The sequence below is a fragment of the Humulus lupulus genome, chromosome 3 (genome assembly GCF_963169125.1).
Source record: "Humulus lupulus chromosome 3, drHumLupu1.1, whole genome shotgun sequence".
NCBI classification, from domain to species: Eukaryota; Viridiplantae; Streptophyta; class Magnoliopsida; order Rosales; family Cannabaceae; genus Humulus; species Humulus lupulus.
In genome coordinates, this window is record NC_084795.1 from 3,870,863 (window position 1) to 3,942,951 (window position 72,089).

The 72,089-nt window shown below is 31.9% G+C and overlaps 6 protein-coding genes across 10 annotated transcripts; 3 read left to right on the plus strand and 3 right to left on the minus strand.

The window, feature by feature from the left end:
• Positions 1 to 1,093: 1,093 nt before the first annotated feature.
• Positions 1,094 to 1,951, minus strand: LOC133821726 (metalloendoproteinase 1-like). The gene has a single exon (XM_062253874.1). It carries the CDS (start codon positions 1,949 to 1,951, stop codon positions 1,094 to 1,096), a length of 858 nt encoding a protein of 285 aa, XP_062109858.1.
• A 2,420-nt stretch (positions 1,952 to 4,371) lies between these two features.
• LOC133821727 (putative F-box protein At1g47730) lies at positions 4,372 to 5,520 on the minus strand. The gene has a single exon (XM_062253875.1). It carries the CDS (start codon positions 5,518 to 5,520, stop codon positions 4,372 to 4,374), a length of 1,149 nt encoding a protein of 382 aa, XP_062109859.1.
• A 3,757-nt stretch (positions 5,521 to 9,277) lies between these two features.
• On the plus strand, positions 9,278 to 14,258 carry LOC133821811 (KH domain-containing protein HEN4). Its single transcript, XM_062253957.1, has 9 exons — positions 9,278 to 9,944; positions 10,221 to 10,350; positions 10,442 to 10,650; positions 11,471 to 11,722; positions 12,106 to 12,495; positions 12,597 to 12,670; positions 12,808 to 12,870; positions 13,008 to 13,119; positions 13,232 to 14,258. Exons 1-9 carry the CDS (start codon positions 9,378 to 9,380, stop codon positions 13,373 to 13,375), a joined length of 1,941 nt encoding a protein of 646 aa, XP_062109941.1. The 5' UTR covers positions 9,278 to 9,377; the 3' UTR covers positions 13,376 to 14,258.
• A 1,501-nt stretch (positions 14,259 to 15,759) lies between these two features.
• Positions 15,760 to 18,166, minus strand: LOC133821812 (uncharacterized). 3 transcript variants are annotated; one of them, XM_062253959.1, is made up of 3 exons: positions 18,003 to 18,166; positions 17,088 to 17,405; positions 15,760 to 16,058 (listed from the first exon to the last, which is right to left on the minus strand). In XM_062253959.1, exons 2-3 carry the CDS (start codon positions 17,237 to 17,239, stop codon positions 16,007 to 16,009), a joined length of 204 nt encoding a protein of 67 aa, XP_062109943.1. In that variant the 5' UTR covers positions 17,240 to 17,405; positions 18,003 to 18,166; the 3' UTR covers positions 15,760 to 16,006. The 3 variants fall into 3 exon arrangements, with proteins under 3 accessions (XP_062109943.1, XP_062109942.1, XP_062109944.1); XM_062253958.1 differs by having other exon boundaries at positions 17,088 to 17,257; positions 18,003 to 18,160; XM_062253960.1 differs by having other exon boundaries at positions 17,088 to 17,285; positions 18,003 to 18,151.
• A 9,490-nt stretch (positions 18,167 to 27,656) lies between these two features.
• LOC133821813 (mannosyl-oligosaccharide 1,2-alpha-mannosidase MNS1-like) lies at positions 27,657 to 36,512 on the plus strand. The gene is made up of 14 exons (XM_062253962.1): positions 27,657 to 27,965; positions 28,557 to 28,604; positions 29,518 to 29,676; positions 30,800 to 30,912; positions 31,475 to 31,540; positions 31,715 to 31,886; positions 32,346 to 32,435; positions 33,003 to 33,127; positions 33,258 to 33,323; positions 33,872 to 33,980; positions 34,066 to 34,164; positions 35,239 to 35,319; positions 35,436 to 35,606; positions 35,837 to 36,512. Exons 1-14 carry the CDS (start codon positions 27,813 to 27,815, stop codon positions 36,065 to 36,067), a joined length of 1,683 nt encoding a protein of 560 aa, XP_062109946.1. The 5' UTR covers positions 27,657 to 27,812; the 3' UTR covers positions 36,068 to 36,512.
• Positions 36,513 to 39,197: 2,685 nt separating this feature from the next.
• LOC133821814 (metal tolerance protein C4-like) lies at positions 39,198 to 47,983 on the plus strand. Of its 3 annotated transcripts, XM_062253964.1 has the most exons (14): positions 39,200 to 39,726; positions 39,810 to 39,864; positions 40,152 to 40,284; positions 40,411 to 40,466; positions 41,066 to 41,180; positions 41,315 to 41,372; positions 41,456 to 41,574; positions 43,223 to 43,342; positions 44,151 to 44,252; positions 44,338 to 44,410; positions 44,701 to 44,768; positions 45,866 to 45,926; positions 46,039 to 46,179; positions 46,790 to 47,983. In XM_062253964.1, exons 1-13 carry the CDS (start codon positions 39,372 to 39,374, stop codon positions 46,161 to 46,163), a joined length of 1,440 nt encoding a protein of 479 aa, XP_062109948.1. In that variant the 5' UTR covers positions 39,200 to 39,371; the 3' UTR covers positions 46,164 to 46,179; positions 46,790 to 47,983. The 3 variants fall into 3 exon arrangements, 2 of the variants coding, with proteins under 2 accessions (XP_062109948.1, XP_062109947.1); XR_009887759.1 differs by lacking the exon at positions 46,790 to 47,983 and having other exon boundaries at positions 39,198 to 39,726; positions 44,670 to 44,768; positions 46,039 to 46,204; XM_062253963.1 differs by lacking the exon at positions 46,790 to 47,983 and having other exon boundaries at positions 46,039 to 46,653.
• Positions 47,984 to 72,089: the final 24,106 nt, after the last annotated feature.

Below are 72,089 nucleotides of genomic sequence, written 5' to 3' on the forward strand. Positions count from 1 at the left end.
ATTTACGATTAGTATATTTTTATAAACTTCCCATTAATTTTAAAAGAGAAATTATAGTAAATGATCTAAAAAAATAGTATGAAGAAGTTAATGCCTTCATTTTTAAAATTGTAGAGAAATGATAATTTTATATTGTTCATTACTTAAGTTATTATTTTGCACCAAACCCCAAGTGAATATTAGGGTTTACCTAATGTTAAAGAAGATAAGGGTAAATGTTGAATTTCACTATTCTAATTTGTTGTATTGGTGTGTTTGTTGATTTTTTTTTTTAAATTAGTACATTTATCTAAATAATGGTTGTTTTGGGGGCTATTTTGCTTGTTGCTCCATTTTAAAATCCATATTTTCTCAAACCCAAGTACAACTTAATCTTAAAGACCCATATCAATTCACAAATATCTCAAACCCAAATCATTTTAATGTTTGAATGAATAGAAACAAAGGGAAGATGTTCACTTATCATCGCTTTGACTTTAAACTGCCACTAACTCGAGAAACGATTAGCCAACAGCATTGCCACCGGCCTCAACAATGGCAGCACTAACACAAATTTGATTTTAACTAAAAAAAAGTTTGATCTAAAAGCTTAATTGTCTTTTAACTTTTGAAAGCATTTTTATTTTATAAATGAGCAGTGGTATTCATCTTCCTTTGATTTATTTATTTTGTGAATTGATGAAATAGTTCCTGAATTATGTTTTTAAGTAATTAGATTCTTGAGTTTAAATCTAATTATTAATTATGACTTTATAAATTCATGATAAATATAAATAATAAAATTCTAAAATATAATGATAAATTGCAATTTTTTTTACTTTTAAGAAATTGATTATTTAAAAAATAATTTTGCTAATTTCGATCAACTGAAAAAAAAAAAAAAAAAAAAGTACTGAAAATTCCTAATAAAAACACAACAAATCAAAACTTGTCAAGTAAGATAATAGATTCTAATAACATATTTAATTGATGAAAAATAATCTTTGACCCTAATAAAAAAAAAGCAAATTTTTACTAGATAATTTGGAGTGAAACCAATTGAACGAAATAAAAAAACAAACAAACAAAGAGGCAGTATATCACAACTGAAACATCAAAGAATATCGTTGTATAAAACACGAATGCCTTGAACATCATTCCAATTCAGACCTTTGGTTTCTCCCATGGGCAAAATGGGGTACATGATAGCATCAGTATCCGAGCTATGCATGAGCCCAAGAGTGTGACCGATTTCGTGCAAAGCAGACGAGACCAGGTCAAAAGAATAAGGAGCCTCCCCCACCACCCAATTCTCATCCGCATCCAAATGCAAAACCCCCGTCGTCGGTTGAAAACTGTGGCCTAGGGTTCCGCCAGGCCCATCAAAGGGAACCCCGTCTCCGTGGTCTCCACTATGGAAGCTCACTTTAATATCAGCCACTTCGAATGGGGCTTGAATGAACCTGAAGTGAGTGTTGTAGCTCCAAATAGAGAAGGCCCGCCGAATTGCATTCTGCGCCAACGACGTTGTACCGTCAGGGAACCCGAATGACAGAGTGAATTTGGACGGCGGCCACCTCGGAGCTCCTGGGAAGAAAGTGTAAAGCGGGTCATACCCGTGGGCCTGGGCCCATTTCATGCCTGCAAGCATTCGCGTTTTGTTGTTACTACTTGTGATATCTGGCATAGCGCAACGGGGTTGCATCATCTTAAATATCGTTTTTTGGTCTAGAATCCCTGTGGGTTCGAGTTTGTAATTTATCTGGTATGTTCTGATGGCCGATTCCAGAGTATCATCAAAATGATTATTGTGATGATGATCGTGATCTTGGTGACTGTGAATATGATCACGATGACGATGACGATGGTGATTGTGATTGTGATTTTGTTCGTGCTGATGATGTTCTAAGTAGCCAAAGCGCTGTAGATAATGCTTGACATCGCCAATGCCATGAACCTTGTCGCCTTTCATAGCTCCTTCCACGTCTTTTAGGAAGGAAAAAGGAGAAGCCGCGGGAGGTATTGAAGAAGAAGTAATCAAAATTAACATGAAAATTAATGAGAAAAGAAGAAATAACTTGATGAAAGACATAATTTTTATGAAGAAAGAAGGGATTATTGGGCAGATAAATTAATGAGAACGGTATATATTGTTATGATATTTTCTTCTCTTCTATATACTTGGAAGGAAAGTACGTAATCTAATAATTATATTTAAATCATTGAATTATTTTTGAAATAGTTAGTTATATATTAAAAAAAATCTGTATTTTCTCATATTTTTTCGCATTTCTTTAATTTTCATTTAAAAATTTATGACAAAAAATAAAAAATGTTTAAATTTGAATTCTAATTTGATTAGATATTTAATTATGATGAATATTTAATTAAATTATAAAAATTTGATTGGATTACATTTACAATTTGATTTGATTATAGAAAATAGTGCACGTAAAGAAAATAGTGCAGAGGGGTTAGAGCTTTCTTATATGATTCTCATAAAGTTTCAATTTTGCTAGGGATTAGTGGTTTTTTTTTTTAATAAGGATATCGGAATATAAAAATATTATTTATATATTTTAATAAATAATATTAAAAAACCCTTATGTATCTCAATTGAGGTTTCAAATTTTGGTTTCGGTACTTTATATTATATAATTTATAGGCGCTTAGATTAATGATAATTAGGAATTCAAGTTATACATAATATAAAAATATTATTTATATAGAAGATATTTTTGTATAAAATATTTTAATAAATAAATAAGACTAATAATTGAATATCAAGATCTATTAATCTACACACTTACTAACGTGTAGCGCGGTTATTTATCTTCAAGGAGTTGTTAGGTGTTTGATATATGGTGTGCTAATTTTCTAATAATTATAATAAAAATTCATCTTATATAAATTGATATTTAATTAATTTATATTGATTTGAATTTAAATAAGATATTTATTGATAACTAATTTTTTAATAATAGTATTATTTTTTTGTTTTGATATTTCTATTTCTTTCTTTCTTTGAAATTTAAATCAAATTGCCATTGCTTTCATACATATTTTATATATAACCCAAAAAATATTTAATAAACAAAATAAATATATATAAATATCATTAATCGACCATAGCCATATTTTATATCAAACATTATATATATGTATATATATACGAGCAACGTGTAGTATGCACATTTGCTTAGTTTTATTTATTAAATTTATTAATTATTTTTATTAAATTTATATTAATGTCATATAAATTTGAAATAAATATCATATTTTAATTAAATAATTTATTTATTTTTGTTTAAGTTTAAGTTTATGTTTGTTTTAATTTTTTAATTTTAGAGTGATAACAATAAATTATATATTATATGTTTAATATAATTTTAAATATTATATGTTGATTTTAAATTTAAGTTTCTTGCTAGTTTTTTTTTTAAAATTTGTTGTTAATTGACAGTAGATTATATTATATTTTTAATATGATATTATTCTAATAAGTGAGTTTAAGTTTAAATAAGATTAATTTAAGTTATAAAATGTATGATTTTATTATTTTTAAATAATTATCATTGTAAAATATCTTTAAAATATTTTATTTTAATTCTTTTAATTATTTATTATTTTAAAATAATTATCATTGTAAAATATCTTAGAAATATCATATTTTAATTTGTTTAATTATTTACTATTTTTAAATAATTATCATTGTAAAATATCTAAAAAATATCCTATTTTAATTTTTTAAATTATTTATTTTATTTTATTTAAGTTTAAGTGTTTACAAACTACCGTTAAATATAAGAACATTCTGTTAAATATAAGAATATTCTGTTAAAACTAACATTAAAAAAATAAAAAACACTTAAAACAAAAAAATTTCGTTATCTACACACTTATTATATGGAAGAGATATATATATATATCATTATCATATAACAAATATAGTAAGTGATTTTCACAAAATAATACCAAAAAATCACATCTACTATTCTCAACAAAACGACATGCTCATGTTTTATTACTATTATTTATTTGTTTGTTTTTGTTGGCTTGGAAAGAAAAACGACAACTTAATAAAAAGTAGTCTTTGACCTTTTTTTTTTTTTGAGAAGAAATCTTTGACTCTTTTGGACCATTAAAAGCCATCTTGACAAATTGTCTAAACAATGACATCAAGTAATAGATGATGCATTAGAACTACTGCTCAGATTGCTAAAGCCAACCCCAAAAAAAAATGCACTAGTTGAGATCAATTTCTACAATGCAACCAAAATGATCTAAAGCACCAACTAATCAACCCTCAAAATGTATGGTGTTAGTTAATTCCTATATGCTGTTCAGATTTCTAACATGGATGCCAAAAAAAAAGGGTTGAATGGGAGAAAGTCACTTACTTAGTTGAACCAAGCTCATGGAATAAGGAAGCACTGTAGGATAAAAGATGGCACTCAAACCCAACTTAGCAGCATCACAAACCTCTTCCATTTTACCACTCTCAAAGCGATACAAGTAGATCTTGTTAGAAACTCTCATCAGTAGAAGCCCTTCAATGAAGGCCAAAGGATTCATCCATGGACTGTCATAATCTCTCACATCTTGCATCACTCTCTCATGTAAGTTGCAAAAGAAGTTTGGATACTCTTTTTCCATCATGTCCAGCGATTTCCAATGCTTAAGCGTCCATTCAGACTCGAAATAGTCCTCGAGACACCACAGATGAAGCCCTTCTTCAGAGATCATAACATAGTTAAGTTGACCTCCACATTCACCAATACAAGCCTGAGGAAGGCTCTTGAACTCAGAAGCAGGAACGGGTACAGAAATCAACCAAGATAGCTCTTTATCTAAATCAAATGTGAGAATTTTGTCACCATCTGTCAGCCAGTGTGATATCCCTTTGATATAAATACTCTTGCTGTTTAATATGTTGTCATTGCATTGACAAATCTCACTTGATTTCCACCATTCTCCTGTTCTTGAGGAGTATATTTCGAATGTATAGTACATTTCATCCTCTGCAATCTCAAATGGCTCAACTGTCACCAGCTTGAATTTTGTAGAAATGTCTATAGAATCCTGAGATGGATCAAATGCCAAAGATATGTTGCTGTCTTTTCCAAGTGCAGCCCATCTCACCTTGGTCATTTCCTTGTTCAATGGATTGCAAATGTAGATGGCTGGGTCTTGAGTAGGGAAACAACTCCTGCAACAGACGAGACCTTCGCTTGATGCCAACGCTACAACATCCTCAGGAAGAAAATCAAAGATATTCTGTTTCAATTGAAAGTCTTCTTTGTCAACAGGGATGTAGCTGACATTTTTGATATCTTCATTGTACCATTGGAACTTCTCTTGGAAGATGAAACCTGAGATAGAGAGTTTTGTCCTTTGTAACTGAGAGTGGATAAAACACCGATCAGATATTAAGTTGTGCCAACCTTTGGAAACACATTTCAATTGAAACAAAGTCTTTGCAGGCAATAGGGATAGCACGTCGAAGAAAACATCATTATTCAAACATCTAATCTTTCTCATTTCCTGAAACACAACCAGAATTCAGCATTAGTTTTACTAGCTTGAAACGATTTATCACAATAATGTAGCCTCTAAGATAGAGGTGGTATAGGAATAGCATGCATTAATATGAATCATTAGACTAAACAAGTGAAGAAAACTGTTATGCAATTTCCATGAGCCACTACTGCTCTCCCTCACCATATAATCAATTGCTAACTATAACAGTTTATAATCAATAAAAATAAGAAACAAATAAGAAAGATACCCTTTAAAATTTAATTTGGAAATCTACTTCAGAAGTAAAAGGGAATGAAATACAAAATAGCACTGTTAGAAAAGTACATTTTATAGAGAATGCCATGAGATGAGCTCATTTATGAACAGTAGATGAATCACTATATTCCTATTATGACAAGAAGATGGTAAAAAAAACAACAACATGATGTTAGGGCAAGATCATATGGGTATTTCTTACAAATGGACTCTGTTTTATGGCTTAAAAGTATTTTGTATTTTGATTATACAGAATAAGCTTTCCTTTCTTTATCAACTACGAAAGCACAAAGGTTTGATTTGTTTTCATTACAATACTCACTGATAATGTACCTCCAAAAATAGCAGATCACTCGATCATGAACACATCTACTTCATTTCTTCACTTGCAAGCACCTGCATTAGCTAGATTTTATTGAGGAAAAAATAAGCAAAAATGCACATTCAAAAGCAATCATTACATTTACATTTATGTATTAAAAAATGTAGAGCTAAAAAGAAAATGGTTACTTAGATTACAAGCAAGAAAGGAATAATATTGAAAAAGTTTTTTTTTCCTTTTAATTAAACTTTCATGCCTTCAAAACTCTGAAATACAAAACATTCACAACAACAGTACAAAACATTAAAATCGTTTACCCAAAACAAAATTTTCTTTCTGTTACTATTTCTAGCCAACCAAACAAAAAGTTGGAATACTAAACATCTGAAGATTGCTCGACGAAGCTCAAACATGAGAATCTCTGTTATTTTTCCTCAACAAAATCATCAATGTGGTTAGATATGATCTTTTCAGCAGCAGCAAACTAAAAATCCAGTTGCCAAAGAAACACAAAAACAGTATTAAGATCTTTGCATAAATTACTTTCCGAGAAAGCAAGAGAAAAGTATAATAACTTCATAATTTTCTTGAGAAACAAACAACGCAAAGACTAAACCAAATGATCACTTTTAAGAAGAAAAAAAACACGAACCGTATAATGAAGTTATTCGTTATGGTTGGCGTGTTAAGCTTTTCTTACCAGAACCATGAAAATGGCAGAGAGAGAAATGGGTTTTGGCTACAGTAACAGTGAGGACTACTACTACTACTTCTACTACCATGGAGACTATGAGAGAGAAAGAGAGCTGAAAGGTCCTTTGATCAATAATCATTATGGCCTCGAGAGAAGTGACACGTGGCACACAACCATTTCAAATTAAATTATATTTGATTATTACTTTTTTTTTTATATGAGAATGATATTTACACCCAAAATTTAATTATTACAACTCATTTTATTAAAAATTAATATATATATTATATATATTTTTTTTAAGTTGTGCTTTTATTTTTCATATTCTAAAAATTACATATAAATAATAGGAAATTTCAACGGTAAATATAAATAGGTGTTTTTTTATATTCTTAACTCGTGAATAATTTTTGGTGATATTTTTTTTTATGAACGTATATATTATAGTTATTTAGAGCCTCCTGTAAATTTTTAGAAAATTTTAAATAATTTACAGTGCCAAAAACTAGTTTAAAAACAAATTGTTGCATGTATGATTAATTTTTTTATATGTGTAGAAAACATGTTTGAACCTAATTTTCAGCACCGTAAATATTGATATACCGGTAGATCTCTTTTTGAAGCCCCTACATTATACACAAGTGGGGCTAATATATATTTTAATAAAAAAATTATATAAAATTTTGTTAAAATAAGAGTTTTTTTCTACTAAATTATATATTATTTTTTTTTAAATTATGAAAATAATAAAAAATAAAATTATTGAGATTAATAAAAAATAAATTAATTAAAAAATGTCAAAAAAAAATATATTGAGAAAGTGTTAGAAATGATTTAAATATTATTTGTTTAAATGGGTTGTCTATATAATTTTTGGTGTAAATATAATGCATTTTATATATATATATATATATTTATATAATTTCTTAAAATTACCGAATTAGCCAACCAGACTGAGGCGAAACCTTTCCACTTCCCACGACCACGTCCTCTGATGGCTCCAAATATTGTTGGGCCGGAGCTGAGCTGTACGGACCACCTCTAGGACACCCACTTCATTACTTTCTTTTTATACAATTATCTTTAACTATCTTATATCTATTTTTTTAAGAAATAAACAATCTTATTATATTTCAACTATTATATCATCAATATTGAAGGATTTACTAAGACTATTTGAGATTTTTGCTACTCAAATTATCACATACACATTATCGTGCTCGTAAATTTTTTGGTATGTTAAAAATTCTTCTTAATTATTCACATTGTTGATATATTTAACGTAATTTTTATAATTTTGCTTCAATACACAATTATAAAAGTTGATACAAATATGAATATTTTTATTAATGCTGGTTTAATATTTATTGAAAATATAAAAAAAAATATTTTTAATTTTATTATTATCTAAAATCTAATTATATGAAAATTCCTCATTTACATTTAATGTTATACTAAAAGTAATAATAAAATATTAAAAATAACATAATATTAATTAATTAATGTTGCTCCAAGTATACATCATAATATATTATGTGTCAAATTTGTCACAATTTTTAGCATGTGTCAAATTTGGCACAATTTTTGGCACACCATTAAAGAGGGTTATGCATAAAAAATTACAACTCGAATAACCTGCCAAAACTAACCCAAAAAACTAACAAAAAATGTAACTTGAAAAACCCAACCTTCATTTCAAAATGTCAAATTATTATATTGGGCGGATTGAAATTTTGGGCGATCCGCCCAATGTAACCCGACTCACCCAATTAAGTATTTGTCTACTTTTTTAATTTTAAATTTATTTAAGTATTAATTATACACATATAAAACTAAATTCAAATTAATTTTTTTTATAAAAAATCTCTATATTTTAAATTAACAATTATTTTAGTAACAAATAAAAAAAAATAGAGAAAATAATATAAAAAATTAGTGAAAAAATAAATTTTTTTAAAAAAATTAAAAAACAAAAAGTTTCGGCGGTTGGGCAATCGGGTTGAACATCAATTTTCTTTTAATTGGGTGGGTTATGGATTGAAAAGTACCAACTCGATTATAAATTTGAATTTGTCAAAAATCCATCAAACCCGCCCAAACCGACCAAAAAACACCCCTAATATTAGAGCAATTTTTTGTAGGGTAAAATATATTTCGGTACTACATTACCAATTTGACACCGAAATAATTTTATTGCCACTTGTGGCTAGCTTAGATGGTTGGATACGTGAGCGTGGGAGGAGGGAGTAGGAGTTCAATAGAATTGATATAGGAGTTTAGCATCGGATCTTAACTATTTAAATTTTAATTTAATTGAAATATATGTAAACTAATTAGGTGTACCAATAGGAGTTTGACAACATTTTTTTTGTTATTTATTTATTTATTATGTAAAAAAAATCAATTAATTGAGTAAAGAAATGCATTAGTGGATATACATTAATAATAAAATAAAAATAGAAGTCAATCCACTGAAATCAATCTTTGACTCTTTTCGGTGTTTGTTAAAGCCGATTGTATTGGATATACTCATAGTCCACCACCACTTCCTCAGCGCCGCCTCTCATCCTCGTTCTCACTCTTCCAATGGAGCCCCCATTCAAGTCCCCAGCGCCGGAGACCCTTTTCCGCCTTCTCTGTCCGGCATCCAAGACCGGCGTTCTCATCGGCAAGGGCGGCTCCTTCATCCGCCACATCCGCGACCTCACCGGCGCTAGAATTCGTGTCGATGACTCCCATACCTCCTCCGACGAGCGAGTTATCATTATCACCGCCGACTCCACTCCGCCCCGCCCGAAATTCGATTACCCGGACAGCAAGCGGAGCAACAGTTCTAGCCCTAGCGTTGGCTCCGATGGAGACAGCTCGCCGGCTCAGCTGGCGCTCATCAAGGTCCTCGAGAAGATGGTCATGCCCGAAGACGAGAGATGGGAGGAGAGCGAGAAGGAGAGAGGGGGCAACGAAGCTGGCGATGGGAGCGGTTCTGGGTACGTGGCGTGTAGGTTGTTGGCGGCTAGTAGTCAGGTTGGGTGTGTGCTTGGGCGAGGCGGAAAGATTGTGGAGAAGATAAGGCAGGAGAGTGGGGCTCAGGTTAGAGTTTTACCCAAAGATCAGATTCCGGCTTGCGCTGCACCCGGCGATGAATTAATTCAAGTAAATTTTCTCAATTTATGCATTACAAGAGTGATTTTTCATGTTATGAATCATGGGTCAATTATAAATTTTTCATTTAGAGCTAATGTGGTATTGTTTCATGCTATTCTTTACTTTTCACTGCATGTAATGGTGTAATACATTGATTTGGATTGAAATTGAGAGTACGGAATGGTTTGAGATGGAAAGATTGATTGGATTCCTCAAGTTTAACTTGTTCTTTAATGGGATATATATTATATATTTTAAAGCTACTTGGGTGCATTGAATATGCAGATAACAGGGAACATTTCTGCTGTAAAGAAAGCACTTCTATCTGTTTCAGGTTGCCTTCAGGATAAGCCTAGGGTGGATGCAACCAACTATGGTGGCGCCAAAATTTCAGGGAGAATGCATCATGGAAATGGTATGACAGCTCATTGATGATGGTATTTAACATACTTTTGCATCTCGCTTTCAGGATTTTGCTTAGAATCGGAGTTATTGTTCTGTTTCAGGGCCTGAAAATATGGGGTCTGGTCACAGAATGGTTATAGAAGAGGAGTTGGTGTTTAAGTTGTTATGCCAAGTTGATAAGGTTGGTAGTTTGATAGGGAAAGGTGGTTCTGTAATTCGACATTTGCAAAATGAAACTGGTGCATACATCAAGATAGCTGATGCTCCACCTGATTCAGATGAGCGGGTTGTTATGATATCTGCACGGGAGGTATGAGATATTAACTATTTTTTTTTTATTAGGGGGGTCTCATATTCTGGTTACTTTCTGGATGATATGATATCTTTTGACATGTCTCTGCAATACTTTATGCTTTGATATTATGCAAAAAAATTGACCAGGGAAGTTTTAATTTCAGTATTTGGAATGTGACATATAGGTTGCATGAGCATAATAAACCTTTTCTAGAGCACCTTTACCTTTGGTTAACAAGTAACCATGGGGTTTTTGTTTATATTGAAGACATATTTCTCAGTTTCACATAACCTCTGACATAACTTTAAGAGAGAATTTAGACAAAGTTATTCTGATCGTTTTTGGTACCACAAAAATCTTACTGAGTGGATTTCTTGTTCTACCGCTATTTATTAGTTTGAAGCTGTCCATAGGTAGTCTTATGGACATGAGGCGTTCTTCCAATTGTTATCATTTGGTGACTTGTGAATCCTGTGCAGAGGATGAGGACTGGGGATCCATTATTCAATTTTGGTTCTTCTAAGGTCTCCCATGTAAAAGGCTCATACAGTGGTAATAATTGACTATTTGAGCTGTTATCCTAGAATATAGACCATCTTTATTTAATTTAAGTGGAAAAGTAAGTTATGCCATGCTAGACCACCGTGCCATCATGAACAGAAACAGTGATCATAACTTACCCATTAATGCTCTGGAACTTATTATTTCAGTACTAAATCAGTCATTACTAACTCATTAATGTTTTTGATATTCTCTTCTTGTATCAACTGAAATTCATTATCATTGTTTCTTATCATAAATTTTTTATTTTGCTGTATAATTCTCTCTGTTACAGAATTCAGAGCAAAAACATTCCCCTGCACAGGAAGCTGTTATACGTGTGCATTCTCGAATTGCAGAAATTGGATTTGAACCTGGTGCTGCAGTAGTTGCTAGGCTTCTTGTGCATTCGCAACAGATAGGTTGTTTATTGGGTAAAGGAGGTTTCATCATTTCTGAAATGAGAAGAGCTACTGGTGCTAGTATTCGCATATTTACAAAGGACCAAGTCCCAAAATGTGCCTCACAGAATGATGAAGTTGTGCAGGTAATTATGATTGCAGCTTTTTGTTGCAATGCCCTAAGCAACCTTTTGCTTAGGTTACTTGGTTCATTTTATATTGCCTTCTTATGTACTCGATTTCCAGCTATACCCACTGTCTGTTTACGATGTATTGTTGGTCTTTTTTATGCATAAAAAATTACTACTTGCTTCTTCCACTCTGAGAGCCAGAAGACCACTGGAACAGAACATTGCTGTGTGAACTTTGTCTAGACTATTTGTATTGTATTGTTTGTACTGACTTGAATCCATTGACCTAATATTATAGCATGTTTGCTTATCATCCTTTATTTTCTACATTGGGTTTTGTGTCCAGTTTTGAGATGGGCACAAATATTGAAAGTTCGTTGCATTTTGTTCTTTGGCAGGTTATTGGAAGCTTTCAGTGTGTACAGGATGCCTTATTTCACATTACAAGTAGACTTCGGGAAACGATTATTCCATTGAAGCCACCCCATCCAAATTTTGATGCCCCACCGTACTTGTCTCCGTACTCTGAAATGCCACCTCCCATGTTCAGGCCTAGACACAACCCAGCCTCACCAGGTCCATGTCCTTCTCCTGTTGGGCCTCCTCATGGAATTGATCGATCTTCTGTTCCATCTCAACCACTTGATCACCAGCATGCATTTTTACATGGCATGGATCACAATGTTCCTTCTCCAATGGACCGAGTTCCCTATCAATATGGAAATGAACGCCATGGACAGGGCCGAGCATTTGATAGACCATCTTCTCCAAGAATGTGGAATTCTCAGGTGGGTGTCTTGCACATTCAAGTGCGTCTATCAATATGAAAATAATTTTCTAACCAATTTTTTTATATTAATTCTTCGTTTCTTTGGTGGGATTCTTGCAGGGTGTTAACAGTGGAAATCCTAGGGGAATTGATAATAATCCAAACTTCCATGCAAGAAATGGGTCCTTTGGAAGGTGACTATTTCTCCTTTTGACTTTTAATTACAATTTATGATCGTTTATCTTTGAATTTACTCTGGATAATTGTTATCTCACGTGCCTTCTTCAAAAATTAAGCCAACAAACTTACATTGATCCTTTTTCTTTAACAGTGAAAATCCTAGGGGAATTGATAATAATGCAAACTTCCATGCAAGAAATGGGCCCTTGGGAAGGTGACTATTTCTCCTTTTGACTTTTAATTACAATTTATGATCGTTTATCTTTGAATTTACTCTGGATAATTGTTATCTCACGTGCCTTCTTCAAAAATTAAGCCAACAAACTTACATTGATCCTTTTTCTTTAACAGTGAAAATCAAGCGCAGCATTTAGCTACTGCAAATGTTGAGATCACAATTCCTCAAAAGTTGTTAACCCATGTTTATGGAGATAACAACAGTAACATTACACAGATCCGGCAGGTGGGTTTATACACATAATGCTCTTTAGATTATGATGTTGTAGCATCATTTGGATTTGACTTTGTTGTGAATCTTGTGATGTCTAATTCAACTACATACCTCATCATTTCAGATCTCAGGTGCTCAGGTGGTGATAAATGATTTGAAACCTGGAGCCACGGAAGGGCTGGTTACAGTGTCTGGAAATCCTAGTCAAATATCTAGTGCTCAATGCCTTATTCATGCTTTCATCCTTTGTGGGCAGACGCCAGGTTGACAATGTGTTTCACTAACTACTCGTATGCTTAAATCAAAAGAAAGAAAACATAGTGACTAGCCATGGGAAAAGGCCATTCCCAAATGTGAATATCCATATTTGTTTCTTGCAAAGTGTAGAGTAGACATTGGGGTTTTTGCTTGTAATGTAGTAACTAGTTTTTTGTATTCGGAGTTATTATTTATATGGTAGTTAGTAGTCTAGTGCTAGACATTTTACTGGAGCTCCAGAAATTGACTAATGCACAAACACAGACAGGTGATACCCTATCTCTCATCTTCTTTTGAATTTTTAGAAATAAGAGCAACATAATAAACTGAAGGAGATAATACTCTTTGCTGCATTGCCTATTGAAAGTTCTGTACAGACTCATTCACCCATCGAGGAAGGTTCTTTCATTACATTACAACATATCGAGTTTAGCCATGAATGCAGCTCTGTTTTTGCCTCGATATCTTCCAGTTGCTGGCATGGCATTGGCAGCCATGATTTTCTTTATTGAAGAGTGCTCTGTAAACTCCACTAATGTTTAAATTCGGGCAGCGAAAGCTTTCCATTCTGGCATGCTCATGGTTCTTGCCCTCTTCTACTGTTTAGCGTGCATGAATTCATGCTTTAGATGAACAGATGAGCTCCTTCCTTTAGGTATTCTTCAAGTTCATTTTCTAAACCATTTGGACAATCTCTGCAATTTTGCTTTGCATAATTTTTTTTTGCTCTGAACTTGTTTTTTAGCTTTGCATAATATTGCTAAGCACAATAGACGAAAAGTCGAATAAGTTAAGCAAAACAGATTCTTTTAATCATTGTTGTTATAGCCAAGTATCTTACTTAAATATTAGTAAATGTAGATGATTAAACCAATATACCGATTATCTTGTTTCAGTTGTTTATTCTCTATCTATAAATAATGACAAAGTTATATACATATGTGCTGTATAATTTTAAAGAATTAGTTTTTGTACATAGTACTTACAGATGTTTTTGTACGTATATGGATGGCTCAACTAAACTAACCAATATGTTTTAATTTTATAGATTATTTTGCATGTGTTTTGACATAACCAATATTTATGGCAATATGAATTGATGCTTAAGATGGGACCAGAAGACTACTTGGAAAGTGGTGCTGCAGCACTGCAAGTGCTTCCAATTTCGTTGACTTCGGCTTATGAGGTTTATTTATGTCTTGAAATATTATGTTTTAAGACTAATTAGTTTTCCTCCGAGAGCTTCAATAAAAGTGACTTGTAACAAGAAATGAGATGTTTGTGTTGTTATAAATTAAATTGGATAATGCTGTAGTTATAAGTATATAAAGAATTGCTCCAAAGAGATGTAGTTGTTGTTGTAGTAGTAACAAGTAACAAATGGTCTTTCGTTTCTTTTCTTTTGATTTTCTGCTAAAGATTTGGATTCTTATATAAACTTGCCTTTTACCACTATTTAAAACTTGTTCTTGTACAACCAACATGTTTTGGATAATAAATAAGAAATATTATTATTATTATAAAAGAAAATACATGAAAACCAATAAAGAAATCCAATACATCCTAATCGTGCCCTGGATACAATCCAACCAAAACTATGATTGAGAGCCAAAAGTCATCTTTTAAGTTAGCGAATTCAAATTCAATTTTATGATTTTTAATACTTAAAAATAGTAAGACCCACATGTATACTTGAATTTTTATTTTAGAAACACTTTTTAAAAATACAGTTTTTCAATTGTGACATGCCTTGATGAGAAACTAGGGCTGAGCATAAAATTCGAAAAAACCGTGTACACCGACCTACCGAACACCGAAAAAACCAAAACTATTTAAACCGAAAATCGAAAAAACTGCCGACGGTGCAAACCGCTACTGTTCGGTCGGTTTGGAAATTTTGGGTGAACCGACCAATAAAACCAAAACCGACCGAACACAATAAAATAATAATATAATATTATATAATTATTAATTATTAAAATATTTAATAAAAAAAAAACTTAGGATACTTGTAAATGTAATTATGTTCTATATATTTATGTTTTAAAAACACACAAAAATGAATTCTAACAATCCAAAAATTTTAATTTTTTAACTAAAACTTTCAAAAAAAAAAAACAATAATCAATTCGGTTTGGTCAGTTTAACCGACCAAACTGCGGTCCAAAACGGTCGGTTTTTTTTTAATTGGTTTGGTTCGGTCGGTTTTTGGATTGCACCAATCCGAACCGAAAACCGAATTCTGGATTTTTTGTTGTGAAAAAACCGCCCAAACCGACCGATGCTCACCCCTACGAGGAACCTTGTCAGCCATCAACTTTTTTAAAAAAAAAATCATTGCCTAAAGACAATTTGAGTTTGGTCATGTGCGATGGTTACCTTTGAATACAATAGTGATTAAATCCATATTCATTAAATTCAAGTGTTATATGTGTGGCCAAAATAGAGATGATTTGTCCACAAACTTCCAACTACAGAAATATGCTAGTAACAAAAGTTAATTATGGATTTATTAGATAGTTACATATCTGTTTTTGAAAGGAAAAAAAGTAGTGACTATTTGAGCAAACTAGAAATGGAAAAAGAAAGGAAAAAGAAAAAGAAAATGAGTGATTGATTATGCACCAGAACAGTATGGACACTAGTCTTTTGACGCCTTTGATTCTAGTTCCTTAACCTTTTTCTCGGCAGCCCTGAAATTTCATTTATCGAAAGTTGATTGTTAGGAAGAGTGCACAATTTATCAACAGTAACGGTCAGATATTCAAAATCCAAACACCATCCAATTCAAAATGTATACTTGCAAACTATTTTTAGGTGGTCATTTTTTTGAGAGACTAGTAAGCAAGTATCTAATGTCCAGACACTTCTGAGAGATTCAACAATGCTCAACCTTGTAAACCATAGCCAAAGCCAAGAAACCAGTTAACAGAACTACCTAAGAAACCCCTCTAACCTGGCCTAGTAAGTACCTAAAGTCCAGACACTTATAAGAGATTCAACAATGCTCTACCTCAAAAATTATAGCCAAGACCATAAACTAAGTAACAAAACTACCTAAGAAAAGAAACCCCATTTTAAATTGCTAACTAACTTATGCTAGATCTAATGCTTTGTTCTAACACATGAGGAAATGCTAGCCTATCAATGGTAATGAATGAATAAAGAAGAATAAGAGAAAATAACTTATCAAATATGTCAACCATTCCATACCACATATCTAGGATCCTCCATATCAATTTGATGAGCAATTTTCTATAAAATTCCCTTAAAACTAATTCAAGCATTTCTCCAACAGACAATATTATAAACCAAATAACCAAGTAATTTCAGAAGCTCCCATCAGCACAATGGAAAGTGCTAATGCCGTACTTGATCCATATCATAACATTCACACACCTCAAATTTATGCCAAACACACTAAAATAAACAACCCCAACTCAAGAAAAAGGAGCAATTTTTGCTTCTTAACAATTGACTGAATTTGCCTAAAATCATCACATGTCGGGTTCAAACACACACACGCATATATAGAGAATACAGATTAGCATATGGATATCTCAGGCAAAAGTTACTACTGATTCCCCTGAACTGACAATCAAAACTGAAAGCAAATCGAACTACTGAATTATAAACCATAAACCCTACAATTATTATGTCAGAACATATAAAATAAATGTAGATACATATATATATATATATTTATAGAGAAAGATAATTACTTGGAGGCAGAGGAGGATTCTTCTTCGAGCCAGTTTCTTATGTGCTTAACATTTCGCCTGAAGATGGAGGCGGACTGCTTTACATCGGACCTGAGAAGAAGGACGACGGCGCTAACACCAGCCACGGTGAGGATAAAGTTGGTCAAAGCCATTGTGAATCCAACTCCTTGCTACTCAATTTCAACAATACAAACAACCCTAATCTCACTTTTCAGTTTTGTAAACCCTTACATGGTATTTAGCTACTAGTTTTATTTATCAACTAAAATAAAAAAGGTTATGAGATTGTTTCAAAATATCCTAATTAATATATCAGACCTGCGTACAAAACCAAACCATTTCCAGCATATCAAATCTTCCAAGCCAAAGTTGCAAACAAAACAATTGGAAATCAATGGACCAACACAACAATTGCTCATAAAAACCCAAGGACATCCCTCATAAGTTAACACATTCAGATTTCTTCACAAAACCAACAAAACAGAGCAAAGAGAACAACACAACTATACTACTACTCCTACTACTACAATCCAAAGTAACTTTGAGCCCACAAACAAAAGTTCACAAAAGCAAGTAGAGGAAACTTAAATTAATCTCTGTATTCTGTACCATTTGAGCATAAAATGACATCAATATATTTAAATCCAGCAGATTGATGGGCATATATATAATACCAAGAAAGAAATACTAAAATGAGGCATAAGAATTGTGATATGACAGATAACTTTGAGCCCACAAACAAAAGTTCACAAAAGCAAGTAGAGGAAACTTGAATTAATCTCTGTATTCTGTACCATTTGAGCATAAAATGATATCAATATATTTAAATCCAGCAGATTGATGGGCATATATATAATACCCAAAAAGAAATACTACAATGAGGCATAAGAATTGTGATTTGACAGAGTAGAATACCTGAACCTGACAACGATGCAGAGCAGAGATGGCCGAGAACGAAGATCGCCGAGAGACTGCGATGGTGAAGAAGAAAGGGGTTAAAGTGTATTTATAGGGTTTTCAAATAGAGGAATTGGAGAAGAGGAACGTGAATTTATCGTTTCCAATTTTATAACACAAAAATTGAATCGTGGTTTGGATTTTATTTTCAAAAATGCTTCTAAGTTTTTGAGTTTATAAAATTGAATTTGAATTGTATATTATAAATAGTGATTTGTCTTTTTTCTTTTTCCAATGGTTTAATACATAAAATTATGTAGCAGCATTTCTATGGTTTTTATGTAATTAGTATAAGTGTTACACACACTTAGAAAAAATAGCAGCCACAATAGGGTAGCTCATTTACTAATTTCTAAGAAGTATCATAGTTTTTACTAAAATATGAGAGAGTTTTATTATTTAAGTACCGTTGTCTCTATTATGAAGTAGTAGTTTTTTTATATTTTGATTATAAATATATATATAAATGTAACTTTTAATTTATTACAGTTTGATGTTGTGAAAATCATTTTTTTTATAACCGTTTGTCACATGATTTTTTTTATTATTATTATTTTTATAAATATTCATTTATTTCATTCAATTTTCACATCATTGCATACACTCTTCTTCCAAATTATCAGTATCATTAAATTTCTTTTCTTACCAATAGATTCTCAAAATTTTCCAAATACCAACTCCCAAAATCTAAATTTTCAATATTCTCAAGTGTTGACGCGGTTCTTCGCCAACAGATAATTAAGAAGATAAGAAAGTGAGATTAGTGCTAAGTATTGAACCGAAATGGATGAGTGATCTTAAAATAAAATGGTAATGCAAACACTTTTTTTAGGTGGTTCAAATGTTAAAATCCTTCTACTCCACCAGCCAATATTATTGGTAGTTTTTTGTTTTCTTTACAGAGTATTTCTTTTACATAATAGAATTCAACCCTTTGCATCTCTCAACCTCTCCATATTTATAGGAGAGGGTATCTGGGGGTTGGCAAAGGGGGTCATCCTGTGACCTTCTTACCCATCATGTCATCTCTGTGACATTCATGATTAATTCTTAAAACCTGACAAATGAAGTAAGGTATAATCAATAGGTAAGGGGGATAATGGGCCACACGGCCCAACTCAGTCGTGGGTGCCTGAACACGCACATTTAGGTTGCGTATCCGATAATTTAGGGACATATCAGACACATGATGCCTGATATATACACGTTTACATTGCGTGGTTGACTTTACAAGGGGTCATAGAGTCCAGCTCAAGCCCGTACCTCGAGCTGGACGTCTTATTAGTCCGCAGTGACCACACTCTTGATCTGATTCCTTAGCAACTCCAGTGGACCTGTGGCTACCTCGAGCTAAATAGGTGGGACCTGGGGTCAGCAGCTCCGGGGTACACATCATCCTCGTGATTGACACACAATTATGTCATATTTAAGCCTGCTAACAGCCCGTGGAGAATCTAGGGCGTACATCAAGTTTTTTAAAATTCATCATTTTCTCCGTATACCAATCCCCCAAATCCAAATTTTCAATATTCTCATTTCAATCAAAATTTTCAAAATACTCCCTTTACTAATCCTCAAAATCCAAATTTTCAATATTCTCAATTTGACCAAAGTTTTTCAAATTCTCAAAATTATCTCATGTCCTCTTACCCTTACCAAAATTTTGGCTCTTTTGAGACACCCCAACAAGCTTCATTCTCCACACCAACAAATTCACTACCATATGTCTTCCCTACACCAACCCGAAATGGTTTCAAGAAATTACATGCCAAGTATGGAAACGTCTAGTATTGATTTGAATCGTGAAACATCATCGACATCTATCTTTGAAACCCAACCTGAACATGGTGTTGAAGGGTTATTCTACACAATGAAGATGAATCAAGACATAAAAGTAAAGTCAAATGGAGTAAGGAAGTCACTATACTTCTGATAAGTGGATGGCTTAACACATTTAAGGATGTCATTATGGGGAATGACCACACTTCTACACATTTCTGAGCTCGGATTGCAGAATACTACAACACCAACCAAAAAGGCGAGCAACCAAGAACTAGAAGGCAATGCAAAGATCATTGGAACAAGATGAATCAAAAGGTGGCGCGTTTCAATGGGTGTTATAAACGAGTACAACAAGCACATCATAGTGGTTGGTCTGATGAGCAAATTTTTTAGAATGCACATCAATTGTACAAATCTGAAAATAGCAACTCAAATTTTCTGCTTGTGGATTGTTGGAGATTGCTAAAGGATAAGTCGAAATGGAATACAATGTACCTACCAAAAGGTGGAAAGAGAACAAAGGTATCAGAATTAGGAGCATTTACTTTTTCTTCCAATGCAGATATTAGTGATGATGAAGTACATGAAGTGCGCCCTACTAGCCAAAAGGCAGCAAAGTGAAAAGGGAAGGAAAAAAAGACACACATACTAGATTTATAGAGATTAGTGAACGGAAAGCATCTGCATTGGAGAAATTGGTGGCAATAAGGAGAAAGAGGCAGAAGATAATAGGATGACAAAATACATGGATTATCTCATCATGGACACGTCGTATATGACTTCTGAACAAAAGAAAGATCATGAAAACTTGTGTTATATTAAGAATAATATCCTAAAGTTGTAATTGCTATGTATTTTTATCAACCGCATTATTATGTATTTTATTTTATTTGAATAAATTATCCTTTATTTTAACGGCTACATTTTAACGACTATATTTTAACGGCTACATATATATGTCACCACGTCTATAAATACCAAATTTCAATCTTCCTTTTACTCAACTATCCATTCAATCCTTCATTTTACTATCTCATTCATCTTTCATTCCCAAATATCATATACTCTAAGTTCGACAATGGATTCGCCAAATTTTCCGAATCCATACGACAATATAAATCTATAGGATATCATAATTGCAGAGTGTACTGACGATCATGATGATCAATATTTCAAAGCATTCATGGATGAGGGTAGCTCAACAAGACAAGGAAGAAAGAGAGCCCACATTGATAGGGGTCATGTAGAAGGACACCAACATTTGTTCATTGACTACCTTTCTGATGAACCAGTGTATACAGAATATCAATTTCGAAGAAGATTTAGAATGCGTTGACACGTATTCCTATGCATAGTGCAAGCTCTATAAAATCATTCAGAGTATTTCCATATGAGGTTTGATGCAGTCGGTAGAAGGAGGCTTTATTAGGCCTTGGCTAGCCCGGCCCAAGCCCAGTGCACCAATGTGCCTTTAAATACGAATAGTGGTGCATTGAGGAGGAGATCCAAGATTTTGATTGTAAGCAGTTACTTTGCTCAAACTTGTAGAAAACTCCATTGTCAAAAGTACTCTAAGCTCTAATACAACTGTCTCGTGGACTAAGGCTCATTAACGCCCCAACAACGTAAAAACCTTGTTTACTTTTATTAAATCCTTTCTTTTACACTCTCTAATATTTCATAATTATAGTTTCCGAAAAACTCGTTAAACAAGCACATATGGTCAAAATTTGGAAATCGTTTTAATTAGCATTTTTTTAATTATGTTAGATTGTTTAATTATGATTATGTCATTTTATAAGCTCTTTTAAATTTCGTCTAATTTAAATTTCATGTAATATTTATTTATATTAATATATGGATTTAAAAAATTTAGTGTGACAATATTTATAATTACAAAATAATATATTAAGTAATAATGTGTTGTACCATAATTGACAACTTTTGGGGTGGCTTAGCATTTGAGCATTTTTATAGAAAAAGTTGCCAAAAGTGATGTGGATGAGAGAGAAAATAAAAAATTATATTTTGGGATGATTTGGACATGTTAAGTAACTAATGGAGTAGCCACCACTGGAGTTGCTCTAATAAACTGAAGGAGATAATATTCCTTGCTGCATTGCATATTGATGGAGTGTTTGTTTTAAGTAGTTGAGTTGACTTTGAAGTGTAGAGGGACTTATGATGAAGGTAACATTAAACTCTTGAGTATAAAAGGCTTCACTTTACCCTTAAAATACATTTGGGGCTCACACAAATTATTAACTTTACCTCCTTAAAATTTGAACAAAATATAAGAATGGATTTAGATTCTCCTTCCCACATTTACTTTACTCCATCCATACCAAACATCCCCTGAGAGTTTTCTATAGATTCATTCACAGTCATGGCTAACAACTCAATTATAAACCGTCGATGAAGGTTCTTTCATTATATTACAACGTATCATGTTTAGCCACGAATGAAGCTTTGTTTTTGCCTTGGCAGCTATTTTAGTATAAATAGCGTCCCACGTGGAACAAGTATAAAATTATTGAGTCATTAATAAGAACATGAGTAACTCAGCTAATCATTAATTGATTTTTAGATGGAACCTCATGATTATTTTCATGGTATCATGAGCAATATTCCTAACAGACATAGCACGAGATTCACATAGTGCAAAAATGATACTTGTGATCCGGTGATTCAAGATTGACAAGCAAAAAATAACCACCATTTTGAGGGGATATTATTAAACAAATATAAGAATATTAAGCCATTAATAAATACATGGGTAACTTCATTAATCACCAATTAGTTTTTAGATGTAGTGCAAAAAGACACTTGAGATCCAAAAAATAAGCAACTTGAGAAATGCTACTTGTGATCCGGTGATTCAAGATTGGTAAGCAAAAAATAACCACCATATTGAGGGGATATTGGAGTATAGTGTCCCACATGGAACAAGTATAAGAATATTGAGCTATTAATAAAAACATAAGTAACTCAACTAATCACCAATTGGTTTTCAGATGTAATGATGGACCCAAAATGAGTATGTTTTAAATATTTATATCGCAAGCGCACGCATCGTTCATATAGAATAGTAATCGTGTAAGTAAGGATGTCGAACCCAAATGAGTTGTCTAAAATAAAAAAGAAAACTATTTTAAATCAAAATTAATAAATTTTAATCTAGCTTCAAAGATTGATGAGAATTTGTGATAAGAAAATAAAATAAGAGACAATAATAAAGAAATTTAAGACAATAAATAAAAATAAATTAATAGTAAAAATCAATATGGTAAAAGAATATTATTATTGTATTAAAATCCACAAAATATAAATTCAATAGCATTTATAAGTACATTGATTCCCAAATTTCATTAATAGTAGAAATTATTCAACTATCACTTATTCAAATTATATATTTTATTTAAGCACAAATTATTATAGAATTGTAGGATTTATCTTCACTTTTAAAATTATAATTTCAAAGTATTTAATGTAAATCAATCCAATGAAATAACAAATAAATCAATGAATATTATTTATAAAGCAAAACATAATATTTTCGTTCTAAGCATTTGATGTGCATAATTTAATGGCACACATTAATCAAAGAATATTGTGATTTGCACTAATGAATAACAAAGTGTAAATATGTTATAACAATAAAAAATACAAGATATTTAATATGAAAGAAAATATTTGAATAAGCAAATTCATAAATTTTATTACACAAAATGAGAAATCAACATACAACATAAATACTATCTAGTTACATATTGTTTCATCATCACCTTAATAATAATCTTAAAAAAATTATAAACTTATAACTAGCATAGAAAATACAAACAAAAAATTACAAACATAAATAGGAAAATTTGGAGGAGGAACCCCCAAAATTTTCTTTAAAAACTCATAGAAAAAATGACAAAAAATAAGAAAAAGATGAAGAGAATGGAATAATCTTGAAAGTGTATAAATTTTGTAGTGTAAAACCCATAAAATGAGCACACCCCAAATGGTCTTGAAAATTATCTATTTATAGCTAAAATAAGAGTATTAAAATAATAAATTTAAATTAATAATAATATGACAAATATAGGTAAATTTTAGGGTGTAATGATAATTTTGGGTTAAAATTTGTGGAAAATTTTGGGTAAAAATATGTCATTTTTAGACATTTGGGACAAGGGAACAATGATGAAATTGTTGGACTCAAAAAGCATAAAGGGGCTGGTTGGGTGGCTGGGCCAGGCAGGGAGGCAGCTGGGCGTGGTGGGCCTGCTGGGCTCGAGCTTCGGTGGTTTGGCTGGCAGGCGTGGGCCTTGTTTGGCCTGGCTTGGGCCGAGTGAGTGCTAGGTCTGTGGGGCTTGCCCAGGGGCTGGCAGGCGGCTGTGGGCTGGCAGGGAAGGAAGATGAGCTGGCTCCTTTGGGCATGGGCATGTGCGGCCTAGGGGTTGCTGGGAGGAGCTGCAGGTTGATGGGCGTGGGCCTTCAGGCGGGCCCAAGGGGGCTGGCTGGGAGTCAGCTGCTGAGGAGGAGGTGTGGGCTGAAGTCTGTTTTGGTATTTTAATAATACTATTTTTTCCTTTCTTTTCTCTCAAAAATGCCATTTTCTTTTCATTTTTCTTGTTTTGTCAAGAGCAAAAAATGCTACAAAAATAAACATAAATTAAATTAAAACTAAATATTTTCAATAATAAAATATACAACATAAATTTCATGAAAATATTAATTAAAACTTAATTTACTTAAATATTTAAGCTCAAAATTATATATTTTTACTTCTAGCTTAACAATATTGATTTCAAATAATTAAATTACAACATATTATAATAAAATATCTATAAAAACATATAAAAATCTAGAAAATTACAATAAGACTAATAAATACAAAAGTACTTAAAAACCCAAAGATTAGGCAACAATTAACATAAAAAATGTAGTAATATAACTTTATTTTATAGAGTTATCATACTCCCAAATTTAATATTTTGCTAGTCCTCAAGCAAAAAAAAAATTAAAAGCACACACATTTAAAAAAAAAAAAAATTGGTAATGTCAAATGTTTACCTCAAAAATTACATAATAGAAATAGTTTAGAGAAAATCACAAATAAAAATATAGCTTTTGAAATTAACTATGATTCTTGTCTTTCTGGTAGGGCATGTTCATTGTTATGCATTCTTCTATTATTAGTCTTTCTAGACCATTTGAAATATAGAAGATGCATTAACTCGTAGACAAGCAAAACAGATTCTTTTGTGTGTGTAGGGAAAGGCTGAACCATTGCTATAGCTAAGTATCTTACTTAAATATTACTAAATGTAAATCATTTACACTATAAATAGTAATATAAAGTGGAATTTTTTTTATAGTGGCTTCACTTTGAGCCATATCGGTGGGGCTCCCAGTATTTTCGATTCGTGAACAATTTTTGGTGTGAGTTTTTTTATGACCGTGTATATTGTAGCTATTTAGAGCATCCTGTAAATTTTCAGAAAATTTCGAATAGTTTATAGTACTGAAAACTAGGTTCAAATATGTTGCTTTCCACGCGCATAAAAAAAATTAGTCATGCGTGCAACAACATGTTTTAACTTAGTTTTCGGTACTGTAAACTATTTTGAATTTTTTAAAAATTTATAGGATACTCTAAATAGCTACAATATACACGTTCATAAAACAAAATCGCACCAAAAACTGTTCACAGATTGAGAACATTGAAAATCTCACCGATAGAATTTAAAGTGAAGCTTCTATAAAATAATTCTCTTATATATTTGTTAAAATGTAATCTACCTTAGTCGAGTAGCCTAGGTGGTGACACTTGGTCTCGTTAGAGTGTGTTAAATTTATAATTACATTTTAGTATAATTATAAAAGTGCATACAAAATTAATATTAATTATCAAAAAAATTCTACGAGATCAAAACATTCATCCAAGAAACGTTGGACCCACTTTAAAAGCAATTAATACAAGTATTTCAATTTTACGTTTTAAGCATAAAATGCATTTAATTTATATGAGAAATGTTAAGGGAATCCCTGATGTCTAATACCATAAGAATGTGATATATTGTTTTTAGTGCAATCCAATATCAGGTCCTATATATTTAAATTTAATAAGTATTACGAGGTATTGCTAACCAACTATAGAGTGTCATTTTATGTGGTGTTAGATATCTTAAAATGACAAATAATAACATTTAATTTATATATTAAAAGAGTCCATTAGTGACATGAAAAATTATAATGGACACCAAGTTCTACCATAAAACGGTGACCCAAACCATCACACACGAGAGTCTCAAAATCAAAGCAAGTGGACGTAATCATATTTTCTATAAGTTTTAGGAGTGCAACACGAGGACTTCTCCCATTATAGTACTACACTCGCCCAAACAGATTTTAAATTCCCTCAAACAACAATTAAAGACTTAAATACACATTTTTAATAAAGAACAATTATTGCAATAAATATAATATTTGTTTTTTTATTTCCAAACGAGATATTTAAAAATATGGTTTATATCACTAGAGGTCCTCAATCTTTTTTAAAAGTATCAATTATGTCCTCAAGCTTTATTTTGTATTACTTAAGTCCCTAAACTTAGTAAATGTGTATCACATAGGTCCAATCGATTAGTAAATAGTTTACAAAATGCACAACATAAAATGATTTATGACCAAAATTAACTAAGTCATAAATCACTTTCCGTTAAGCCATAAATCGTTTTCTGCTGCGAATTCTGTAAATTATTTTTTAACTTAAAATAATTATGCGATACATTTTAGTAAGTTTGAGGGCTCTTGAATGAAAATGAAAAAGAGATGTAACTCTAGTTCCGTCGGAAATGGTAAGATCTTTAGCGCAAGAAGGAGTTGATCCGTATCATCTTGACTTGGTTATGAATTTCTCTATTTTTTTTGAAGAATACCGAGTTGGCCTCTTCTCTTACTAGTATCGAATAGAACATGCTGAGAAAAATCTTCTTCATGTAAAACATGCTTTATTTAGATCGGAAAAATCGTACGGTTTTATGAGACCATGTGCTATGGCTCGAATCCGGAGTCAATCCTATTTCCGATAAGAACAATTGACAATGGAATCCAAATCTCCCCATTATTTTCGTATCCTAATCGAAATGCATACAATTATCTCATACACTATGGGGGTGGTGAGAAAATATATATTTTACATCCCACAGGGACTTTAATTGGAGATATCATTATTTCTAGTATAGAAGTTCCTATAAAAATAGGAAATGCACTACCTTTGAGTGCGGTTTTAACTATTGATTTGTGTAATTGGAAATAACTAATTATGTTTATGATGAAACTTAAAAATCGATCACTGATCCAATTTGAGTCCCTCTACAGGATAGACCTCAACAAAAAACTGAAAAGTAACGGCAACAAGTGATCGAATTCAGTAATTTCTCATATAAAATTACTGACTCTAGAGATATAATAATATAAAAAATACAAAATTATTTCAAGGACCGACAGAACCAACCAATTTGAGTAACTCTAGTATAAAACCCTTAAAAATAAAAATAAAATAAAATGGAGTTGGTCGAAGTATTAATATTGATGAAGACACCAAAGGGTATATATGGACCCTCATTCAGTCCACACGCCTCCATACGTCGTCGTATACTAATAAGTTGAATTCGTCAACTTAAAATTAATGGCACGTCTTCAAATCAACCGCATACGACGACCTAGACTTTTCTTTTTCCCTTTCTTCCTCCCGCGTTTCTCTTTTCTCCGATTCGAAACGTCCCCCACACGAAACGCCAGATCTCAGTAAAAAAAAAAAAAAAACCGAATTCCTGAACTGAGCTAAAAAGCTTTAATCGTATCGTCACAACTTCAAACTCTCTCTCTCTCATTCGATCGGAAGAGAAGATATCATTTTCTTCCATCTCGATGTTTTTTCGGTCTCAATAATCCGAGTTTGTCTGAGTGATTGTTCTTCTGCGAGATCTAATGGCCCGAGCTCGAACAACGTCTAGCAAATTGAGATATTGTAACCCTGCTTATTACCTCAAGAGGCCTAAACGCTTGGCTCTGCTCTTCATTGCTTTCGTCTGTGTCAGTTTCGTTGTTTGGGATCGTCAGACTCTCGTTCGGGAACATGAGGTAACGTTTTCGGCTTTCGATTTTGTTTGATTGTCTTTTTTCCCCCGGTTTTGTTGCTGAGAAAAAATCAAAAGGAAAAACAAAAATTTAAGGTGTAAAGTTTGATTTTTGGGGTCGGAGACTTCACATTTTGTGGGATCTGATTCGTTTTACCTTGTTCGAGTCGTATCGTGAGGTTGATCCTGTTTGATCAGTGTGTTTATGTGTGTGGTGTTTGAATTGAAGGTATTAAGTTCTTTCTGTTATTTTCCTTAAGATTTTTTTTTCTTTTGAAAATTTAGTTCTACGTTTAAAAAATAATAAATATTTGTTTATCTAGTACAACAATATAATTGGACGGGAATGAAGAATTGTAGTGCAATTCAAGGATTGACAGTATTATGTTTGGACTGGACCTTTATGTGCGTTAGTATTTCATCGTGTGAACTTCAAATGCTACATTTTTGGTTGATATTCGTTAAAAAAGTCTTGGGTTGTTTTATGATGTGAAAGTTCTTGCTCAAGTTTGTCCCCAGTTGATTGAATTATGTAGTAAGCTTAACTGGAGGCGTACTTATCTTCTGTTCTAATGAAACTCATTCTCAATTGCAGATAGAACTTGCAAAGTTAAATGAGAACGTGGCCAACTTGGAACATTTGGTAAGAGATTTATTTTCTCATGAAACTGATCTTTCTTCTAGTTTGCAGTCTTTAGTGGCTGATTTCCCTTATATTTGTCTCATAAGCTTTGGGATTATTTGGCATGTTATTCTACTAGTTCCTATAAGATTTAAAAAAAAGTAAAAAGTTGACATCAATATCGTTCTTTGAGATTGATGTTCCCTGTCCATGTGATCAATTCTTTTCAATTCTAGTTCATGTGAACTATTTTTGCTTTGTGGATTTAGGCTTGCTTGGCAACCTACTTTCCTTTTTGTTTTCAAAAGTGAAATGAAGGTAGAGATCTTATTGAGATGTAGATTTAACTACTTTACTCCATGTTTTCAATTTTTGAAAACAAAAACAGATAATAAAGCAAAATTTGTCATTCTGAATCCATTGTGCCATTACCTGGTTTCAATAATTCTAGACATAGACATTAGTATGGGAGTGTCTTGCACATTTCTCGTTTATGTGTACCCCCATTTTATACTTGTGTATTTCCTTTAGCGTTTATATTAATTCTTCCTTACACAATTGTCAGAGTTATTATTGCAATTTAATTTGGTGAATGTTTTGCTGTATTTAATCTTATGAGGTTTGAGGTTTCAATACACGGAAGCTTGTTATTGGAAAATGGAAAGAATTAGATAAACCTTCACAAAATCATTAACTGGTAAAAAAGTTAATGTAACACCTTCGATGGGTTCACTGATTGGACTTTTAATTGTAACTCTAATTAAATGATGCTATTATGTTGTCAAGGAAAAGAGTTTAGGAACCAAAGTTGTTAGATATGGGTTGTCTCCTCTCCACATGCCAGTTTTTCTTGCTCATCATTGGTCAACGTGTTGCATTTTAAGCTGAATGTTTAGCAGTGATTTCTTAATCCAATTTTGAATTGTATCTTCAGCTGGAAGAGTTAAAGATTGAAGGCAATACCGTCAGAAAGATACTGAAAGATGTTCCAGAGGATCCAATTGATATTCAACGAAGAGAAAAAGTAAAAGATGCTATGCTTCACGCGTGGAATTCATATGTCAAGTATGCATGGGGCCAAGATGAACTTCAGGTACCAAGTACACTTGTAAAATAAATCTGTTGTTTGAAAATATGAATGAAACCATGGATAAATTAATAATAAAATCTGCCCTATTTGTGGTTGTTTCCCTGAATTTGTATAGCAGATTTGTCTTGTTTATGCAATTTCTAGCGTATAAACATATAACTGTGACAGGAAGAAAATTAATATTTTTGAACCATTGATGAAAATGAAAATTATAGTTGGAAATATTACTGTTTGGATAATTTTTGTAATAAGATTTTTTTAATTTGAAAACTCATGATGGTAATTTTAAGCTTTTTGGGAGGTTGTATATAATTTAACGTTTGTTAGATTTTGCATTTTTTTTTTCTTATTCCCTTGTATGTGTCTTCTTTTTCTTTAAATATGGTTGTAGGGGCTCACGAGGTGACGAGAGCATCTTTATATTGGAATTTGGAAGATTTTCATTGTATTCTAAATGTTAGATTTGGGTAGCCTTGAATACGTGCTTGAAAAAACTGAAAAGCCATTCATATTGTGATTTGTGAGCCACAGAAGAGAGAGGGGGGGGGGGGGGTTTGGTGTGAGGAAAGAGAGAGAGAGAGAGAGCAATGAAAATAAATAAATAAAATTGAAAACCCTGCAAGATTGTCATTGTATTCTAAATGTTAGATTTGGGTAGCCTTGTATATGTGCTTGAAAAAACTGAAAAGCCATTCATATTGTGATTTGTGAGCCACAGAAGAGAGGGGGGGGGGGGGGTTGGTGTGAGGAAAGAGAGAGAGAGAGAGCAATGAAAATAAATAAATAAAATTGAAAACCCTGCAAGATTGTCATTGTATTCTAAATGTTAGATTTGGGTAGCCTTGAATATGTGCTTGAAAAAACTGAAAAGCCATTCATATTGTGATTTGTGAGCCACAGGAGAGGGAGAGGGGGGTGGGGGTTGGTGTGAGGAAAGAGAGAGAGAGAGAGCAGTGAAAATAAATAAAATTGAAAACCCTGCAAAAAACTTAATATTTTGTTTTGTTATGGTTCTAAATTGATTTTTTTCCCCCTCTTTTTTTTCAAGTTCTCCTGTCTGAATTCAGTGTTGAGTACTTTGATTTAATGAAGTTCAAGAACTAACTTATGCTTTTCTTCTTACCAGCCTCAGTCCAAGAGTGGTGTCAATAGCTTTGGTGGTCTTGGAGCAACACTAGTAGATTCTCTTGATACGTTATATATCATGGGTCTTGAGGAACAGTTTCAGAAAGCAAGAGAGTGAGTTGATATTTTCAATCTTATTTTGTAATGTTCTCATTACAGATGGCTAGGATAGACATTCTGCATCTTACTTTTGGTGTAGATTCAGAAAACATTATAATGATGTTTGAAGTGCATGTCTTGATTCCATAATAATCAAATGGAAATGCCTTTTTTTCTTTTCTCCCATAGAAGAAAGTCTTCTATATATAACCACTAAGTTAAACTGGGTGAAATATTGTCCCAAGCTGCTCATGCTGAATTATTTTAGGTTATATATAACATGATTTTTATCTCGTTTTTGGAGATGGGTTTTGCTTGCTGTAAGCCTATTTCTTCATATTTTATATTTATTTCTTTCGTTTATTTATTTGCTCTTGTCAATCTTGATGTCCTCAACTTTGTTCCACTTTCAACTCTGGTTTCTGTTTGCTTATTTTATCTTATTCTCTTAATCTTCTTTTATGGTACTTGCTTTAAGAAGTTTACATTTTATTTTACTTGCTTGTGTGAAATGTTGATATTCTTTTGTGTTTATCCATTTGATATCCAGTTCATAATTATGTGATTTTTTTGGCAGTTGGGTTGCAACTTCGTTGGATTTTAACAAGAATTACGAGGCTAGTGTCTTTGAGACAACCATAAGGTTGCATTATAAGGTTTAAAATGTAGTTGGTTTTAATTGTTTTCTTCATGCGAATGAATTATCGTTGGATTTTAGTTTTCTAAGGTTTTCAAAAGCTATCGCAGAGACATCTTTAGATGCTCTTTCTGACATCTTTTTTATTTTATTTTTGGGACTCTTTTCACTGAGATCCAGAGTTGTAGGTGGTCTTCTTAGTGCGTATGATCTCTCAGAGGATGAACTTTTCCTTGATAAGGCTAAAGACATTGCAGACAGGTTGCTGCCAGCATGGGATACACCATCTGGAATTCCTTACAACATTATTAACTTGGCACATGGAAGACCACACAACCCAGGGTGGACTGGGGTAAGTAATTAAGCTCCCAAAAGCATACATCTGAACATCTCCAATCACTTGAAGTTTGATGTTGTATTTTTGTTGAATTGATTTGTTGATATACGAACGAGAAGTGCGTCATAGTAATATTGTCAATAGATAAAGGGAATCATGCTCTGAACCTTTTACCATCAGGGTCATCTGGGTGGCCCTATAGTTTGCCAGTGTCTAATGGATGAAAAGTTTATAGATGAGCATGATCTTGAAGTTGTTAAATATACTGCTTTAGCTAAAAAAAAATGGATTATCTTTTTTTTTTGGAAAGATTTTGATCTCCTCAGCCTGGAATTTTTGTTTTTCTTCTTGATCACAATATCATTTTGCAGAGGTCTTTGTAGCTAGCATATCTTTGTACAGTATATGTTTCCATTGCTGTCAGAGATTTTAAGAGTTTAACTAACGAAAGATTTAATTATTGTTTGCTCCTAGGGTGAAAGTATCTTGGCAGATTCTGGCACGGAGCAGCTGGAATTCATTGCTCTTTCTCAAAGAACTGGAGATCCTAAGTACCAGCAAAAGGTTAATGCTTTTTCCCAATTCATTTCTATGCACCCCTGCTTTCACCCTTCAGTCTTCTTCTGAATAAATGGATGTGAGTAATGTGACAAAACATCTTTGATAACTCATTATGGTTGGCATCTAGCAAACTGTAACTCTAATGATGCTATGTCTAGTTGCTATGATTATAATCCTGATGCAGCAAAAGAGGAAGAAGTTTAAAATTGTTCTAGGAGTTTAGAGAACTAAGAAATCTGAAATATCTCCGGAAAATTTATTTAATAACAACTAAGTGATTTAGAAACCTAATTCAAATAAAAGTGTTAAATTAATCAAAATCCCAAATAAAATAAACAATAATCTTAATATATTAAACTACTAAGAAACATGACTGTAATTATACGATTAAGCACTGCAGCTTAAAGGGTAAAGGTTGATGGTATTTCTCATTATTTTTTTTTCTTGATGAGGATTCCTTATTCTCTCCTGTAATTTATTTTTTCATTCAATAAAAGGTTTTTGTCTCTTATATATTTATATATATATAAAAAAAAAGTGAGTTGAATTACGTTCATGTTGCTTTTCCAGGTTGAGAATGTTATAACACAGATAAAAAAAATATTCCCAGATGATGGTTTGCTTCCCATCTATCTTGACCCACACAGAGGTACAACAGCATACTCCACAACAACCTTTGGGGCTATGGGAGATAGGTACTGCAATTTTTGTTTAATATTCAATGATTGTCTATTAGATCCCATCATCTAATAAATTTTTCTGTATTGAATTTGCTAACTTATGCATTACCTCTTTGTTTTTATTGACAAAAGATATTGTTTGCAGCTTTTATGAATATTTGCTCAAAGTTTGGATACAGGGGAATAAAACTCCAGCTGTAAAGCGATATAGGTAAGCAACTCTTGCGAAATGTTCTGTTTACTTGGTAATACAGTTTATCAGTTGATTAAATAAATTATTGTAGTGAAACTTAATCTTGCGACAGTATCAGAAAAGAACTTCTGTCTGCTTTGATTCTACTACTGCAAAATGAATTTCGTTTATCTCAATTTTCTTCTCATGTCATAATGTATTTATTTTTAGTTTATTTTAGATATTTGATTTGTTTGAAAAAAGTAGTACAGAAAATAAAGAAAAATCAATGGTTTTATGTCAATAGTGGAACCAACATGTTAACATGAATTAGGCTAGAGGAGCAAGAACATGGCAGTATGTCTTGCCATTTTCTGAAGTTCAAAGATGTTTGAATTAAAGAATTTTAATTTGTCGGTTATTTAAGGTCCCCTTATTGGATGAAATTTTATGTTGATTTCACATCAATTTGACTTTTTCATCTTTAAAAATAAGTTTGTTTTAGTTATTATTTTTACCATATTTTGTATATTTCTTTTTTTGAAGTTCTACTTTAATAAATTTGTTTTCTGGACTTCTAAAAACAGGGAAATGTGGGAACAGTCAATGAAAGGTCTGTCGAGTTTAATTCGGAGGTCAACACCATCATCTTTTACATATATTTGTGAGAAGAATGGAGATTCTTTGAATGACAAGGTGTGTTTTACTTATAGTAGGAACTATACCAGAATAATAGTTTTAAAAACATATGTATTTATTTTTTTCAACTAATTACTTGCAGATGGATGAGTTAGCGTGCTTTGCGCCAGGAATGCTGGCTTTGGGATCAACCGGCTATGGTCCAGAAGAATCTAAAAAGATTCTATCACTTTCTGAAGAGGTGCTAATCGTACTATAAATGATTGTATTTTTTTTACTTACATATTTATGTCTCTGATTCTTTGGTGTTTGTATTTAAGCTGTTTAGCAATTTATTAGACTTGATAAAAATCAAAGTTAAAAAAGTGGTAATGTGGATGCAACTATGTCTAGGAACTACTATCATTTTTGTATTTACTAATAATCATGGCTAGGGATTCTGTTTATGCTTTTCTCTTCTTTTTTACTTCTTTGTTAATCTTTTTAGGGATGATGGTCGATGAGGTAAATATTTGTTCAGAAATACAAGGTTTAGTGGTTTGTATAGGTGGATTTTAGATCACTCATTTTTAGATGATACTTCCATTTTAAAAGAAAAGTATATAATTTTTTTGTTCAATTAAGTTAAATTAGAGGAGATGTTTTGCTGCATATTAGATCTAAAGATAATTTGTGGTCCTGGATTAAATACAAAAGAGGCTGTTTTGCTAAGTTTTGTCACCAATGTGGGGTTTTGTGTTCACTCTTTTTTTTTTTAAAAAAAATATTTAGGCATTCTGTTAAAAGGGAAACATTTAGATTTTAGGAATCAGTCAAACTAATTATATGGCCGAGTCACTGAAAAAGGGCTTGATTTAAATTTTCCACACTCCGACTTAAGAGAAAATAATGGATTTCCTGTGGAGTGGTGAGGACGGGTGCTGGTAATCATTTGGCAGCTTGGGATTTGGTCTGCTGACCTAAATCTAAAATGTAGTTTGGGTGTTGGATTTTGTCCAGGAAGGACACATAGCTTATATGTCTAATTGGTTCGGGTCATTTCCTTTAGGCGCAATGCTTCTTATTTTTGGTTAGTCCCAGCAGGGCTTCAAACCCCTTACGCACACATTCGTACACTTACCTGACCACTTGAGCTAGCTTTAGTGGCTAGAGTGATGCAAATTCAGTGTAGTCAAGTCCAGGGGTGTCATAGTCATGTTTCTTGGATGGTGGGCGGTGGATGCCGTATTCATTGATTAAGTTAGCTAGTGCCTTTCAACACTTTTACTCTTATGCCAGTATTATTAAAATTACTTAAGTTTTTTGCGTTTGACAGCTTGCTTGGACATGCTATAATTTCTACCAGTCAACACCAACAAAGTTAGCCGGAGAAAATTATTTCTTTCGTGCTGGGCAGGTTAGTTATTTCTTTTTCCTTTTCTGTCAGATGAAACTTTCCCTCTATTGCATTGATTCTTATGTATAATTTTATTCATGATCTTTATGTGGTGTGCATATAAAAAAAATAACCAGGATATGAGTGTGGGTACATCATGGAACATATTGAGACCGGAGACGGTTGAATCACTCTTTTACCTATGGCGAATAACTGGAAACAAGACATACCAAGAATGGGGTTGGAATATATTCCAAGCATTTGAAAAGAACTCCCGCGTAGAATCAGGATACGTTGGACTGAAAGATGTATGTACTCTTATACTTGTTATTTTGTGAAGAAGTCTCAGTTGGATGTTACAACTGTTAAACTGGTCTTCTGCTAGCTTTCATCAATGGATGCTCATTCATACCAAGGGTCTCATAAAATCATATTACTGATTGTTAAGTTGGAACTTTCGTTTTTACAACTAATTCCAAGTATCATTAGTAGTCAGTCAGTGGCTTTTCATTAACTTCTTCTGGTTGGTTATCATCAGGTCAATTCTGGTGTGAAGGACAACATGATGCAGAGCTTCTTTCTCGCCGAGACCCTCAAGTATCTCTATCTTCTCTTCTCACCTCCTTCGGTCATACCCTTGGATCAATGGGTGTTCAATACCGAAGCCCACCCCTTAAAAATCGTTACCCGACATGACGATGGTGGAGAGGACAGCGCGCAACAGAAACCAAAGATTAAGTTACGTAGCAGGAAGGAGGGTCGGCCGTGAGTGAGCTTTACTGTTTCAGGTCGAATCCCCTTCGATTTCATGAAGAGTGAAAAACGACAATCGCTCATGAAATTCCATGTTGAGCGATTCCCTTAGGAAATAATGGGGGCTCGGGCTCTGCCGATTTCGTTTCAGTAGCCGGGAAAGGTTGCATGGAAATCCTTTATTCCTTATAGTAAAAACACATGTATTCTACTCTTTTGTTAACTCATCACCATGCATATGTAACATAGGTAAATTACTCACACTCTCTCTTACTACATTTATTCTTTTTTCTATTGCCTCCACTTTGGGACGGATGGGTATTTGTAATTTTGGGGAAAACATTTTTTGTTTCCTATTTTGATACTTACTTGTTTATGCTTTTCTGTAATTTTTTGTTGAGATTTTTTACAGATGGAAAGAGCATGCGAACTGAAATAATCTACTAAGTTATTATTATATATGGATTGGTATGCATGTATAAACGAATTTTTCACAAAATTTGTATTTTTTTTTTTGTGGCAATGATTTAAATATCATTGAAGTAAAATATATAGCTTCTTACAGAACATTTCTCCACGAGAAGTGATTTTTTTTAAAGTTTTGTACCCTCCAAAAGTATGCACTAGATCGTACGTAGATTAGGGGTACTCTGATAACAAACTTAAAAAAATCTGAGTGATCTAAGGTGTCACCATTAGGTTTAAACAGTTTGTTTACATTCGCTCAGTTTTGGATGTTAGATGGAACTTTATCCCAATTTTTTTTTTTTTTAAAGAAATTAAAATTTATCTATAAAGTTTATGAAGTTGAAGGTCTTATGTTTGGCTAACAAGTAATTGATATAAACCAAAAACTTAAGAATACATTGCAATTAGTGATGCACATGGGGCGGGGAATTGGCGGGTAGTGTTCCCCTGTCCCCGTCCCCATTTATATTTTTAATCTCTGTCCTAGCTCCATCCTCGTTTATTCTCCGTCGAGGGCAGGGTGGGGAATCTCCTATTGAAGCGGGGAATCCTCATTAAAAATAAATTTTAAATTAAAATTTTAAAATAAAAGTTATAAATTATATGTAAATTAAAATATTTCATAATATTTATTATTTAAAATATTAAATATTATCGTAAATAAAATTAAAAATATTAAAAAAAGTTATTACTATACTACAATAACACATAAGAAAAGATATAAAATATTACAAAAATATATAAAAGTTTAAACGGAGTCTCGTCGGGGTGGGGATTGATATCTCCGTCCCCGCCCTATTTAACATTCGGGAATCGAAAATTATCCCCGTCTCAATCCCCGCCCCGTTCCCCATTTAGACAAGGATTCCCCGCTACATTAGGGGCAAGTCCCCACGGGGCCCATCCCCATGATGAAAATGTGCATCTCTAGTTGCAATGTATGGGTAGTTTGATATGCCTTTATAGATGTTAATTGAGTGAGAAGGAAAATTCTTTACCAAAGTCTTCTATTCTTTGTCAATTGCCATTTCAATGTCATTGTCTTGTATTGTTTCTTATCTCAATGTCTTTATTAGTTTTTCAGTTGTATCTGGAATCTTCCACCAATAACTATAGGAAAATTTTATCATCTATGCTTTAAAGATACTCCATAAATAGAAAATATTCTCAAATTAAATGAAAATTGGACTAAACTATCCTTCATTCACACAATTTTCCCTTTCTTTCTCTCATTCTTCTTAGAAATTCCAAGTAAATTCAAATAAAAAATGTGAGGAGGTTTAGATAGTAAAATAAATGTGTTTTTATTTCTACCACGTGTGGCTTTATGGATACTAAAATCATAAAGTTATTCCAATTTGTTAGCTCCTTTGGTGCTTGAGGTCAGATTCTGCAATCTTGATATCATACTTGAATAAGTTCTATCGAGTTTAAAGAAAAATTCACCTTTCTAGTGTAGATTTATTTATTTTTATGTTGGTTTTAGTTTTGTTTTTCAATTCTCTTTGAAGTGTATGGTTATTTATGTGGTGTATTTAGCATTTATATATATGAAAATTTTTTGATAGGGTTTCACTTTAATTTTTACTGGTGAGGCTCTTCAGTGTTCTCGACTCGTGAACAGTTTTCGGTGCGATTTTTTTATGACTGTGTATATTGTAGCTATTTAGCGCATCTTGCAAATTTTCAGAAAATTTCGAATAGTTTACAGTACTGAAAACTAGGTTCAAACATGTTGTTTTCCACGCGAATAAAAAAAATTAGTCACACGTACAATAACATGTTTAAACCTAGTTTTCGGTATTGTAAACTATTCATAATTTTCTAAAAATCGTGCTGATACTCTAAATAGCTACAATATACACGGTTATAAAAAAAAATCACATCGAAAACTGTTCAAATATAGAGAACACTGGTAACTCCATCGATAAGGCTTAAAGTGAACTCCCATTAAAAATTTATCGTATACATATATATATACATATATATTTATAACATAGATTAAGCTGGAAAACAAAAAGTGTTGGTGTGAATAAATTCGTGCATGCAATTCATTCACATCAATTTGATGTGAAATTTGTAAAACATTTCTTTCAATTTGGTCCCTCCTTATCATAGCAAAAATTCCACCCGAAATGGTGATGGTTAGACATATCTTTGTCATTGTGTTGCATTTTTATTAAAAAGAAAAAAATGACTGGTCTATTTTGTTAGGGGTGAAAGTGTAGTTTGAACATAAATGATTAAAGTTTGGATGATATTTGGATTAAGATATTTTCGGTCGTGTTCGTGTTAAGTTGATGTTCTTATATTATAAAAAATGCTTAATTCAAACCTAACCTATTTATTAATCGTGTTGAAAACTAAAACCTAAATTCAACCTGTTTATAAACAGATTGACCCGTGTAACCCATTTATATAAATATCGTGTTAAATTTGAGTTAACTTATCAACCAATTAATCTATTTAAGACTCATTTAACAAATTTAAGCATGTCAATTTGAACTAAACCCGTTTATTAAACAAGTTTAGATATATCAATCGAAAAGGGTTAATTGAGTCGTGATATCTAACACATTTAATGGGCTGACAAAAGTAGTGGGCCCAGAAAGTTCAAAGAGGGCCCATTTCATCACAGCTCCTTTTGCAGCGGACATGTTAAGAGTGTTTGTTAGGAGAAGCCATGCTTGACTACACTTCACCCGCCATTATCACTTTCTATCCTCTAAACCTCTAACCAAAGAAGAACGAAGAAGAAGAAACTCTAATCCCTCCTCTTCTTCTTCTTCTAATCCCTAACCCTAAAACACAGAACAATTACCAAATGGAATAGTATTTACTGTAGAGATATTATGCCGAGGAAAGCTAATCCCGGCATTCTTCTTGGTTTGATGCGAACAACTTCTTCTACTGGCTCCTTCCTCTCCCGCCTCTCCCGGAGTTACCACCACCACCACCACTACCACTACCACTACCACTCTTCTTCTCGCATTCTTACTCACCGCCCAATCTTACTCTTCCATTTCTCCGACCACCACAGTCCATGGCGAGATCGCGACGCCCCGGCCTCGTTTTCTTCCTCGGCTACTGCCTCGCACCTGTTTGCTTCTGCTGATTGTTCCAGACGCTTCGTTTTGCTTGGACTGCTTTCTTCTAATGGTTGCTCTCTCTCCCACGGCCAGCGTCATCACCTCCCTTTCCGTCGCAGTAGGTTTGCTCTCATTATCTCTTTTGTTTATGTGCTTGTGTATTTGATTAAAGAATTGAGTTTTTTTTTTTTTCTTTTCTAGATTTTTTTACCAGAGCTAAACAGGTTAAGAGGATTGAGTTTAATGATCAACACAGGTACAAATTCGTAAACTTTGGGATTTTTTTTTTTTACTTTGTTGAGAAAATATTGGTGCTGGGTTCATATGATTGCTGACATAAGCTATTACTATGTTCTACATGAAGAATTTAGATTAAATAATTAACTAAAAGAACCCCATTTTGCTGAGAGTAATGTAATCTACCGTTTTGATCTTTGCTAGGCAGAAATTTGATAAGTGCTTGGATTGTTGACCAATTTTGAGGTTGGATTTTTCCATTCTAATTTTTTCTTCGTTATGTCGCTTGCATCAAATATGTACCAGTCAAAGGGCAGTCACGACTGCCTTGTGGTGCAACTTTCTTGTGTTTTCACTCAAGTTTGGGGTCTGGTTAGCAACCTCAAGCCATGTTATGTTGGCTGAAGTTATTCACTCAGTTGCAGATTTTGCAAATCAGGTATTTTCTCTTGTGTGTGTGTGATCACAGTGTTATTTTTGCAGTGTATCTTTGATCAGTTTCTTTTCTATTAACTTAATTTAATGGGACTAAATGCAGAGAAACTAATTTGTGTGGACATTGTAGGCACTCCTTGCTTATGGTCTGAGTAGCTCAAGGCGTGCACCAGATGCTATCCATCCGTGAGTGGTTCATATCTTGAAATACCTTTTTTTTTTTTTTTCACAGTTGTAGTAGTATTTTATTGTTATGGTGTATCAAGTAGTTGGTTATATTTGTTTGAATTTAAGTTGCATTTATGTTCAAAATAGGATTTCTGTAGAAAAATAAAATCAAACATGTATTTATTAGAAAATATTTTGTATATCTGTAGATATTATTTGCTAGTTGTCAAATATGTATAAATTAGGAAAGTAGTGAAAGCTAGGTTATTTTCTTTCCTATGCAACCTTTTCAGCAATTGTATATATTTTCTACCGTGAAATGAGAAAAACACAACCTTTTAATCTATATTCTGAGTTTTCATAAGGAATGAATTTGTGCACTATGTGTAAATTTACTTTTCCTTAATGCTTTCCTAGTAGTATTAGTCATTGACTAATTGTACCAGTAAAATTCTCACTTGAGTTCTATTGATTGTTCAACATGGGTGGTGGGAACCCAAGAGCATTTAAGAAATCAGTCATGGATAGGATTTATATAATTGGATTTAGGAGGACATATATATTTCTTTTCTTTTCTTTTAGTGACATGCTGAAATGATACTTTTGACATTGAACAGTTATGGCTATTCCAAGGAAAGATTTGTTTGGTCTTTGATATCGGCTGTTGGCATATTTTGTCTTGGTTCTGGGGCTACTATTGTTCACGGAGTTCAAAACTTGTGGACTTCACAGGTAACTTTTTCCCTGGCAATTTTGTCCAGAACCCTAAATTGTACACACACTCTCTTGTTTAAAGATTCTTCCTTCTTGTCCAATATATGTGTAGCCACAATATTTTAATTTCTAATCGATATGGATGTCATCAGCCCCCTGGAAACATTAAGTATGCAGCCCTAGTGATTGCTGGTTCTTTTATTATTGAAGGTATAATTCTTTATTTTAGATGATTAGCTGTCCCTTTTCATGTAAATATTTCCCCTTTCTAAATTTATGCATCCATTTCTTAGGTGCTTCTCTTATTGTTGCCATACAAGCTGTCAAGAAAGGTGCAGCTGCTGAGGGAATGAAAGTAAGAGACTACGTTTGGCGTGGCCATGATCCCACATCTGTTGCAGTAATGACAGAGGTAATTTTCATGATCTTTCTTCACTTTGGTTTCTACTTATTAGGACAAGTTTCAACCTCTTCTGGATATTCATTCACATAGAAGATTATCAATGGAAGTTGAAAACAAATACGGAGAATAGTGGGTGAAAAGAAAATAGGAATGATAATTTACAGACAGAAGGAAATAGCTATGAAACCTAGCTACACTAGGCGCTTGTTGGGCCATTTGGCTCAAAGGAAAAAGTAGGAATTTTATGGGTATATAAGATAAAAGCCAAATAGGGGTAGCTGACTCAAGTGGTCCGACATGTGGTTTGAGGTCCGCATCCCTCTTGGACACCTAGATAGCAATTGCTATAATTTCTTGGTCTCCAATAGGGGTAGCTGACTCAAGTGGCCAGGTGTGGGAGAGGTAATGAAATAAGGAAATAAAGGATAAAAAGGATGGTTACGACTAAAAATAACGAAATTAAAAAAGGCACGAAGAGTCAGACAGTATCGATGTCTCATCGAGAGGACTCAACATTTCATGACGTGCTCATGTGTGATTTAAATACTAAAATTCCTGAAGAATGATTTGAACTTTCCCCAAGGCAGTCATTTCTTCAAAAAAATAAAAGAGAGAGAATTTTCAATACTGGTTAGCAACTATGAAGTTGGACAAGTTTTGAGTACTAGTGGTTTTACTGGAAATTCTTGATTGCTAAGATTGTAAAAGTTTCACAAATAGTCCCTGGGAGATGATCTTAGTAATCCTAGAAGACTAGTTGAGTTGATAACTACATTGTCACAATATTGAAGACTTGGAACAGAAATACATTGTCTGGTTTAAAGAATATGGTGGTGGTTGGTGAGGGTGGCTGATTTTCTTTGGGTTAGTCATGACTTGTCCATCCTAGTTGATCTGAATTTCAGTACTTAGAAAAGTGTTGCAAAGGTGTGTAATGTGAGGTAGGGTTTTTCGGTTTTTTTTTTTTGATATGCTCAAGAATCTTATTCTTCTCTAGGTCTTATTATGTTTTCCCAGATGGCTGTTTGTCTCTCTGTTCTTTTGTACACTTCATTTTTGTGATACATATTTTTTATAATAACATACGGAAGGTGTTTCAAATGGTTATCGGGTTTATATGCTTATTTTTATACGTATGTATAATATTTTTATTTAGACATATATTTAGTTTGACGCATTAACAAAATGGTTATAGGATTTATATGAATAAAGATTCTGTCTAATTTTGACTTACCTTTAGCTATGTTTTTTGGGTTGCAACTTGGATTTATAAAACAAAAGACTTTGGGGGTTTTACTTTTCTAGACCTTTGTAGAGATTGGGGAAGCTTCCTGTACTAATTATGTTTTTAGTTTGCAGTTTTTCTATTAGTTTTGTCTTATTTTTATTGTGTTCCTAGAGTTTTGTTTCTCTTTATTTTTGTATTTCCCTAGTTTTCCAACTTGTTACCAAGGTTTTCCTCCCCCATTACACTTGGGAGGACGTCACTCATGGATATGTGATCTTTGTCTCTTTTTCAAAATTTTTTTAACCTTTAGCTATCTCTTTATCGTAATCTTCATATCGGTTGTGATTGATGTTTGTTCTCGAGTGTACTTTGTTTACATCAATCTGACAGCAATATTCTGATTTCTTTTAAAAAAACTCAAATATGCAGGATGGAGCTGCTGTTGCTGGTCTTGTTATTGCCGGAGCATCACTGGTTGCAGTAAACATCACAGGGAATGGAATTTATGATTCCATAGGCTCAATTATTGTTGGCAACTTACTTGGAATGGTATGTGATGTTTTTTGTTTGTTTAATCTTTTTCATTGAATGTTTCAAGCAGTTTTATCCTTTTTCTATTTTTTTTTTTAAATTAAGAAACAATATAATAATACAAAAGATGACAAGTCATCATCTTAGATTACAACCAAAGGTGTCAATCATTATTTAGCACCGAAAAAAGAAGAAGCATTGAACCCCCAGACCAAAATAGCCACCCAATATATAATTCTATCCCAAATGGATGTAAGATCATCTTCCACATCACAGATATTTTTTTTTGGGGGTTTACGAAAACGATTCCGAATTTTTAATGACAGATAATTTTGTGCTACTCACGTTTATGTTAATTCTCAAATAATTTGTTGCCTCTCCATATGAAAAAAGAAAGTGTGTAAGATTTTATTGATGATGGCGATGTGATGAAGAGCAGTTGCAAAACTATTGATTAGAGATGACTATTGCAATGTATATAGTAGCTTTTGTATATTTTTTTCCTTTATAACAATCCTGATGATAATAGGTTGATGTTTTAGTGGTTTCTGTATATGCGCAAAATAATAGACATGGAATGATTCAGATGTCTTGAAGTAGACCAGATTTTAAATAGTTTATAACATATATAAATCTACGTGTATATATATCTGGTGATCTTTCCCCATGATAGAGTTAAGCATGGTAAATAGGCTTATTGAATTTCGTTGACCAGGTAGAGACTCAGAATATAATAAAAAAATTTACCAGAGTGAAAAAAATAGGTTGCAAATCATACTGCAAGTTGTTTTTCTTTTTAAAGTATATGAACTGAATTATTTTGCAGGTTGCTATATTTCTCATCCAAAGGAATCGGCATGCTTTAATAGGTAGAGCAATGGATGATCATGATACGGAGAAGGTCCTCCATTTTTTAAAAAATGATCCGGTATGCCAGATATGGAACTGTGCTCGAGTCTCTTGATTTATGTTCATGTTTCCTAACAATTAGACTGAAAACTGTTTTGTTATAGGTTGTAGATTCTATATATGACTGCAAGAGTGAGGTTATTGGACCTGGGTTCTTCAGATTTAAGGCTGAAATAGGTGATTTTAATTCTTGTTATGTTTTTATATTTTCATGAAAGCATGTGGATGTAGTTGTATTAATTACAATTTATTACAAAGAATGTTTACTCCTGTCAAGGAAACCAGAAATGTCGTGCAAAATTGGTGTTGTATTAAATGATAATCAACAATATAATCTAATAGAAATCTGTCACTGAGTTTGGATGGAGAAAACACTTGTAATTTCAAACCTTTTATTTATGGAGACATGAACAAACTAACAGCTGAGTTAACGCAGTACCTCTTTTGGGGGGATGTTTCTGCAACAGATTTCAATGGGGTGGTGCTTGTGCAAAATTATCTAAAAAGGACTGGTCGTGAAGAATGGGGAAGACAGGTTAGCTTTTAACATGTGAAGCTCTCCTTGTTCTTGCATTTCCTTTATATACCATTTATCTATTCATGCTTTTATCAAATCCCCTCATAAGAAATTCTTTGTCAAGATTCAACATAGCTGAGATTCATTCCTATTAAAAGTTTGGTTTTGCCAAATCATCAGTCACACGCTTATTGGGTGTTTTTAATTTTAATCAAATTAATCATATTCTGACATTCTCTTACTGAGTAAACTTGCTGGGCGTGGGCATAGTGTTCTAAGTCCATGATGAGTTGACATGGTAGAGATGTTTTTACAAAAGCATTATTATGGTGCACCTCAATTTGAGGCGGTGAGAAAAGGCCTTCTGATAGGAAGGCTTTACTCCTCCCTAGGGTGAGGCGCTGACTAAAATGGTGCCTCACTGTATTGTGGGTGGGAGGCATAAGCTTTTAGATATTTTAGTATTGTGTTATGTTAATGGCTTATGATTTATTCCTTTTAGTTATTACTGTTTTCTGTAATTTTAGGTATTTTAGAATTGCTTTTTTAATTGAATGTTTGAGGCTTACGCCTCAATACTTCCTTGAGGTTACGCCTGAAGACTAAACTGGACTGAGATTGCGCCATACCAAGACAAAAAGCCTTGGTACTTAAAACCTCTTTTTTAAACATTTCATGATTGGGACAGGGAGCATGGACGACCAATGTTATAAATAAATATTTTATTGATGTTGATGTCTCCCGATGTATATGATTGTAGTGGTTTTAATTAAGAACCATGGTGCCTATGTGGTATAGCAATTCTTGTCTCTGGTGTTTATGTTTGTTATCCAAAATTAATAAATCTTAAAATATGGTGTTTATTCTTTCTTTCTTTCATGGGGCTTTCTTTCTTTTTTTTGGGTAGGAATACAAATTTGTTGAAATTGTAATTTAACGACATCGACCTCAGTTTTATGAGAGTAAACTAATACGTACATATAGCTTTACAACTTATTCCACGGTTTTTTCTTTACTGAAGTATTATGGCAATGGTTAGGTTTTTTAAAGGTTTGCATCTGCTTCTCATGTTAATTAGCATGAATATCTTGCTGAGTAGAGTTGTTCACATGCAGTTCCGTGAAGCAGCAATGGAGAAGGATGATGCTGAACTCATCAAGATCATGTCAAATTATGGTATGAAATTCCACAAAAGCTCCGTTCTCTTAATTTAAGTGTTTTTTTTTTGATGGCTGAGTTGAATTGTTCTTTAGGATCGTTGCTAAGAACGACGAGTTTTTGATTGCAGGTGAGGAAGTGGTTACAGCCTTAGGAAGTGAAGTTGATAGGTTGGAAAAGGAGATCCAATATCTCGTTCCGGGCATACGACATGTTGATATCGAGGCTCACAATCCAACTGATCTAACACCATGATAGCCATTTTTGCTCGGTATGCATTTCTATTCGTGCATTCTTTTTCTATATAGTGAACCGAAGATTGCCAATATTTAAGGAGATTCTTGGGAGCTTCGTTTCACTTTCAAGTAATGTGAGGCCATTGTATATATGGAATTTCCATTCCGAGGTGGTTAAGTGAAAAAGACATATTCATTGGATTCGATTGTGCTCATGTATTCAGATTCGTAATGATTACGAAACCCACTTTCCACATTATGCGAAACCCATTAAACACAAAACAAAGAGCTTTTGTTCAAGTCAAAAAAAGTATGCCATGTTTCATGTGTTTTGTGTATAGAAGACATGTTGCAATGATGTTTGATTTTTTTTTAATTTTTTTTTTCGTTTTGTCATTGTTATATCATTGATTCCCTCGTGTACTTTTTTTTATTTGATTAAATTGATAAATAAAGATGGGCAAAAGCTTGAAGTATAAGAATTTTGAAATGTTTTGTTGAATTGTTCATAGAGTACTTGTGGTTGTGGATTTGAATACCTGCTTTGACTTTTGAGGCATATTGTAGTTGTGTTCATACTGGGTTTTCCTGCCGTTCTTTCTTGAACTTTCCTATAATTTTCCACACTAAGGCCATGTTTGGCAGGAACGATGGAGATGAGGAGGGATGGATAGGGTAGGAAGGAGTGGAAAGGAAAGGAAAGGAAAGAGGTACTCTTTTATGTTGTTTAGTAAGTTAGGAACGATGAAAGATAATATTCTATCTTTCATTTGGTATTAGAAGGAAAATGAAAAGGACGGAGAGTGATTTGTTTATAAAATTATTATTTTATTTTTAATATATTTTTTTTTCAACCTCAAGCAAAACAATATAAATAAATATACGAGAGAGAACGAGGGTTTGTAGAAAGAATATGGTGGGCCCGGATGGATAGGTGACTGCTTCAACTTTCCTCGCCTCCCATATTTTTGTTCTTCGAAACAAAGGAAATGTGGCGTCTCTCCTCCTCTTTCCTTCCATCCCTCCTCAAATCCACTCTACCAAACACAGCCTAAGTCTAGAGTCCACTAATAATATATAATGACATACATCTGGCTCCACATTGTATAATTCAAAACACAGTTCAATATCAATAAGAACACAGCTGTTGCAGCCTTTCCGTCTTTAAAATTTCGTGTCAATTTCCAATGACCCAAGTTTTGGTAAAAGAATATTAAATAAACCATATATATATATCTTCTTCTGCAATGAAATTCCAACTGATTTGCCCCAAAATGTAATGAAAACTCCAACTTGTCTTCCATGTGTAGTAGTATATAAGGAGAGGAGAGGACTTGTGTTGGGGAGCAAGTGAAAACCAAAGAGAGAAAATGGGAGCTTTGCAAGTGTTTAATTTGCAAGAAAATGTCATGGGAAAAAAGGGAGCTAGAGTACCCTGTCCTTGTTGTGGAGGACCTGTCCTGGAATGGATTTTAGATACCCATTTGTTGGTGTTTTGTATTCCAATTCACCACAAACTTAGAACCAAACTTTATTGCACCATTTGCTCCACACGCCTTGTTCTTCCTTCTTCCAAATTATAATACTAAATTTCTTGTAATTTCTTTTCTTCTATGTTTGTTTGTGTTCCTCAAGTTCATGAATTTCACCACTGTCAAAAACACACAATTATTATTATTATTATTATTTAGTGTGGTTTTTTCAATAGCTACTTTAGAGGCTGTAGCATTATATTTGATGTAATAATGTAGACGTTTGTTTGGTTTTAATTTTGTTTTGGAATTAAACCCCCAAAACAACAAATATTAAAGAGATGAACTTTTATTTTTCTTTTTTCTACCAATTATGTCAGTATAATTAGTAGGTTCAAATATGTTGCTTTCTGCGTGCATAAAAAAAATTAGTCACGCGCGCAATAACATGTTTGAACTTAATTTTCAGTACTGTAAACTATTCAGAATTTTCTGAAAATTTGTAGAATGCTCTAAATAGTTACAATATACACAGTCATAAAAAAATTGCGCCGAAAACTATTCACAAGTCGAGAACAACGAGAACCCTACCGGTAGGGCTTAAAGTGAAGTCTTTATAAGAGAATTCCCCTGTAAATATATATGAATAGTGTCAAAGTATAAGAATATACAATTCTATCATCAGAGTTCTTTATCCAATTAGTATATACAGAGAGTAGTAACACAAATGTTAATATACTTTTTAAGAGTGAATATATATATATACTTATGTTTAAAAATAAGAATATAACTACAAAAATTTATATTAATATACATTATATTAGATTTTAATTATTAATTTATAATAAAATAAAGAAGCATTATATTAACACCCCCAAAATATTATTAAGATGCCAATTTGTTATTAAAAAATTAACATAAAATATATGTTTTTTTAACTTATGCTCACCTTTTTCTATTTTTTTTTCTTCATATTCTAAAAAAATACATATAAATAAAATATAATTTGAATATTTAGACATAAAAAATTAAAAATATATATATAAATAAAAACTTATTAAAGTATTTTTTTTTTTAACATTATATATTATTCAAAAAAATATATTATGAAGACAAGAAAAAAAATGATTGAAACTAACACAAAAACAAATGAAAGAATATAAAAAAAAATTGAGAATAAATTTTAAGAATAATTTAATTTGGTTTAAAAAAAATAAATAAATAGGGTGTCTATATATTCCATATCCTTATGGTGTAAATATTATCATTTAGTCATGAGTATTTTATTTCCTATAGAGTAATGTTTTTACCAAATCTAAAATAATAAGATTAAAATGACACTTTTTAGTAAGATAAAGTTGTGAAATAAGTATATATTATCCTTTATCATCCTTATTTAATTTAGTTACATGCTTACTAATGTTGCTCAACATATGTAACATACAGTTATTGATACAATTTAATATCGAATTTCACATATTTTAATTTAAAATAAAATGTGTAAGACTCGATATTAAATTGTACCAATCACATAATAAATTATGAAGTAATATTAGGTGACCTAACAATATATATATAAATTTATTTTCCTCCCCAAATAACAAAGTCAGTAACATTTTTTTAAATTTGAAAAGTGCATTTGAATTCTATTTTAAATTTTCATAAATTATAAGAATTTTATATAAAAAGAATACGTCAAAGAAGGTTAGGTACAAGAAATGAATGCCTATCAATTTTGATGGAAAGTATAAGTAAGGTTTAAGCAATGTTAGATTGTATTTGACCAATTGTGAGCTGTATGTTTCGATATATTTTGAAAACTGATTACGTGCTATTACATAGAATTGATTGCTTGTGAGGTGAATTTCCAGTCACATGTGGCTGCTTATTTGGATGACAAGGTGCCAAGTCATCTCCTTCCCAAGTTATCCTCTATAATTAGTATGAATATATATTTAATATTGGGTATATACTTTTTTGGACCTGTATTTTTTTTCATTATCTGTTTGGACTTTGTGTTTTGATAAATTATTTTTTGGACCATATGTTTTGTAAAATGGTTAAAATAGAACCCTAAACCCAATTTTGGTCAATGTTTTCTCAATTAAAATCACAAATAATTTACCAAACTAACAATTCAGAACAAAAATAAAATCATTATGCTTAAAAACTGTGTTGTTATATTCAATTTTTTTTCATCAAAATTGAGTTTAGGGTTCTATTTTAACAATTTTACAAAATATAGGGTCTAAAAAGTAATTTGTCAAAATACAGGGTCCAAACAGGTAATGAGACAAAATATATGGTCCAAAAAAGTATAAACCCTTTAATATTTAAAGAGAAAATAATAGTTTAGTTTAGAGGAATCGGTGAAAATAACTTTATTTTTTAAGTTATTTTGTATTCTGACATAGTCTTAATAATTTTTTGCAAAATGACCTCTGTCTAAAATTTTGACTAGCTGTTTGAATTTTTTGACCAGCTATTCGAAAAATTTCGATCAGCTGTCTAGAGTGTAGGAGGTCATTTTGCAAAAATATTATCAAAACTAGGGCAGATTGCAGAATGACTTCAAAAAATATGTCATTTTGCCAAGGGAACCTTTAGTTTATGGAGTTTTTGTTTAATACGCGATCGATCATGTATTTTATAAAAAGATAATTTGGATCATATGTTTTACAAAATAGTATTCTATATTCGATTTTGGTCAAAATATTTTCAAATATAAAATTTCATTCTCAGCGGTTAAAATATTTTCAAGTATAATATTTCATTATCAATTCCCCGACCACCTTTTTTGCTTCAGTGAATCTATCGTATGTCCAACGACCTAAGAATTAATATTATAATAAAAAATATTTTAACAAAAGTCGATTCTAGGGTACCATTTTTATCCATAGTTAAAACACAAATATGGATTGTGTAGTATTTTCCCATATTTATTCCAAGGGATTGTGCATAAAATAACACTTGATTGGGTGAATAGGAGGAAATCTCAAGCCAAGGCAAACATGTTTACTCAATATATACTACTTTGTTATTCCATTGATTTCCTCACTAATCATGTCATGTGGTTGGCAGATATAATTAATTAATAGGAAATTTGCGACATTAATATTTATGTAGTTTGACTTGTTACACTTAAATCCCTTTGTAAAAATTTTAGCGGCAAAACTTCATACCGTTACACATTTAGTGCAGTCTAAGGTCCCTACTGTTAGGCCTCAGCAAAGTTTGACTTTGATGATTATAAATTTGTCTAATTGATTGAAAATTATTAAATATTTTTAAAATAATTTATTTTATTTTTTTCTGAATTTTTAATTATTCTAAAAATATTTAAAAATTATACTTTTAGAAATTAAAATAATTTTTTTTTGATATTTTTAATTATTTTAAAAATTAAAAATATTTTGGATGAATTGAAGGTTGTCACGTGCCTCACAAAGTTAATTTAACCTGTTAACTTAACAACAAAGAGTTAAGAGGAAGAAAATTTACTACTTAAATAATTTTGCCGTCAAATATTTTACATAAATACTGAACTGCAAAATTTGTAACTATTTTAATAATTTTGCCGACATTATCCCTTTTAATAAACTACAGCATAGAGGAAGGTCTCTCTATATATATATTTAATTTAATTAGTCTATAACTAAAATAATTAATTACCCACTGAATTTAGCTTTTAAAAATCTCAACAATGTACGGAATAATTCAAAAAGTGAAAAACTGCTCTCTATTAAAAATAAATTACACATATATAAATAAATTAACAAAATAATAATTATGAAGCTACATAATTTTAATTATTACAAATCTTTTTTAGATCAACTTTCTCTACATTAAGCCACGCATATGCATGATAAAAAGTCATTAATTGTTGACCACTTTTTGGTTTTTCTTAAATGAGAGATCTTGCAATATATATATATATATATATATATATCCCATAGAAAATGCATGACGTGGCATTAACAGTGATAATTTTTGTTTGCCAATATTTTAAGAGAATTAATAAAGAGCAACACATATATGTGATATATTGTTATTGATGCAATTTAATATCAGGTACTATTTATTTAAATTTAATAAATATTATGAGTATTACTAACCAATTATAGAGTACCAACTCATATAGTGTTAAACAACTTAAAATACTAAATAACAATACTCATATTTTAAATATGTAGAAAAAAAATAATTGTTTTAAGTTTGAATAAGCTAAAATATATAATTCTAGTTCGATATGTAGGTTATATAAAAAAAAAATATATATATATATAGAAATAAAAAGCTTATTAATCAATAGATATGGAGAACAAGGATCATATAATTAACTAGATAAGAAATTAAGAATTCTTTTTCTATAAAAAAAAATAAAACTTAAATATAGTATTATTAAAACACTTTCCATCAATTTTTTTCCTTCCTATTTTCCCTATGTTAAAATCCAAGGTCCAATAAAAAAGGCTTTTAGATTATTTAGGGGGTGTTTGGTATGGGGTAAAGTAAATGTGATAATGAGAATCTAAAACTATTTTTATGTTTTATTCAAATTTTAAAAAGGGTAAAGTTAATAATTTGTGTGGACCCCATATGTAATTTAAAGGTAAAGAGAATCATTTTGTACACAAGAGTTTAATGTTAACTCAACTACTTTCCAAAGCAACTCAACTACTCAAAACAAATACTTCCAGTGATGTTTGTTTTGAGTAGTTGAGTTACCTTGAAAAGTGCATAAAGACTTAGGATGAAAGTAATATTAAGAGTGTTGCTATTTGGCACCTTAAGGTGCCCAACACCACATGAGGTGGCACCCCATAATTGGTTAGCGATACCTCATAATACTTATTAAATTCAAATAAGTAGGACCCAATATTAGATTGCACCAATAACGTTATGCTACCTACTTGTGGTGTTGGGCACTAGTGGTGCCCCTTAGCAATTCTCAAATATTAAATTCTTGTGTACAAAGGGTTCACTTTACCTTTAAAATACATACGGGCCCCACACAAATTATTAATTTTACACTATAAAATTTAAACCAACCATAAAAATAATTTTAAATTCTCATTCCCACTTTTACTTTACCATATTCCAAACACCCTTCGTGAAGGGAAAGTGATGATCATATTATATAAACACCGCGTAGGCTGAATTTCTCAGTGGTACTCTCTCCGCAACTGTATATATTACGCGTTATATATTTATCGAACAAGTCTTTTTTATATATATATATATATATATATAAACCAAAGAAGAATTGGAAGAAGAAGAGTATATATTATTATAATGGGTGGAGATTTGAAAGTGTTGAAATGGGATGAGAAGGATGAAGGTGGTGGTGCTACGACTGGAGCAACCTGTCCGTACTGTGGAGGAGCTGTTCTGTCATGGGGCTTCGAAGCTCATCTCTACTTCCTCTGTTTCATCCCAATATCTCATAAGTCTAAGACCAAACTTTATTGTTCCATTTGTTCTACACGACTTGTTCCTTCACCATCCTCAAATTAATTAATATCCCAATCATCATCATCATCATCATCATCATATATATATATATATATACTGTAAGTATATATCACTACAAAACGAGTGTCCCCAGTGTAATTGATCAATATTTGCATATGTATATATCCTATTATTGTACGCAATTACGTAACTTGGAGATGGTTAAACCAAAAGTTTATACATAAATATAAGATTTTTCTGAAGTAGGATCGTCACTTTTGCTCCTGCCGTAGCGTTTTCTATTTTTAGGAATTTGAGAAGTTATAAACTAATTTATTTTTTTGTATGATGATGTATATTATAATTATAACAGGCATATTGCCAATTTTTTCAGAAATTCTGAATAATTTACGGTGTCGATATCAGATTTTGGACAGTCAATTGTATTCGTACTTAATTTTTTTTTATACTCGTGGAAAACAGACGGTTTGAACTCTAATTTGGGTATAGTAAATTGATATTCCACAATAGAAAAATAAAATGGAACGAATTTACCGATCAATATTTCTGGCTGAGTCGCGGACAAAGTCGCTCTCTTTAAGACGTTTCGCGGCTCTGCCCTAAGTGTGCACGGCAGTCTAGCAACCACGCCGTCCCCAGGATAAAACAGCCTCTGTACGATCTCTCCCTGCACCGAGAGGATCGTTCTTGTACACCCTTTATAAAATTGCTCTCTGAGAAATTTCGTAGAACCAAGAAAGAACTCTGTGTATTTGTTCTTTTTTTCTAAAATGGTTCTATCTTATTTATACACAGAAAAATCCCCAAAACGGTCAAAAAACGTTTTTTTTTTCTTAATAAATCAGAGGAGGATTAAGGATTAAACGGCTAAAAAACGTTTATCTTCAATTAATAAAAATAAAACCGTTTTGGTATTATTAAAATGAACGTTTTAAAATTAATTTAATTAATAAAATAATATAAACGTTTAGATACCTTTGTTTAAAAAATAAAACGTTAATACGACACCACACCACACCACCCACCAGCTCAGCTCGGTCGGACGGGCGGCGGCGCGCGCGCGCGTGTGGTGGTCAAGTGTGTGAGTCATCACCCATTCGCACAAAACTGGGTACCCCTTGGCACACACCCCAAGTCATTGCATTTGCAATATATATACACTCTGTGAAGAGTGTTCCAAATCCATGTGGGACTTTTCCCATATCACACACAAATGTATCAATTTTTAATAATTCATAACAAAAGGTTCCAACAATCTCCCACTTGAATTTTTAAAAATATTTTCTTGAGCAATTTCAGAATCTATAAGATTGTGCATAAACAAATGTATCTTTCGATTTGAACATTTGCGTAGTGAATACGATTTAGATTATACTAGAGTGAAACGTAGTCTTGAACTCTATTTCTAACATCGTACCACGCACCAACCTTTCAAGAGTGTAATCAAAACAGCCCGTGCGTTAATGGCCATGCACGTCTATCCCAGTATAGTGAATGCTCTAGAAATTTTGCCCAAATTCCATAGGAAGCGGCCCCACTTCCACATTCACGTAGGTGAGTCTATCAAGAGTACTCCTGTAGCTCGGTACTCCACTCCACATAGAGTATAGATCTCATTAAGAGTTTCTATTAACTCATCCTCTCATCGCTTCAGGAATTCATGCTTCTATTTGCTTTAATGGAAATAGCATGATTCAACTCATATCACTTCACAACTTGTTATTACCCATTGAACCTAGTTCTTGGGATCTCCAGTCTTTAGGTTGGGTTACCATCATGAGTGATTCATCATTCTAAGGGCAATAGTCCCATTCCCTTCGATGTTTTATGGACTTTCTCTCTAGCTAATCCTTTCGTCAAAGGATCTGCTAGGTTATCATCAGTGCGTACATGATCCACTCTAATAGCTCCTGTTGAGAGAAACTCTCTAACAGTACTATGCTTACGACGTATCTGTCGTCTCTTACCATTGTAATAACAGTTCTGAATTTTTGCAATAGTTGCGGTACTATCGCAGTGGATCAACACAGCTGGTATCGGTTTTTCCCATAAAGGGATCTCAGCTAGCAGGCTTCTCAGCCAACCTGCTTCTTCACTAGCTGTAGCTAGTGTTATCATTTCTGACTCCATGGTGGACTGTGCCAAAATAGTCTGTTTCTTTGATTTCCAAGAAACAGCTCCACCAGCTATACTAAAGATATAGCCACTTGTTGCTTTGGAGTCATCAGACAGAGAGTTCCAGTCTGCATCACTATAACCTTCGAGAACAGCTGGAAACTTCTGATAATGTAATCCAAGGTTCATGGTTCTCTTTAGGTATCTCATGACCCTTTCAATAGCATGCCAATGCTCTATACTAGGTCTGCTAGTAAACCTGCACAATAATCCCACGACATAGGCAATGTCGGGTCTCGTACAATCAGTGGCATATCGAAGACTGCCAATGATGCTCGCATAGTCAGATTGTCTTACACCGTCACCAGTGTTCTTAAATAACTTTACACTTGGATCATATGGTGTGCAGGCAGGTTTACAATCAAAGTAATTATATTTCTTTAGAATCTTCTCAATATAGTGAGATTGATCCAGAGAAATTCCCTTTTCGGACCTAGTAATCTTAATACCAAGGATTACATTCGCTTCTCCGAGGTCCTTCATATCAAAGTTAGCACACAACAGAGATTTCACAACATTCACAGCATGGATATTCGAACCAAATATGAGCAACTCATCCACATATAGACATACAATAGTGCAAATGTCATTATCAGATTTATAATAAATGCATTTGTCACTTTCATTCACTTTAAATCCATGTGAGATAACTAAATTGTCAAATTTCTCATGCCATTGCTTAGGTGCCTGCTTAAGACCATACAGAGATTTATCTAACTTGCAAACCTTATGTTCCTGGCCATGGATCACAAACCCTTCCGGTTGATCCATATAGATCTCTTCTTCCAATTCACCATTCATAAAAGCAGTCTTAACATCCATTTGGTGTACAACTAGATTGTGTATGGCAGCTAGGGAAATCAAAACTCTAATGGATGTTATCCTCGTAACAGGTGAAAAGGTGTCAAAGAAATCTATGTTTTCTCTCTGCCTAAAACCCTTGGCTACCAAACGAGCCTTGTATTTTTCAACAGTACCATCGGGTTTTAATTTCTTTTTCAAAATCCACTTACAACCTATAGGCTTACAACCAGGAGGTAAATCAACTAAGTGCCACGTTTTGTTAGACTCAAGAGACTCCATCTCATCATTTATTGCTTCTTGCCAAAGGTCAGCATCTAAAGAGCACAAGGCCTTGGAGGTTAGCAGGATCCTCCTCTAATGTATAGACACAGAAATCAGAACCATAATCTTTAGCAACTCTAGTTCTTTTACTTCTCCTAGGTTCTGATTCTCTATCCTCAATATGTTCATTATTCCTAATCACAGGAATGTTGCTAGTAGATGCGCCCCCACTATTTCTCAATTTAAAAGGGAATCTATGTTCATAAAAATCAGCATCATTTGATTCCACAATAACATGCGCATTTAAATCATAGAACCTATATGCTTTACTATTAATTGCATATCCGATAAATACACATTCATAGGCTCTACTTGCTAGTTTAATTCTCTTAGGATCAGGAATACGAACATAAGCCAGACAACCCCAAGTTCTAAAATAAGACAGGTTAGGTTGCCTATTTTTCAAGATCTCATAAGGTGAAACTTTACTTTTAGACTTAGGAACTCTATTCAGCACATAACAAACAGTCAAAAGAATTTCACCCCACCAATGAGATGCAGCACCAGAATTCAATAAAATAGCCACAACAGATTCAGTAAAAGTTCGATTCTTCCTTTCAGCTTTACCGTTCATTTCAGGTGAATATAGTGCAGTGGTTTCGTGTACAATGCCATGAGAATTATAAAACTCAATAAACATGTTTGAATCATATTCAGTTCCTCTATCACTACGAAACCTTTTAATTTTCTTATTGAATTGATTCTCAATTTCAGTCACAAATAATTTGAACATGTCAAGCGCATCACTTTTATTTTTCATCAAGTACACATAAGTAAAGTCAGAACAATCATCAATAAAAGTGATAAAATAACGTTTACCATTCCTAGTTAACGTTCCGTCAAGTTCACAAATATCTGAATGAATTAAATCTAGTGGCTCAGATTCTCTAGTAACAGACTTATGAGGAGTCTTAGTTATTTTTGCTTGACTACAAAAATCACATTTTTCAAAATCATTTTCTGACACTTTAGGAATCAGTCCTATGTTACTCATGTTCTTAATAATGCGCTTATTAACATGACAAAGTCTAGCATGCCAACCATTAAAATCACACAACATATAAGCAGAAGGAGAAACTTTATTGGATTCAACATTTAACTTAAACATACCATCACTAGCATAACCCTTCCCAACAAAAATACCATTCTTAGTGATGGTGTACAAATCAGCCCCAATAGTTTGAGTAAACCCAGCCTTATTAAGCAGAAAACCAGAAACCAGATTCTTTCTCATCTCAGGAGTATGCATTACATCTTTCAGTAATAAAGTCTTTCCTGAGGTAAACTTAAGCTCCACATTTCCCATCCCAGCAACAATAGTGGTGTGGGAATCTCCCAACAGCACTTTCTTATCATCAGCAGCAGTGTATGTTTTAAACATAGCACGATCATAGCAGACATGGCGAGAAGCGCCAGTGTCTACCCACCACCCATCTGATCCACCAATAAGGTTGATCTCAGAAATCATAGCTATTAAAGCTTCTTCAGTCAAGTTAGCCTGCGGAGCAGTGCTTGGCTTGTTCCTACACTTACGTGCCATATGACCTGGCTTGTTACAAACGTAACAGAGGAATTGTCCAGAGTCATTCTGTTTAGGTGGAGGCTGCTGCCTTCCATGTTGGTTCCTGTTATGGTTCCAATTCTGATTTTTGTTTCGAGGATTGTGCTGGTTGTTACAGTTGGGATTTGAATTCGCGTTGCGGTTGGAATTTGAATTCGAGTTGCGGTTCTGATTCTTAAAGGTTTTGCCATTTGGCTTCAGAACCGCAGGTGTGGGCTTCTTAGGGATGCTGTTAGAGACAACAAGCACCTCTTCTTTCTGGTCTTGTTTCCTTGCTTCCTCCTCGATACGAAGGCGGGTGATCAAACTTTCTAAGGAAAATTCCTTAGTCTTATGCCTGAGAACATTTTTAAAGTCCTTCCAGGAAGGAGGTAATTTGTCAATTAAAACAATAACTTGAAACTGTTCATCAAGGGCCATACCTTCCGAGATAATCTCATGAGCAATTTTTTGAATTTCGTGAGATTGGGCCTCCACAGATTTATCATCAACCATCTGATACTTCAGGTAGCGACTAACAGCGTATTTTTTAGTCCATGCCTCCTCTGTATCATATTTCTTTTGCAGCGCCTCCCAAATCTCCTTTGCTGACTTGTCTGAGTTATAATAGTCATAAAGATCATCAGATAAACCGTTAAGAATAAAATTCTTACATGGGAAATCGTTTTCCACCCAGGAGTCCAAGTCCTTCTGTTGCTTCTCACGTTCAGTCTGATTGTCCTTGTCGGTCGAGGCTTCAGGGACAACCGGCTTCAGAGCAATGAGCACAAACGCCACCTTCTTCATGGTCAGATAAAAAAGCATCTTCTGTTTTCAACGCTTAAAGTGCAAACCCTCAAAGCGAAATGGCTTGTTAATATCAACAGAGGTAGAACCAGAAAAATCATCGGTCGCAGCCATAGCAGAACAGAACGTCTTAAAATTGATATTCCACAATAGAAAAATAAAATGGAACGAATTTACTGATCAATATTTCTGGCTGAGTCGCGGACAAAGTCGCTCTCTTTAAGACGTTTCGCGGCTCTGAAAATTGCTCTTGAGAAATTTCGTAGAACCAAGAAAGAACTCTGTGTATTTGAATAAAACCGTTTTGGTATTATTAAAATGAACGTTTTAAAAAATTAATAAAATGTTAATACGACACCACCCACCAGCTCAGCTCAGCTCGGTCGGACGGGCGGCGGCGCGCGTGCGCGTGTGGTGGTCAAGTGTGTGAGTCCTCACCCATTCGCACAAAACTGGGTACCCCTTGGGGCACACCCCAAGTCATTGCATTTGCAATATATATACACTCTATGAAGAGTGTTCCAAATCCATGTGGGACTTTTCCCATATCACACACAAATGTATCAATTTTTAATAATTCATAACAAAAGGTTCCAACATAAATTATTTAGAATTTTTTGAAAATTGGTGGAATGTCTACTATAACTATCATGTACGATGTCATACACAAAAAAAATTAGTTATAATTTCAAAGTAGTGAAAATAAAAAACGCTCCTACGATAAGGGCAAAATTGATGCCACCTACCTAAGAAGCTCCAGATATATATTTATATATATGTTGCCACTTTGGCTAACAGCAAAAACAAAACTCTGTTTTGAATTGTATGCATGCATATATAAGAGACCATCGTCGTCCTAAGCATTGGTATATTCATGTTAAACAATAAGTGGAATGCTACGGTACGACCTTCTATTTCAATTTTTTAGTCAGCCCTCACCCCTAAATATACATATTGGAGTATTTTTTCACGGTGGTATTTATTGTAGTTACGACATTCTTCTTATAAATTTTTGAAAAATTCTGAATAGTTTACAGTGTTAAAAATAAGTTTGTATTTTTTTCAAACACGCATAGTAAATTGGAATATCATCAATAACTCTATTTTCGGCACTGTAATATTAGAATTTTTTGAAAACTTACAGTAAGGATATCGTAACTACAACGAACACCGCCATGAAACAAATTGGAAAAAAAAAATATTATGAAAATAGAAGGTTTACTATATATATATATATAGTAATAATAATGCGGGAAAAAACACACACTAAGTGGGATTCACTTTAAGTCCTACCGGTGGGGCTCTCAGTGTTCTCAACCCGTGAACAGTTTTCAGCGCGATTTTTTTTATGACCGTGTATATTGTAGCTGTTTAGAACATCCTGCAAATTTTTAGAAAATTCTGAATAGTTTACAGTATCGAAAACTAGGTTCAAAATGTTGATTTCCACGTGCATAACAAAAATTAGTCACGCGTGCAACAACATGTTTGAACTTAGTTTTCGGTACTGTAAACTATTCGAAATTTTCTGAAAATTTGCAGAATGCTCTAAATAGCTACAATATACACGGTCATAAAAAAAATCACGCCGAAAACTGTTCACAAGTCGAGAACACTGGGAGTCTACCGGTAGGGCTTAAAGTGAAGCCTCTATAGGAGAATTCCCCTATATATAAATATAGAGTAGGTAGTTATTTGTTAACTTGTGTTTTTGTTTTGTTACCCTATATGTTTACAATAATGTTTATTTTGTATCCTCTATTTTGAAATCGTACATATTTGGTAGCCTAAACTCAAATTTAATTAATAAAATTTTACAAATTTAATCAAATTCTTCTCAATTATATGAATTCCAAATTTAAATTTAAATTTAATTACTTAATTACATATAACTGATGACAATTTGATTATACTGAAAAAAAATTATTTGTCAAATTTGAGTCTAGGGTATCAAATATGTATGATTTTAAAATATAATGTACCATAAGAACATTATTATAAAAAAAAAAAATACCAAAATGACACTTTAGAAAAAAACAGGTATTAAATGAGTATATTCTCATAAATATATATATACTAATTATCAATTTTAAAATTAAGTAAATAAGTAAATTAATTATACCTTTCTATAATAACTCATATTTTCATAAATATGTCAATGTGTAAAAATATAGAAATTTGAGAGAGGATATTGTTTCGAAGTTTTTTTTCTTAAAAAAAAATCTTTTCATCTTTTCATAGATTTTTTTTTGTGCTTGCCATTGTTTGTGGTAGGTTATAATAGTTTTTAGAGTTTATATTTTTTTGGACTCTGTGTTTTGTCTTATTACTTGTTTGGACCTTATGTTTTGTAAAATAGTTAAAATAGAACCCTAAACTCAATTTTGATGAAAAAAAAATTGAATATACCAACACAGTTTTTAAGCAGAATGATTTTATTTTTGTTTTGAATTGTTAGATTGTTAAATTATTTGTGATTTTAGTTAAGAAAACATTGACCAAAATCGGGTTTAGAGTTCTATTTTAACCATTTTACAAAACATAGGGTCTAAAAAATAATTTGTCAAAATACAGAGTCTAAAAGAACAAAATACATGGTTTAAAAACATATAAACCCTTCCTTTTACACGTAGGAACCCTTGAATAGTACAATAGAGACAATCATGGGCCTATTTATATTGAATGACTCATCTCTAATCTATTAAAGATAGATATTGAGAGGGAGAGAGGAAGTCAATGCTCTATGCTTGTTTTTCCACCACATAGATTTGCTATTTTACCTAATGATTGGTATAGAAGAAAGAAGAAAAGTAGTAGAGCTTTTTTGGTGTGAAAGGAAGAAAAGAAAATAAAATAATATGAAAGTGGAATTATAATTTAATAATTTTATATTAGTTATTTTTAATTAAAAAGTAAGGGTAAATAAGTAATTTAATTTACTTATATATTATAAAAAAAATTCTATCTAATTCTCTTTTCTTCTTTCCTTTCTCTCGAAGTTGTTCTTTCCTCCCCTTTTTCTTTCCTTCTCTTTTCTCTTCTATCAAACGTATCTTTCTAGACAATTTCAAATTATAAAATCAATTTCCAAAACAAAACTTGTACAATATTCCTAGGTTATTGCCTTACTATAAACTTGACTCTTATATTAAATTATTCAATGTAATAGACTAGTAATTAAGTCTTTAAATATCTATATATATATTTAATTTAGTCTATAATTTTAAAATAGTCTTTAAATATCTATATATATTTAATGTAATATATTATAGTTTGTTCGAATAATTTACACTGTCGAAAACTAGGTTCAAACATGTTATTTTTCACGTGCATAAAAAAAAAATAGTCACGCGTGCAATAACATGTTTTGAACTTAGTTTTCGACACAAAAAATTATTTAGAATTTTTTTTAAAAAAAAAAATCGTGCTGAAAACTATCCACAAGTCGGGAATACACAAAAACCCCATCGATAGAATTCTTTTTTAAGCCCCTAGAGTAGATTTTCCCATTATTATTATTATCATTAAATATAATTTATTCAAATGGTTTATACTTTTTTAGACCCTGTGTTTTGACAAATTACTTTTTGGAGCTTATGTTTTATAAAATAGTTAAAATAGAACCCTAAACTCAATTTTGATGAAGAAAAAATTGAATATAACAACACAGTTTTTAAGCGGAATGATTTTATTTTTGCTCTGAATTGTTAGTTTGGTAAATTATTTGTGATTTTAGTTGAGAAAACATTGACCAAAATCGAGTTTAGGGTTCTATTTTAACAATTTTACAAAACATAGGGTCCAAAAATTAATTTATCAAAATACAAAACCCAAATAAATAATGAAAAAAAAACACAGAGTCCAAAAATATATAAACCCTTATTCAAATTACTTGTAAATAAATTATCATATATTAATATATATATATAAAGGTGAATTTGACTAATTCACATATACGATTTCTTTGGTTGATCATTTCAAGTGTTGGGTTGGGGGGACCCTCCCCCACCGCTGGAAAATCTCGATCAATTACAGCTATATGAGAATATATTCTAATATATATACATATATATATGCCTTATTGTTCATAAACACAAAACACAGATATAAATTAGATATATATATATATATATAGAGAGAGAGAGAGAGAGAGAGAGAGAGAAATAGGTAGGTGGAGATATGAAAGTGTTAAAATGGGATGAAAAGGTGAAGAGGAAAGGAGTAGCTTGTGGAGCAACCTGTCCGTACTGTGGAGGAGGTGTTCTGGCATGGGACTTCGATTCTCATTTGTTGCTTTGTTTCATTCCAATATCTCATAAGTTTAATACCAAACTTTATTGTTCCATTTGTTCTACACGCCTTGTTCCTTCACCATCATCCTCTTAGTTAAATCTTCATTGTTATTATTATTAATTATATAATAATAATAATTATTAGTTAGAGAGTCATCACCATTTGTTTTTTGAGTGCTGTTTATCCAAGAGAGTATTGTCGTGTATTTTTGATTGGCTTGGATTTCATGCTTGGGCCACCAAGTTTTCGGATTGAACTAGTGCTGGGCAAAATGACAGTCTTAGTTTAATTCTGAATATGGTTCTTGCAGCCGTGGTTTATCATATTTGGAGGAATAGGAATAGATGCATTTTTGATGGGTTTTCCTTAACAGCTCATTGTATAGCAAAGGAGGTTATTACTTTAGTCAAATACAGATTGTACATTGTCTATAGCACGAAAGTTTTCCCTCATCTTAAGCTTTTCTTAAGAAAGCTTCAATGTATGTAGTGTGAGGGTGGAAACTTGATTGGCTTTTCTTGGCTTTCGTTTGGGTAGAGTGCCTTGTTTGTATATGCTTGTTTGTTCATCGAACTTTTATTTCTTCTTGATAAAAAAAAATAAAAATAATTAGTTGGAAATTTATATATATCTCTTCTATATAATAAGTGTGTAGATAACGGAAATTTTTTGTTTGAACAGTTTTTTATGTTTTTAATGTTAAAATTAACGGAATATTTTTATATTTAATAGAATATTATTGTATTTAACGGTAGTTTGTAAATACTTAAACTTAAATAAAATAAATAATTAAAAAAATTAAAATAAGATATTTTTGAGATATTTTACAATGATAATTATTTAAAAATAATAAATAATTAAACAAATTAATATACGATATTTTTCAGATATTTTACAATGATAAATATTTTTAAATAATAAATAATTAAACAAATTAAAATCTGATATTCTACAAAAAGAGTATCTCATGTAATTAATTATTGCACATATATATAGTATCCTAGATACGAGCACTGTGCAATATACATGTTTGCTTAGTTTTATTTATAAAATTTTATTAATTATTTTTATTAAATTTATATTAATGTCACATAAATTTTAAATAAATATTTTTTTTTAATTAAATAATTTTTTTTGTTTAAGGTTATGCTTGTTCTTGTTTTTGAATTTGAGAGTAACAACAAGAGATTATATATTATATGTTTAATGTAATATTAAATATTATAAGTGGATTTTAAATTTAAGTTTCTTACTAGTTTTAAAAAAAAATCATTTTGTTGCTAATTGACAGTAAATTATATTATATGTTTAATATGATACTATTATAATAAGTGAGTTTAAGTTTAATTAAATTTTATTTAAGTTATAAAACGTATGATTTTATTATTTTTAAATAATTATCATTGTAAAATATTTCAAAAATATCATATTTTAATTTGTTTAATTAGTTATTATTTTTAAATAACTATCATTATAAAATATCTCAAAAATATCCTATTTTAATTTTTTTAATTATTTATTGTATTTTATTGTATTTAAGTTCAAGTGTTTACAAACTACCGTTAAATATAAGAATATTCTGTTAAATATAAGAATATTTCGTTAAAGTTAATATTAAAAAAATAAAAAACCGTTAAAAACAAAAATTTTCGTTATCTACACACTTATTATATAGAAGAGATATAACAAAAAGACTATTTTATATATCTAGATGGGATTAACTCGTTGGTAGAACGGTTCGAACCTTGCAACTGAAAAAAACATATTATAATCCCTAATCATTCTAAATGACGATATGACTATTAAAAAAAACTATTCTATATCCATCTTCATCGTCCCCTTCCATCCTCACCAATCATATGATGTCACTTTTTATGCCGATCTTAATTAATTAACACCGGCTAATAAGCACACTATATGAGTGGAAAATTTATAGACATTTTGAAAATCCATGGTAAAAAAAAAGTGTATACGTACCACAATGAGTTATAGAAAATATACAAAAAATAAATCATTTAAGTTATATTGTATCAAAGCTGAAGCAAGAAGTTTATTACCTATTACTTCAGTTTTTATATAAGAACCGAAGTGATAGATCTTATATTATTTTAGTTCCTATATAAGAGAACCAAAATAGTTAATTGCCTCACTATTACTTCGATTTTTAAAAATAATATTGTTGATTTTTTTTACTTTACTTAAAACAAAGTTGTTTGTATGAATAAGTAAATCCATCATAAAATTAAAAAAGAAGCTCAATTTTATAATAGTGATCACAATTAGTTTTAAGATAAAATCTCATAATTTTTTCTCATCGAAAGTCAAAATATTGACATTATTTAGGTATATATAATTCGACACCAATGATTAATTTTTTTAAATTTTTGGAGCCAAAAAATATTAGGATACAATCATACAATAGTTGAAGGGCCATACATATATATAAATTATTGTATTCATATTTTTTTAAAGGAAAAATATTATTTTGGTCCCTGTGTTTTTTTTTAATACGCTATCGGTCTTTGTATACTGTTAAATGACATTTCAGTCCATGTGTTTTACAAAATGGATCAAAATAGTACTCTAGACTCGATTTCAGTCAAAATATTTTCAATTATCAGTTTGTTAGTGATGCGATGAGTTCAGAGAAGTAGGGAAAGTAGCCGAAGGGCTAAGAATGAAATATTATATTTGAAATTTGTTTTGACTAAAATTGGATATAAAGTACTATGTTCATATATTTTGTAAAACACAAAATTCGAATTGCTATTTAATAAAACACAGGAGCCGATCGTGTATTAAGGGAAAACACACACTTTCTTAAACTCTAAGGTGAAAAATGGTAGCATTACTATTTATTTAGTTGTCATAATGATGTTTCTCCATGATAATGAATCCGTGTTGTGTAATGTAGAAGATTAGAAATAGTGGGCACAGCTAATAAATAAACACTCGAAGTTTCAACCTATATATATATGTATAATTATTCCATGATCAACTTATCTTACTTTTCCAATTCAATGTCAAGGGAATGAGCCTTATTCCTTCTTTTGTTTCATCCCAATTCCTAACAATCAATCAATTAAGTACCTATTATTGCACTATTATTTCCATCCATTTGCAAGATTAGTCTCTTTCTAAATAATTGATTTTTTGTTTTTTCTTCTTATGACTAGTTCAAATTAAAACTCTATATTATTCAACAATGAGAATTTGATTAACCAATTAAGATTCCTTGTCAAGTCTAATATGAGGAAATTAACGAATCTATGGTCCCGTTTGGCTAACTTATTACTTTTGCTTATAGCTAAAACCATAAAATAAATCAAATTTATTTGAATAACTATCATATAAATGTCTTTTTTTTTCTCAAAAGTTATTTTCAAAGTGTTTGGAATTTGGATATTAATAAAGAAAGAAGATCATTTATGAGTAAATTTGTAATTATGAAAATTATTCTAATTTAGAAAATAGATTCTCAAAAAGTCTTTATGGGAGAAGCTTTTTTTTTTTTTTTTACCCAAACACATTTAAAAAAAAAATTAATCCTAAAAGCTAAAAAAGAGCTTAAAATGCTTAGCCAAACGAGACCTCTACCTAACAAGTCTACTCGAGTCAAGACTTTGAGAGTAAGGAAATTCTTAAATAATAGTGCCAACATAGTTAAAAAATGTAAATTATACTGATTTTGTACAATTTATATATATTCTTGAGTCTGGAAGACCCATGGAGACTTCTTTTCCTACAAGGCAGACTAGAGAAAAGAAGTTTGAGCAAAGTTAAAACAATAGAATGAATATTATATTATATTGAAAATAATAAGAGTTTTTTTGCTCTAAAATGACATATTTTTTTAAGTTATTTTGTATTTTATCCTAGTTTTAATAATTATTTGCAAAATGATGTCTCATAATTTAGACAGCTAGTCTAAAATTTAAACGAGTGGTCGAATAATTCAAACAGTCGGTCAAAAAATTTATACAACTGATCGAATTTTAAACAAATGTCATTTTGTAAAAAATTATCAAAAATAAAAATAAATCAGAGTGCAAAACTACATAAAAAAAAGGTCAATTTTCAGCGATTTCTCAAATAATAGTAATATTTATAAAGGCTAAAATAAAAATAAAGTTTATATAATTAAAATTAATAAATTTAAATAGAGTCATTGTCCTCACTGATTACTAGATTTATTTCTTAATTATAAAATAGAAAACTATGCTTTATATAGGAACATTTGAGAAGATGCTTTCTTTTGTCGATGTGGGGCAAACAATAAATTATACCTTATCTAACTTATCGTTTAGTTCACTCTAGAAAATAATTTTCCATTCCCACCACACATGATTATACTTGATTTGGATGTGTCCACGGAGAACACGATTCTAAAAAAAAAAATCACTAATATTATAGTGAACAATTAATCAGTACTTTGAACACTAAACACATTGATAAAAAAATATATATCTACTAATTAATAACCATGATATTGTATCGTATATTTTTGTTCCAACAATATGTATTGTCATAAACAATTATTATAGATCACCTTCCTGATAATTGTGTTATATTCAATTTTTTAAAAAAATCGAAATTAGATTTAAGGATTTATTTGAATTATTTTACAAAACGTATGTCTAAAAAATAATTTGTCATAAACTCAAAAATAAATAAATACATAATTGATAGTCGTCATCATGTATGTGAAAATACAAAAAGACTATTTATTTATGTTTCAATCTTGGATTTTATATAATAAAAAAATCATTATTTTTGTTTAGCAAGATTTAAAGAAAAAATTAGGGTTTATATATTTTTAGACCCTGTGTTTTGCCTCATTATTTGTTTGGATCCTGTGTTTTGACAAATTATTTTTTAGATCCTGTGTTTTGTAAAACAGTTCAAATAGGTCCCTAAACCTGATTTTGATGAACAAAAAATTGAATATAACAATACAATTATTAGGCAGAATGACTGTATTTTTGTTTTGAGTTGTTAGTTTGATGAATTATTTGTGATTTTAGTTAAAAAAAAATTGATCAAAATCGGATTTAGGAGTCTATTTGAACTATTTTAGAAAACACAGGGTCCAAAAAATAATTTGTCAAAATACAGAGTCTAAACAAGTAATGAGGCAAAACACAGGGTCTAAAAATACATAAACCCAAAAAATTAAGATAAAATAGAATTTAAATATTGTAGTATATTTTTTGTTTTGATATATAAATATTTGTTGTAAAATATATATCAAATTGTCCAATAGTCTTTTTCAAATCATAAGTGAACATTTTAATTTGATATGTATTTATATATTGTTGGAGTAATCCTAATATCACTGGCTTATGACGTGTTGTTATTAAGAGATCATTAAACAACTTTTCTCTTCTGTTACTCTTTTAAGCCTAGTCAGTTACAACAGATTTTTAGTCAGTTAAAACAGAACTGATTTTTTCTTTCAGCACGTGAAAGAACTGGAGCTGCAGCTATATATATATATATATATCCAGGAGTTTCATTAGTTGAAGACACAAGAAAATAAGAGGTTTAGAAAAGAGAGAACAAGGGTTAATTTTCTTTGTACATTGTTGAGTGTGTGAGAGTTTACTGTAGTGTAAACTAAGTGCTCATATTTTGAGTTGTACAGAGTGTTCAAAAACCTTTGGAGAGGAAGAAGGGTTGCTTTGTATTGTAACATTGATTTATTATAGTTGAGAAGTGCTCAGACTGGATGTAGACCTTATTTTAAGACTGAACTAGTATAAATCTCTCTGTGTGATTCGTTTTCTTCCCCTTTCTTATTTTTGTTCTCTAAGTGTTTGTGTTTTAGTACACTTTTCTATATATATTTGTTCTTTGTATGTTTTGCAGGTAAATCTTGGAGCCTTGGGTCGTGGATTGCTTTACCACGACATATATTTTCTCATAGTAATTTCGTTTGTCCCACTACGGGAGTTTCTTGATCTCTCCCAATTTCTCCAAGACTATTAGTTAATTACTTTTACGTAAATAATATTATAAAGAAATTTTTTGTCTCTTATTACTTTTCAAACAATTTCTTGATTTAATTTATCAGGAATTTTGGTAGAAGACCCTTCTCCAAGCACTTAATTTCTTAACAATTTCAAAATAAAGTCAAATTAATAATAAGAGTCACTTTCAAGAAACAGCACACAGTTATTGCCTTTAATATGCATTTAATTGGAATAATTTTGCACTCTAGTCTACTTTTGATCAATTTTTACAAAATAGTTTCTGTCTAAAATTTAGACAACTGAATTCGACCAGTTGTCTAAATTTTTCGACCAGCTGTCTAAAATTTTCGACTAGCTATCTAAATTATGAGAGACCATTTTGTAAAGAATTATTAAAATTAGACTAGAGTATAAAATTACTTTACAAAATAGATCATTTTGCCAATAAACTCATTAATTTATTAGTCTATACATAATTTTGAATAAATAATTTTAAAAACAAACCCACGGACTAATTCAAAAAGTGAAACTGCTCCCTATTATAGAATATGAAATTACATGTATAAATTAACAAAGAATAATGTTTATTATAACCCGTCAAACCATTAGAGGAGTGGACTTAAAATTAGGAGAAGTTATTAATTGAACTTTGTTTACTTAATTTCTATTTGAAGTGTAATAAGGGGGCAAACATATTTTATCCAAAATTTGTGGTTTTTTCTCACCCCAAAGACAATTCTATATTCGTTACTTTTATTATAATTTCATTTTAATTATCAAAATACTCTTTTAATTAATTGGATCAACTTTTTCCATTTAGTGTTATGTATGGGACGTACCATGCATGCATGAAAATTTGACAAAGATTGGGTGATTGAATGAATGCATTCAATACTATACAATAGGGATGAGCATCTAAACCGGTAAATCGCGGCGACCGACCGCACTACACCACACTACACCGCAAACCGCGGTGTCAAAAATTGAATGGTTCGGTATGGTTTGTATCTTAGCTAAACTGCGCGGTGCTGTGCGGTGTGCGGTTTGGCAGTGTGAAATTTTGGTTTGCACCACACCGCACTATATACTTACAAATATGTTAAAAAAAATTAAACTTTATATATATACTATTTTTTAGTAACCCAATCTAAAACTAGCTAGGAGCCCACTTAAATTAAGGTATAACCTTATTCTCTAGCACATCATACATGATAACAACTCCTTCCTCTCTCATCTCATTTGCGCCTCCTCCCTTTCATCTCTCTATCTCACACATATTTTTTAAAACACTTACACCGTAGAAAACCACCCAAACCACATCGCAAAAAATGGTTTGGTTTGGTCGGTTTGGTGCAACGAAATCACACCGCACGGTGTGTTCTAGCTACTAAACCGCACTTGTGGCATGGTGTATTAAAAAGTGTTCAAATCACCCAAACCACACCGTGCACACCCCTACTATACAATATAATATAGTAGGGTTGTGCAGAAAATTTTACAACTCGCCCAACTCAAATAATCCGCCCAAACCAACCCGAAAAAACTGCAAAAAAATGCAACCCGAATAAATCGCTCAATTGTTACATTAGGCAGCTTGAAAATAATTATCAACCCGCCCAACATAACCCAACCCGTCCAATTAAGAGTTCACTATTTTTTTAATACATTTAAATATATTAATATATTATCTACATAATTAAATTAATTAAGTTTTGTTTTATTTTTTTGCTATAAATTCAAAATATTGTTTTAAGCTTAAAAAAATAAATTTCACACTATTAGTACTAGTATTTAAAGGGAAAAAAAACTAAAAAATTGTAATTTGGAAAAAAAAATCTTCTCACTTCGATTTGGGCGGGTTGACCCGACCAATTTGGATGGGTTAAAATAATTTTGTTCTTATTTGGGCAAGTTACGGGTTTACTTTTCCTAACCCGATTTTGATTGGAAGGGTAAAAATTCCGTGTAACCCGACCAACTCGCCCAATGATCAGTCCTATAATATAGGCCATAAATGAGTTAGTTTAAATAAACTTATTTCAATTACTCTACATCAACAATTATAGCAACCATTATGTTTGTTATATGAATAGTTTTTAGGAAGATTTACACTCACACACCTTATAATATAAATAATTACTAATTTGAAGTTGATATTTTAATGGGAAATTTGATAAATCATGCTTACATTAGCTTAATAATTAAAATTTGAACCAAAGTTAACCACCCTATGATACAAATGCTTATCTTTCATTTAATACCAAAAATACCCCTCTCATAACAAAATCCCATACATTTCCTCTCTAAAATCTTGCAAAAAAGATACACATGGGTAAGTAATTTTCTTTGATTCTTGTTGTTGTTGGTTGTTTTTATGATTTAGATTGCTGTTTAGATGTTGGATCTGTAGTTTGTTGGTATTTTTTGCTGTTTTTTGGGTGAAAATCGTGGTCTGTGAAAATCTGCGTTTTTTTGGGTTCCTTGAATTTTTTTCTAAATGCCCGATAGTGTCCGATATAGGCCCGATGCAGGGACGATAGTTGTTGGGTTTCAAGGTTAGTGATGAGGTCCGATGGATGGCCACCCGATGCTTGCCCGATATGTTTTGGTTACCCGATGGTCATTAAGGTTCGATGGCTACCCGATGGTTGCCCGATATTTATTTCATTCTACAAACCCTTTAAGTACGATAATGGATCGATACGAGTCCGATGCATGCCCGATAGTTGTTATTAAGTTAATGCAGACCTAGTAGTACGATTGTACACGATGGTACCCGATAAGTGCCCGATGCTTGCCCAATAGTACGATGGTACACGATTTTACCCGATGGTACACGATAGTGATAAAAAAACTTAATAAAAACCGTACCTTTCGGCTTTTCCCCTGCCCATTTCCCGTTCCCTCCCAAATCCCAACTCTTCACTCCCACAAAACCATCGAGCAACATAAGTACTCACACCCGACGCTTCTCTCTCCCTCACCCACCATCACCCGACGCTGCTCTCTCCCTCACCCGACGGTCAGAAAAACCCCCACCGGAGACGTAGAAAAACCAAGCCCCAACCCCCACTGGAGACGAAGAA

Coding starts and splice junctions, on each gene's coding strand:
- LOC133821726 (XM_062253874.1), bottom strand. CDS start 1,951: ATGAAAGGCGACAAGGTTCATGGCATTGGCGATGTCAAGCATTATCTA.
- LOC133821727 (XM_062253875.1), bottom strand. CDS start 5,520: ATGAGAAAGATTAGATGTTTGAATAATGATGTTTTCTTCGACGTGCTA.
- LOC133821811 (XM_062253957.1), top strand. CDS start 9,378: ATGGAGCCCCCATTCAAGTCCCCAGCGCCGGAGACCCTTTTCCGCCTT. Junction 12,496..12,596: donor CAAGAATGTGGAATTCTCAG/GTGGGTGTCTTG, acceptor GGATTCTTGCAG/GGTGTTAACAGTGGAAATCC. Junction 12,671..12,807: donor AGAAATGGGTCCTTTGGAAG/GTGACTATTTCT, acceptor TTTCTTTAACAG/TGAAAATCCTAGGGGAATTG.
- LOC133821812 (XM_062253959.1), bottom strand. CDS start 17,239: ATGGCTTTGACCAACTTTATCCTCACCGTGGCTGGTGTTAGCGCCGTC. Junction 16,059..17,087: donor GAATCCTCCTCTGCCTCCAA/GTAATTATCTTT, acceptor ATGAAATTTCAG/GGCTGCCGAGAAAAAGGTTA.
- LOC133821813 (XM_062253962.1), top strand. CDS start 27,813: ATGGCCCGAGCTCGAACAACGTCTAGCAAATTGAGATATTGTAACCCT. Junction 30,913..31,474: donor CAGTTTCAGAAAGCAAGAGA/GTGAGTTGATAT, acceptor TTTTTTTGGCAG/TTGGGTTGCAACTTCGTTGG. Junction 33,128..33,257: donor TTTGGGGCTATGGGAGATAG/GTACTGCAATTT, acceptor TATTGTTTGCAG/CTTTTATGAATATTTGCTCA.
- LOC133821814 (XM_062253964.1), top strand. CDS start 39,372: ATGCCGAGGAAAGCTAATCCCGGCATTCTTCTTGGTTTGATGCGAACA. Junction 39,865..40,151: donor GAGTTTAATGATCAACACAG/GTACAAATTCGT, acceptor AATATGTACCAG/TCAAAGGGCAGTCACGACTG. Junction 45,927..46,038: donor CAAGATCATGTCAAATTATG/GTATGAAATTCC, acceptor TTTTGATTGCAG/GTGAGGAAGTGGTTACAGCC.